Genomic DNA, 71,695 nt, shown 5'->3' on the forward strand with positions numbered 1-71,695 from the left:
TGTCGTATAAAGTATGCATAATGGCTCTTCTGCTTCCTTTTTTTTTTTGGTAATAATAATAATATAAAATTTAGAAAGGATAATGAATACATAACTTTTCTTGTCTGCTGAAAACAGCGACGATTCCAAACAACAGTTGTAATGCACAACTGAAAGATTACCGTATCTTCGTAATATGCAATAAAAAAGATAATTTTAAAAATTTATTTTGTACTTAAGTTTATTTTAAAAATAATATATAGATTAAATCTAAATATTTAAATATATTAATAAAAATAACATTTTTTATGGTATTAAAGTATTATGAGTATTTATTTGTGCCATTTAGGTTTTTTTATGTGAGAAGTACATACTCTTTCAACTTGTTCTGCTAGAATTTTTTGAAAACAAAATTTTTGTTTAGGTCAATATTTGATTTTGTCAATTCTTTTCTTTGATCCTTTTTTTATTCCATTCTTCATTCATTCTCTTTAATTCGTTATGATAGTTCTTTCATAGTAGCGGTTTGGGAATATTCGTGACAGTTCATAACCTTAAAGGGATGTGTCAATTTCACTCCTTCGAGATTGTGTTTCTATGTGAAACAAAAAACCAATCTCGTTTGGTAGAAAGTAAGTTGAGATCTTGTCATTTTACGAATTGGAGGATTGTTAGTCACGGATATAGCTAGTGGATTGGCTTTAGCATGGAAGGAGGGCACAACGGTTGATATTCTTACTGAAAAAGAGTTTTTCATAGCTGTCAAGGTAACTGATCATGTTTTGAACTATTCTTGTGGGCTGATTGGGGTACATTTAAATAGCTTGGATGGGATTCGGTCTACCTAATACACATAATTTTTCTCTTTTGTACAAGGTTTTTTAGGAAAAGTTATAATTATGGGTGATTTTAATGCTATAGTGCGCCTCGAGAAAAAGGAAGTAGGGGGTTAAAATTAGCTTCATCTATTTCTGAATTTGTGAATTTTATTGATGGTGGTGGACTGAAGGACTTGAATATGATTGGGAGAAGGTTCACCTGAACTAATAAGCGACGAGGGCAGGACCAAATCAGGGAGCCGCTTGACCGTGCACTTGCAAACGGTGAGTGAATGGATTGTTTTCCATCAGCCTCGCTGTCTCGACTCGCAGAAAATGGTTCAGATCATGCGCCTATCCTCCTTGATACAAATCCGGTTATAGAAAAATCTAATCGGAGGTTTAAGTTTCAGGAGAGATGGTGTGGTTTAAAAGAAATTCGGATAATTATCACTGCAACTTGGACAAAATGGGTGGATGGCTCAGCAATGTTTGTTTTGGCTAAAAAGTTGAAGCATTGTAGGCACCGTATTGTTCAATGGCAGCAACAAAACAAATCTAATTCGAAGAAGGACATTAATGAACTCACATCTTAACTTGAAATTTTCATAGAGGAAGGTATTACAGGGGGAGAACAGGTTGAAGCCTTGGAAAATAAACTTGAGGATGCTTACTTTAGGGACGAAAGCTATTGGAGGGAGAAATCTCGTGTAAAGTGGTTAAAAAAGGGGACAGAAATACAAGTTTCTTTCACCAATCATTCTAATCCAGAATCCGGAAAAATAAAATTTAGAAACTGAAAAAGAATGATGGTACGTATGCTACCACCCGTGAGAAAATTGCACAAGTATCTAAAACATATTTCAAGGATATCTTCACATCAATTGACCAAGCTAATCTGGCACATGCATTCGAAGATTTTGAAACTAAAGTTTCAGCAACCATGAACAGAAAATTAACTAGACCAGTCAGTTTTGCTTAGGTAAAACGTGCGGTCTTTAGTGTTCACCCCTAGAGCGCCCCTGGTGATGATGAATTTACGGCTAAATTCTTTCAATTCTACTGAAGTTTAGTAGGGGAGGATGTTTTTAAGGCTGTCCGCGATTTTTTTGTCAGTGGTAGACTACTAAAGAGTTTCAACCATACACAAATCTGTCTCATTCCTAAGATTCCTGATGCAAATGATATGGCACAGGTTAGACCCATCAGCCTTTCCTCAGTTGTGTATAAGATTATTTCTAAAGTACTAATCCATCAGCTACAGAAATTTATGACTTCGCTGATCAACCCTAATCAAAGTATCTTCATTAAGGGTAGATTGATTTCAAACAATGTCATGGTCGCTCATGAATATATGCACTATCTAAAGACAAAGAAGAGGAGCCCATCGAGTGAAATGGCTGTTAAATTGGATATGAGCAAAGCCTATAATCGTGTTGAGCGGCATTTTCTTTGGTTCATTTTGGAGAAGTTGGGATTTGAATCTAGGTGGATTGGTTGGATACAAGAGGTGGTGATTACAGTTTCTTACTCTGTTGTTGTCGAAGGTCAACCTTTTGGTTTTTTTAAATCAAATAGAGGTATCCGTCAAGGAGATCCTCTATCTCTAAAACTTTTTCTTTTCTGTGCAGAAGGATTATCCTTTTTGCTAAATAAGGCAGAGCAAAACGATCTCATTGAAGGTATTCAGATCAACCGAAGATGTCCTATTGTTAATCATTTATTATTTGCAGATGACTCAATCTTTTTTTACAAAGCGTTAGAAAATAATTGTGAAAATATTCTCAATCTTCTTCATTCATATGAGGAGTTCAGTGGCTAAAAAGTTAATTTGCATAAATCAGCTCTATTCTTTAGTAATAATACTCCTTCCGCTACTCGATTACTACTGGCTCGGAAATTAGAAATTAATCATATTAGTGCACATGATGAATATTTGGGTCTTCCATCTACAGTTCAAAAATAAAAAAAGGGCCACCTTCAGAGAAATCAAGGACAAGGTGAGGAAGCGAGTTCAAGGGTGGAAAAGAAAACTTCTCTTTTCTGCAGGCAGGCATGTTCTAATCAAAGTTATTGGGGAAGCTATTCCAATTTATTTATTATCATGTTTCCATCTTCTTGACACTTTAATTAGGGAGATTCACAACATACTCTCCCAATTTTGATAGGGTAAAAAAAGTACAGAGCAAAAATTGGCATGAGTTTGTTAGGATACTATGACAAGACCAAAATTGGAAGGTGGACTAGGTTTTAAGGACCTAGAGACTCAGAATTTGGCGCTATTAGCAAAACAATGTTGAAAAGTTGTCTCTTAGCCACAATCACTCCTAGCTAGACTCCTCAAAGGTAAATATTTTCAATACAGTTCTCTAATGAATGCAGAGATCGGAACAGTACCTTCGTGGGGGTGGCGTAGCATATTGAAAGGGCGTAAGATTGTTGACAAGGGGTTGGTTTGGCGAGTTGGTGATGGATCTAGTATCCAAATTTTCAGTGATCCTTGGCTTGCTCCTCCACATCCTTATGTTGTTTCTTCATTTGAAACTTCCAATCTACAAAATCAACCACTATTGATGGTCAAAGACTTAATATTTTCTAATGGTCAGTAGAATCAAACTCTAATGAGAAGTATTTTTTCTGAAGGCACTAGTCAGCGTGTGCTAGCAACAACAATTGGAGGTGGAAAAGATAAAATTTATTGGGCTTTTAATAAAAATAGTTTGTATGAAGTAAGTACTGGGTACCGTGTGGCTTATGCGTTCTTGCATCCTCCAATTGAATTTTGCCCAGAGATTATGAGACAACAAAATTTGTGGCAAGAGCTGTGGAAGCTGAAAATCCCAGGAAAGATTAAGATTTTTCTCTGAAGGGGCTTCCATGAAAAGCTTCCAGTGCTGCAAAAGCTTCATCATCGCATCCCATCGATTCAACCTATTTGGCGAAGATGCCTACAATTTTCAGAAACAATCAATCATGGCATCTTCAATTGTGTAAAATCAAAGAAAATTTGGTCAAAATGGGCTTACCAGCTACTAGAAAGAGCATCAAAGACTCTGACTTCTATATTGAGTGGAACCTGAGAATGGTAGCCTTGCATACCCAACCCAATAGCTCCTCTCAGAGAATGATGATGGTGATTTTGAGTTGGTCCTTATGGAAGGCTAGGAACAGGTTCATCTTTGATAATGTATCAACTAGTGTGGAAGAGATAATGGTGTGTCGGCTTTGAAACTGCACAAAGAGCTTCAACAAATTCCCACATCCTAATTGATGAGCACTTTAATTTTTTATCTCTCTTATTAGATTATTATATAATGTTACCTCTATAGTAGAACGTTGGAAGTCCCCATTTCTTTTATTTGTCCCATATATGAACACCTGTATATTTTTTTCATTTCATGAATGAAATTATCTGACTTTGGAAAAAAAAAGGTGTTATGAGTATTCACACGGAAATCAATTCTTATTGTCAACTCTTTGACTAATAGACATATGATCTAAATTAAAAATCTCTTGCAACTCTTTTCACACCATAAAATTATTTTTCAAAAATTAATCTCATATAAATTTATGTGTGTAGAGGTAAAAAAATAAAATACTTGTGTTATTTATATTTTTTCTCTACTCTTGGCATACATATATATAATATGAAATTCGTTATTGATTTTGAATTTGAATCTCAATTTAAATTTAAATCGTATATTGTAAATTGAAATCTAAATCATTCAAATTTTATGAATCATATTATAACAATTTAAAATATAATCAGTTAGGATCTCATCCAAACTTAGAATTCAAATTTAAAAATAAAATAACTAAGGGTTAAGTGATTTTTTCGTCCCTAAAGTTTGAGATCAAAATCAAAATCGTCCCCGACCTTTAAAAAGATGATTTTTTTTAGCCTTACAAAAAATTAATTATAAAATAAAAAATTATAAAATAAAAAGGTAAACAAAAAATAAATTTTAAAATTAAAAAATAATCATTACTATCTTTTTTTTGAAAAAAAAAAAGAAAAGAGTTTCCAATTCCAAATATCATTGTCCTTTCCTTCCAACCACTTCATCTTCATTCCTTCATCTGCATCATCATCCACCACCATTCAACCTCATCTACTCACCAGTGAGGCAGTGACCCACTAAACCTCATTCACCCGCCACCATATGCACTAAGTCACCCACACCTCTACCTTCATCTTACTGTCATTCTCTCACCACCAGACGTAATCCAAACTCCTTCTTATAATCTATCAACACTATTAATAGCAATAATAAAAGAAAAGACAGAAAAGAATAACAATATTTTTTTTTCTTATCCACTACTATATTTCTTTTGCTAACAACAACACTAATAATAATTAATTTATTCATGTTCGTTCCTTTTAATTAATGGTTAAAAAAAAGAGAAATAACAAACAGAATACAAACAGGGAGTTTAGGGCTGATGAAGGGTGTAGTTGGGTGCGACAAAGAGACAGACTACCTTCGCGTGGTTGTTGACGTTGTCTTCTGCGACGAGGAGACGCCGTCAATTGCTTCATCAGAAGAAAAGGACGGCAAGGGGTCGGGAGATCAAGAGCTTTAAATATTAATAAAAGATTATAAATTTTATTAATCATATCACATTTTTTTATTAACAAATGTCATTAAATAAAATAATTTTTTATCATAAATCTTAATACAGTAATTTTTATTTAAGCATGAAATCAATAACTTTTTTGAACAATATGAACAACCACCAATTAAATCAAAACACACTACACCTTCAAATTACTCACCTAAATCTTAATATTAAAATAACCATCCGATATATCCATTATTCACATTGTTTAGTATTTTTATTATCTATCTATACTTTTCCCTAATATAAACATCAATTCTCTTAAATAGTCAATAGAGATGCCAACAACATCAACCAACGTCCTATTAGGCTGCATTCTAAGGCCCACAAAACATGAAAAAAATATCTCAATCCATTCACCTCTTTTTATTCTCATTCAGTTTTTATCTTTCATCATTTATCCACATTTTAATTCCTCTTTTTACATCTACGTGACAAATCCTAATTTCTCTCCCCACATATCCACCGACCACCTCCGATTTTTCCGTCACGACGCGCATCGTCTGTGATCACCGGGGCTCCCCCACTCGCAACGGAAACAAAAAAAATATTGAAAATAAAAGAAACATCTACAACCATTTTAAAAATTCTAAAATTTATTTTAAAAATTTAAAATCATTTTAAAAAATTGAAAATTATTTAAAAATTCACAAAACATTCGAAATATAACAAAAACAAACATCTAAATTAAAACTTAATAAAAAAGAGATATCGATAATTTTAAAAATTCAAAAACCTAACAAAACGAGATATTCAAAAAATATTGAAAAAGAACATTTAAAAATTAAGAAAAGAAACATCTAAAACGATTAAAAAAATCATTCAAACCCACCCAAAAAGAAAAAATATCCAAAACATAGGAAAAAGAAGAAACATCTAAAACTAGCCAAAACTAGTATAAAGAATCATTCGAAATTTAGAAAAAAATCCAAAATTAATTAAAAGAATCATCCAAAATAGAAGAGTTCGACGGTGGCGTATCGCGGGACGAAGTTGCAGAGGTCAAAATATGCACAAGACAGCAATAACCGCGCAGCGGGCAGGGGACGCAAGACAATAACAGCAGTGACGCAGGAGAATTGCGTGAGACAACAGCACTATCGCCAACATTCCAAGCTCAGTGTCTAGTAGCGCAGCTTCTTCTGCAGTGGCAACGCAAACGACCGGGAGGAAAGGGCGTGCACCTCGCACAAGAGCTCCCACCAGCGGCAACAGCGCACTATCGTGGCGGAGAAACCGTCGATTGAACGGCAGAGTGATGACGCGATAAGAGGGAAAGATGATGTGTTGTGAGTGTGTGTTTATACTAATGTCTAATCCTAATTATTTAAATTCAAACCAAATTTTAATTAATTTAAAATCTGATTTTTAAAATATTATTTAGAATGATATTTATGTCGGGCGAAATTTGTGTTGTTTACGTTGCATATCTTTGTCCCTGCGTAAGATACTAACTTGTTTAGAACATAGAAAAATAAATTTTCTTTTAGTAAAAACAATAAAAAATTATGTTTATTATCCATATTAAATATATTAATTTTGGTATCTTAGTTACCAAAATTTTTTAATTTAGAAATTTACACTAATAATATATGATTTTAACTTTAGATCTAATACACAAATTAATAAAATCTCGTTATTTAGTGATTCTATGGCCTTTCATATTTGAAATGGCAAAAATATCTGCACCTGCAGAGATTACCTATGACAAAAGAGTTAATGGAGATTCGCAAAATTCTCATTAGAACAGAAATTAGTAGGTGTATTCATGGCTCAGATTCAATCCGCATATCTGCGGTATTTATCTAAATCCGATCCAAAAATTGCGGATATAAATCCGATCTGCAAGGCTATCGGATCGGATCCGATCCGTACACTAATCGAATCGGATTGCGAATTTTGTGTAGGTATCCGTATATCTGAGTATCCGCAAAAAATAAAGAAATAAATAAGTAAATATTATTTTATGTTTTAGTTCAACTAATAATTATCATATATGTTGTATTATTTTAATTTATTATTTAAGAAAAGTATGTTTAATATTATTTTGGGAGTAAACATATTTAAAAGAATAGAAAAAATGAATATTAATATTTTTTAATAAAATTAAACTTTTAAAAATATTTGTGTTTTGTGGATATATCCGATATCCAATCCGATTTGATCCACAAACGCAAACTTGCGGATCGAATCAGATCGGATCCAAACTTAAAAACTGCAGATATAGGATCCGATCCGATTCGTTTCGCGTTCATTCCCTAGAAATGAGCCCCTGTGAATAAATGGAGACATGGGTGGAAATTGAGATACATGTCGTGGAAAAATTTTGCCTAAATGCCATATATATATTATTGTTTTATTTTAATTTATATATTAAAAATTTTGTATGTATATTAATTATGTTAAAATTATATTTAAATTATGTTTAATTTAATATATTTAGTTGAATTATATTAAATTTTATTATAATTGTTATTTTTTAATTTAATATTCATAAATATATGCAAATATTCACTACTCCTGCAAGGAAAACAAACGAAGACTCTTGACGAAAATAAAATAGGAATAGAAAACATTTTATTAAATGGGTTGAGAGGACACTAGATAAATCTTCGCTCCGTGTAATTTTATTGTCATCTCTGTTCATTTTTTTTTGTCAGATAAATTAGACAACTTCTAATTCTAAACATTACTCATATAATATATATCCACATAACACACTTACATACTACATAAATTCATTTAAGAGTTTATTTATTCTCTCATAAAACTTGAACCCAAATACAACTTCTTATGAGACAGCAAATACTGCCACTAACTCCAAGTCTCGGCTGCTCCCTACTCATATTGTAATGCTGATCAAGGAGACTACTCCATCTCCACATTTCTATCTCGAGTTCTGTTTGATTTAAAAAAAGATTTGCAATCCATTTGTTGAAAAACACAAGAAATTATTCGGGCTTTAAAATGAAAAAATATAAAAAAGATTTTTTTATAATAAAATTAAAAAATTTATTTTCCCAAATAAATTCTCCAAATTTTAAATTTTGAAATACAATTTTTTTTTAAGAATTTTAGCAAGTTTATCGCACCCACTAACGAACTTCACTAAGCATCTTCATAAATATTAAATTGGATAAAAAAATTTGAAAAATTAATAGTGAAAATCATTATCTATGTATTTTTGGAAAAGATGATAATAGTTGCAATGTTGAAGAAGCTTATCTGTATATTTTTATGTACTTCTATATACTGTTGGAGACGATAATAATAGTTTAAAATTTTGAGTTTTGTTCTCTGCCAATTTTTTTATAGAGGATTTGGATAAAATTCGTCGGGTACCACGAACTCTAAAATTATAGTCCATTCTGAAAAATTAAAGTCCGTTTAATTTTGTTTGGAAAATAATAATTTTTTTTTAATTTATAATAGAAAAAAAAATAAAGTTAAGAAAACAACATAAGAGTCCATTTAGCTATTCATTCCAAAGTCAAACCATTTCAAATATACAAGATTCTTCATGTGTTATCAATCACTTCTATGATAATGTAACCTAAATTTCATACTAACAACTAATAATAATTAGATTTCCACTTTTAAGGGTGTGTTTGGTAACCTCGTTTGAAGGAAAAAAGCACGTTAGAACTTCTTGAAAGCTTTTTGTTTGGCTAATTTTCTTCTCTACAAACGCAGAAGTGCTTTTGTTTCTAAACCCACGTTTACAAGAAGCAATAATTTCTAGCTTCTCCGTTGCACTAACATGCTTTTAGCTAATACCTTCAATATTTATTTTTCTTTTACCAACTTTACCCTTTATACATATTATTGCATTATTTATAGAATTTTTATTATTCCTCTCTATATGAATTCTTTTTTATTATTTTTTATTAATTTTTTATTTGACATTATATATTTTTATAGTTATAATTTTTGTGTATTATATTTATTATTATCTTTTTATAATAGAATTTATTGATCCCATTAGATAATAATAATAATAGTTAAAAATTATACTGTATTAAAAAAGAGTACTAAGAGTATTAAAAATATACTATATAAAAAATATATAAGAAAAAATATAAAAAAAATTAAACATGTATAAAAAAATAATATTATAATTTAATGTCATGTCCTTTTAAGTAATTATCTATCTAAAAGTGATTTTAATTAATATTATCCAAACAAAATTTATTTTATCAAAATCAATTTTGGTAAAGAGTTGCCAAACATAAATCATGTTGACACAAACTTACTTCTATCCAAAATCAATTCTATAAAATCACTTTTATTCAAACTCCAGTTTGACCAACCACAATCCAAACACACACTAAGTTGTATAAGAGAAATATTGGACAAACTAGTGTTTTTGTAACAGTCTCGATAGTCTCAAAAGAAACTTTTTTGAAAAAATGACAACGATTACTTTGAACCAACATAAGAAGAACCAAAAACAAATAATAGAAGAAAAAAAATGCAAGAAAATAGCACAAGTCAGCATCGAAAACAGCCAGAGGAGGAGGAGAAAAGAAAGAATGACGGAAGGAAAAGAACACACAGAACATGGGAGAAGAAGCTAAGGAAATCAGACTTGGTTGAAAAGAACTTATTTACCTAGTACTATTGTTTATATTATTAAAACAATATGTAACCCACCAATTCTATAGTTAAGTACATTAATGTTGTAACGAAATTGGTCTACACATTCTAGGAATAAATACAGCTTTAGATAGTAGCATTTTACATCAAAGTGAAACAAAACATGGGCATAACTATATTAATCATGATCCACCAACGAAGAATTCATGAGCTTCACGATATCGTTCTAAAACAACATTATAGAGAGGGTGTATAGGTTCTAAAAGATTGGAGTAAGGGCCCAACACTGCCTTAGGTAGAGGTGGAGAATCTGGGTGCTTTGACCAGCTATACTGGCACAATGAAAGTCCACTCAAACAGTAACATGTGTGATAGTGGTCTCTGCGTTTACCTGGTTTGTCTCGAAGTCCACCATCTTGCTCCTTCGTTAAGGAAAGAATAGAATATTCAAGGGTCAAAAGCATGTAATAGAATGGAATATTATGATTCTGATATCCTAAATTAGGCAAAAGAAACCAGTGACATTTTTTCTACGGATTTGAGCTAGTTGATTTTATGCAACTGATTCAACTGACATTTTGATTTTTGAGTGTCAAAGTTTGTAGCTAAAGAAATTTAAGTATCTATCCCTCACTCATTTGTATGTCTACCACAGATTAGGCATGCCAAGAAGTACATGAAATACCATGTTTAAAAGGGAAAAGGTACCTTACTGTTATATAACTTGAATCTTAGGGTGTCATGTATCATACAGCATAACCTTAAGGGTGATCAGATTTACCCAATGATTTCAAAGTCTTGAATGCAGATAGGAGATATGATATAAAGCTAAATATCTAACTTTTCAAGGTATCACCGAGGCATATTCACTCTTAGGAGAATGATACAAAATACCAAGTGAAAACAGAAACAGCAAATAAGACGCGGACCTGTGCGCATAGAAGAATATATTGCTGCAAGGCAATGCTGTGAAACAGTGGATCCTTTGCTCTCCAGTCATTAATGAAGTTATAACCTATATTCTTAAAATCAGCTGAACAGGATTCACTCATGCCTGCGAGAATATCGGAAGAAACAGGTACTAAGAAGAAAATGAAATTTCATTATAGTAAGACTAAAACCATATACTTTAAAGTGAGCCAACCTTCATGCCAGAGATGGGATGCTGCATCACTGGAGGTTCCATGCAGACAGACTTTCTCCTCAGGTATGCCAGAAATATTTGAGACTTCGGCCATTTGTTTGTTAATAATAGAATATAATCTTTGTAATAGTGCAACAGCACCTCCCTGATTACTTTCAAATTTTAGTCCAACTATGTCACAGAAGACTGATGAAGTAAACAGAAAATTGTAATCACCTGCCAAAAGGAATAGCATCCGTCCACCAATTTGTTTGTTCTCCCCTGGAATCCACACTCTTTACCTTGCCGGAATACTGTCCATTCCTAGTACAAAGCCATGGAATATTATACCATTTAAAGTATGGGCAAGTTCAGAAGTAACTCTTACATGCTAATAATTGAAAGTCAGAAAGAAAGCAACAAATCTCTTACAACTAATCGAGGCAGATCCAAGCGATTAACCTCCCCAATCAAAATCATTGCAGCCAATCCACAAAAGGTGTACCTGATAAAGAAATAATCAATGTCTATAATGGCACATTACATTATTTGGAAAGTATATCACAAACAGAGTATGCCGAAACATACCCACCATGAGCCTCAGAACCTGGCTCACCAGCAATGCCACCCTCATAAGTTTGACAGCTGCAGAGAAACATCATAGACCATAGAAAATATATCAAGGAAATACACAGAATGAAATTATACAACTTTGTAGTTGACCATTGAACCAAACAAGAAGAAAACAATGCTTACAAATAATCACATTGTGGCTATTGGTGCTTTCAATAATTATAAGTGGCCAACCGGCTAACCTAAAGGCCCCAACTTAAGGCCACATAGTAAACTAATTATGGATCATAGAACAGACTGCATTAATTACACTATGATTTCAACACTCACAAGTTGATCTCAAGGATAATCTATCAACAATCTAACCAATAAAAATGGAAAATACTAAATTTTATTCTACAAGCAAAAAACATACAGCCAGAATTAGCAACAGATTTCAAGTTACAGCTTCTTGAAACTAACCTTAGAATGTAGTCCCCAACATTCTGGGTCAGCTCTTCATCCAAAATGTTCAAAACACTTGCGACCTGAAACCAACAAGATTCTGTGTGTTATGAAATAGATGCCTAGCGATAAAAGTACCATAAAAAGTCTCCCTCCAACAATGAGGATAATAGAGTACAACAGTAATAAGATTAGTCTCCAAAAAAGTGCAATGTACGATTATATATACATATATCTATAGTTAAGCATATGTGGAACAGATAAAGAGATAACCAACTTACAGAAATGGCCGTGTAGCAAGCTCGGACATCAATTTCTCCTTCAACATGCATCCTGGATAAAGATTTGGGGATTAAACGACAATGGTGGACCAAATCATCTCTAAAAGCGTAGTATGTAGTGCATAAGTTCTTATATATAAAACTCAAGCAATGATCACCAAATATAAGTAGAACCACAACCATCTTTCCGTATCATTAATCTGAAAGATAAGCAAGGCAACATACCTGAATCCGCCATTTGGTTGTTTCATCCGCCGTAGAAACCCATACAGTTTATCTCTGAGATAATATATTCAAAGAATTGTACCAATGAATTCCAGAAGTATGAAAACTATCATTACAACGTAACATCATGTATTGATTGACATAAACTGACACCTATTAATGGATGCTAAAGATTTATCACCACCCAAAGTAATAAGGGTATTGACAGCAGCATATGTTGTGGCAAGATGAGGCATCTGAGAAAGATTCAAGCATATGAATCATTATGTTATTTTAAAGTTTAAACAGTAAAAGAATACAAGGGAGAGATATAACAATAACTACAACAACCAACACCAGGGCTTGTTCTACTAGTCAGTAGACTACATGGACCCAATGCCATAGTATCCTATTATAAACTATATCTAAATTCAAAGCATTAAATCTAAATCTACTTGATTGTTTTCATTTTTAGTTTCCCTTGTTCTCCCTCTAGCCAATAAGCTATATCCATATTCAACTTAACAGGTTGCAAGTTGCAACTCAAGAACTACAACTAAGAGAATTTTTCTTTTAACAACCTGGTCAGTTATTTATCTACTTATCTATTCATTTACATAGGAGTTGGCAGGAAGACACAATAAATTGCAGTTTAAGAGCAAGTGAAAGAGGAAAAGCTTAAAATTTGAACTCCATAAGACCATAGCTCAATGCTAAAGTAGAAAGGGGAAAAAACAGAAAACAGAAAAAAGAAAAGAGAGAACAGATTATTTTAGATTAGCCGCTTGCCTGGCCTGGTCCCCCAGCAAAACCACCATTCGGATCCTGTTGATACACAAAGAACAAGAAACTAAAGTAATGAGCAGGGCAGCCAAGAGACCAAGTCTAAATATAAAGAACACAAAAGACAGCCAGAACATATCTCCGCTGTAAAAAAGGGGCACGATAAGACTTAGCAACACACTAGGGCTCATCATCTCAAATTGACAGACATAAGCACAACATCTCTCTTTCTTGTCTCTCTGTTTAGGGTTGTTTTCTTTAGGCATGAACACTTCTAAATCGTCACCATCTCCATGTTGGACAAGTGCCAGACACATTAGAGACAATTTAGTATACAATCTTCTACTTCTACTTTTTAATTCTTAGAACGAATTTGGACTGGTAAACTACAATATTTGTCTATAAACCTACTATTACTAATACTAACGTAACATCTAGAACCTTTTTTTGTTATTAATTTTCGAAAGAAAATAAAAACGAATACTAGCTCCTATAAACATTGTTTATTTGTTTTACTTAAAAATGTACCTTAATATTGCATTATGACTGCGCTGTGTACTATCCAAATAATTTCAATGCACTACCAATGAAGAGCCAGGAAATTGCATATCCAAATGCTTCATAATCTCATTAGTTGCACAATTTTTTTATTTATTCGGCCAAAACAACTGATTGAATGAAAAATTCAAAACCTTGCAACGGTTGAGAAACTCGACAGTGTTGTCTTGGAGTTCATCGTCGATGGATTCTCCCAACAAAGCAATCGAGTGGATGATCCAATAACAAAGCCATGGCCGACTACACAAAACAAGTTTTCAAACTTAACAAAAAATTATATATATATATATATATATATATAGAGAGAGAGAGAGAGAGAGAGACTTGGCATCAAGAACGGAAAAGTTGGGACCGAGATGGCGAAGGCCTTTGGTGAGAAACTCGATGTGCTTATCGCGCTGCAGCTCCAACCTATCATATCATATAACCAGTTAAACAGAATTAGGAGAATGATTACAGAAAACAGAGAATAATTAAGAGGATTAAGTGAGTGAGTGAGTTAGTTACATGAGTGATTGGGCGTTGGGAGGGATCGTCGCGAAAAGCTGGTAAATCTGGAACACTTGCGACTCAACCATCCACTGGTCACGCTGGCTCACTGTTGGACTCGATGACGTCATTTCATCCATCTTCACACGCACGGGAACAGTTCGTCACAGGCTCGCAGCTCCAATGTTCTCAGATACTCCTGTTTTCACGTTATTTATTCAGAAAGATTGAGACATAGAGTGTAGTACGGTTAAATCAAAGGGAGGATAAATCTGGAACATTGCACTTTAGGACTAGGTTGCATAGTTATCAGAACCGGTAATTGACCTGGTCATACAACCGGGTCACCGGGATACTAATTCAATCGGTGGGTCATTGATTCAACCCGGTTGTCGGTCATAATTAAATAAAAATATAGAACTATAAAAATAAAATTAAAAATTAAAATGCATATCTTCACAAACATATTAATAAAAATCAAGTATCAATTTTAGACATAATTAATGATGCAAAAAGAGATAATAAATTAGTCACTAATACAAAATACTTTCTCAATTTAAATGAACAAGAGAAAACAAAAGATAACACAATCAGTTAATCAAATCCAATGAGTGATCACAAAGTTGACATCTATATCTTCATAGGACAAATTTGGAGATTGACCAACATTTTCCTCATTTTGATTTGCATCTATATCTTCCATAGCATTGTTTCTGATGGTGTTTGTGAATTGTGATGAAGACATTTTTAAACTTCTAACAAAAAAACCAAAAGATTTACCACAACAAAAGATTTAACTAAGTGATTATTTAATTAAGACAGCAATAGATTTAGAGTTCAGTGCAACAATTCAACTGAGCGATGTTTTTCAGCAACAAAAAAAATTAACACAGTGATATATTCAGCAACAAATTCAAGTCACATCAACAAATTCAGCTCATTGATAATTTTCAGCAACAAAAACTTTACCTCCAAATATGATTTACAACAACAAAAAATTTAGCTAAATCATTATTTCAATAACACGGCAACAAATTCAACAACCAATGATTTAGCTAAGTGATTATTTAAACAAAACAGCAACAAATTCAAACTTTCAAAATTTAGTGATGATAATCAGCAACAAATTAAACTCGGTGATGTCCAGCAACAAATTAAATTGCTAAGTGATATATTCAGCAACAAATTCCACTTACAACAACAAATTCATCTATAATAATTTCCAGCAACAAAATCTTTACCTCCAAATATGATTTACAGCAACAAAAAAAATTTAACTAAGTCTTGGAACAGAGAACATAACAATTTGCGTATTAAGCGAACCGGATCCTCTACAGTATGAAGTTGTTTCTGATCAGAAGCTTCATATTTATTGAGTTATCTTTAACTAAATCATTATTTCAGCAACAAATTCAAGGTATAGTGATTATTTATAGCAATGAAATTGAAAAAGAAATAACAGGGCCGAAGGAAGCTCACTCAGCACCTGCTCAGGGACAAAATGACAGCGAAGGAAGGAAGCTGACCAACTGAACTGACGGCCGAAGCAAGAAGATGACAACGACCACCACCTAAGGGACCAGATGCTGGTTCCGTCTGGTTCTTTCGCCGGGGAACCGAGCGCAGGATGGTGGCAACTGAGCTTGAGACTGTGAGGACTGAGAACACAGAGCGCGACGAATGGCTGAGTCTAAAACGGTGAGTGCCAGGCCGAGAGAGAAGTGAGACACCGGAGACGAGAGTGGCGTGAGACGGTGAGAGAGGCGAGAGAGCTTGAGGGAGAGAGTGGCAAGAAAGAAACCAGAGAAGAGAGATGTTGGGGCTTCAGGGGTGGGTAGGGTCGTGGCTCATTCAGATTAGGGAATTCTGGGTTGGGGCGAGGAAACGACGCCGTTTCTGTTTTGAAAAAAAAAAACATAAAGGATACAAACCGGTAGGGTCACCAGCAATATTTTAAAAACCGGTCCTCACCAGCAATATTTTAAAAACCGGACCAAACTGACCGATTCAACCAAATTAACTAAGAACTGATCATTTAATCGATTCGGTTGATATTTAAAATCATATTACAAAAAACCAGTTAAAAAACCGATAAACCGACTAAATTGAAAGCTACACCGAAGATCAGAGCAAATGACAAAAAATTTCTATGATAGAAGGTAATATATCTCTTATCTAATTCATTATCATCGTGCATTTATAGGGTAAAGTATTAAATTGGTCCTTATGTTTAAAATGTCCTATTTGAATCCAACAAAATTTTATTTAGCATTAATTTAGTCCCACAATGAAGTCAAACTTAAATAATTAACGAAATATCTTACATAACAACAATACAAGAACAAAATCGATAATCTGGAGAACAAGTACAAGCTCCAGAGATACAAAGTCAACCGTTGATGCATTAATACATTTATTTATTATTTTTCTTATAATATAAATAAAATATTTTCTATAGAACTAAAGAGAATGATAAATAAATATATTGATGCATCGACGGTTGATTTTGTGCCTCTGGAGTTTGTACTTATTCTCCAGATTATCGATTTTGTTCTTGTACTGTTGTTATGTAGGACATTCTGTTAATTATTTAACTTTAACCTAACTGTGGGACTAAATTGATGCTAAATAAAACTTTTTTTGATTCAAATAGAATACTTTAAACCTTAAGGATCAAAACAGAATTACGTCCAAACATGGGAGACCAATTTAGTACTTTATCCTTTTTATTATCTCACTAGTTTTTATTTTATTTTATATTATTGTTATTTAAAAATTCTAATTTATTTTTAGACTAAAGAAATCACTCCAACTCAAGGAACATTAGAAGAAATGTCCAACACACAAGAAATAGAAGTATCATATCTCTATAACTTTTTGTTTTTGATGACATTGTTCAAAAGTCCAATTCAGATATTCTTATTGTTGGATTCACTATAATATGGTGAGATATGGGAGAATAGAGGATATGATGTAATTCCGGTATTAAAAGAATAATGGTTAAAGTACGACATGCCATTATGAGCAGAATAAATAGGAATGAGAAGAGCTCCACCATAAGATTGATGAGGATGAACTATTGGATAATGATGCATAGGATATTATGGCAATCCTAGTTTTTTTTATTGTCGTTGCACGTGTAACTTCTGATAATTCTATTTTTAGTATGTTGGATATTTCTTCTAATGTTTTTTGAGTTGAAGTGATCTCTTTTGTCTAAAAATAAATCAAATTTTTTAAATAACTATAATATAAAATTTAAAAAAAAACTACTGAAAATATTTTCTATCATAGACAATTTTTTGTCATTTGCTCTAATCTTTGGTGTAGCTTTCAATTAGATATTAACTTCTTGCTTTCACTCCTCTTGAGTTTTTTCTTATAAAAAAAAGAAACAATATAAGCATTACGTGTAACACTGTAATATTTAAATTTTTATACTCGAGTCATAAGTCAATGATAATAAAATAGTACGACTCTTAGATGAATTTTTATTTATAATAATATAATAATATAATAAATATAAATTAATTAATAAAATATTAAAATTTAAAAATAATTATTATTTTTATAAAAACAAAATAAAAGTATTTATAATAAAAAATTAAAATTTATGTAATTATTTAATTATACCAGGTTAACCGATTCGACCATTAACCCAGCAATTGAACTAATAAGTAATAATTCAGTGATCCAATAATTTGATTGGTTTAATCACCAGTTTAATTCTTACAACTATACTTAGAGTATAAGTTCAAAAATAAAATTAGATAACTATTAATTTTATAAATCATTTTGAGACTTAAGTATAATTTCCAAAACTATTTTGAGATTTAACTCATCGCTTACCTCTATATGTTCCGCTGCTCTTAATTTTCCTTCAAAGAAAACAATATTAATGCAAAATATTATATAAGAAATTAATTAACTTCTTTTTTTTTCCTTTAAAAATTTTGAAAGTTGGTTCGGTATAGGAATTCACGTTTATATATAAAAGTTAGGTAGAGAATCGCATTATAACTTATCCTGATAATAAATAAGTTCAAAATTTCTCACCTGTCTGCATACTCATCCATTTTTATGATAATTCACCATTACTGAAATTCAGATTCTGAGATTCGAAAATAGTCAATTAGTTTGAAATTTTAATAGATGGAAGTTAAAATTGTCTATTTTAATTATAATTATTAATTAGTAGTTGAAAACTTTTAGGCTTAATTATGCTATTTGTTCTTTCATCAAATTTTTAAATTCACAGCTTAAATATTTGTAGTGAAATCATTATACTAGATAGTAACTTTTCATTACGTTCTTAACAACTACTTTTATTAAAAAATACAAAGTATTTTTATAATATTTATTTTCACATTTCATGTAAGAAAAATTTTATTTTTTAAAAAATAACTAATAAAATTCTAATTAAAAATTCAACAAAATTATAGACTATAATATAATTTTATCAAATTTTTATTACTTTTTAAATTAAAAACTTTTTATTTAAATATTTTTTCACAGTATCACTTGACTCGGCATAGAATAAGAACTAATCTATTATAGATTTGAACTTTATTTAATAATTTATCGTTGATCAATGAATTATTACATATACAAAATAAGATTTAACATAATATTTATTTGAACGAACTAGTAAATTAACTGTCAGATTAACCTAAATTAATTTAAATATTCTAACACAATTAAAGATAAAAATAGTATTTCTAAGAATTTAAATACTAAAAAATATCAATCCCGTTACGTTACCAACAGCAGTTTTACTAATTTCTACCAACTTTTATTTATAATCGTGTTTAATGAAAATGTCTTTGTGAATGTGTCTAATAAAAATGTCTTTTTTATAATTATGTTTAATAAAAATATCTTTATAAATATATTGTTTAGATATGTCTCTTTATACATGTATTTAAAATATAATAATTAATTATTATTGACAATAAATTAATAGATAATATATTAATATCCTATTTTTTTTAAAAATATTTCATCTTTTAAATACATCATGCAAAAACACTACTCTTAGTAGTTAGTATTCACTATTTTGGATCATTAAAAAAAAAATTGGATCTTCTAAAATTTGAATTTTATTTTAGAGAATAAAGTGTGATCTTCTACCATTAAATAATTTCTCTTTCATATTTATTCTTGATTCCATTCATAAAATCAATAATAAAAAATTATATTTTATTTTCTAAAATAAAATTTAAATTTTAGAAAATTTAAATTTCTAATAAAATATCAGGCTCTGCCAGACTGCCAGTTCTACCAGACGTGGCGAGCGGCGGCTCAGTACAACTTCCATATTAAAGTTTTTGAACAAATACAAAAAAGAGAAATTGATGGAAATCACATGTGATTTTCGTCTAAGGTGGTGGGCTACTCCATCATCTGAGACCCCACACACCAACAAATGCATGAAAGGTATGTGCGCCCTTTATTTTGTTGTATTTTGATGATATGCAGCCGACAAAGAAGATAATGATTTAGACAAAGAGATTAATGAAAGAAAAAACACTCATGCCTCCTATCCTACATTATGCATAAAAATAGTAGTCATGTAGTAGCAATTACACGTAGGGAATTGTTTTTTCCCGTTCAAAAAAGATAATATTTATTATTGGAAGGGCATATGATGAGTAAAATGATAGTCAATATCCTCAGGCGAATTAGTATGATCATGGAACTTGAAAATGACCTCTTAAATAACAAATAAATGCGAAAACGCGTCCCCCCAAATATGTACATATTTCATATTTGGTCACTAATTTGATTTTGATTTGAACGAATGAAGTTTAAGATCTGAAGAAAATGAAAAGGATCAGAGGGAGAAGAAGATGGCAAATTCAGTAGATTTAGGATTATAAAAATAGTTAGGAACTACATTGAGTTATTAATATTTGTTTGTCATCTTAACTAATTTTAAGATGGAGTTAGATGAAGTATTAGAAAAAGTTAAAATATTTTTATAATAAAATAAAATTAAAATTAAATTTTTAGAGAGATTAAATTAAATTTTATATATAATTTATATACAAAAATTAAAATTTAGGGAGGCATTATCCTTCTTTTTTTACTATGAAGTTTCGTTCCTGATTAATTGTAGGGGTGTATGTTATTGAACTGAATTGAAAATTACTGTAAAATCAAACCAAAAATTACAATAATCGACTTGAAGATTGAGAAACCGTTTTTTTTTTTTTTTTCGACAAAATTGATCGGAAAACATGAAGCAGACTACTAATCTTTTAAAGAATGAAGGACGAAGAACTCAATCACATAAAGCAGATCAATGCGGCATTTCAAAATCAAATGAAACTTAGATTAATTAATAATCCATAGAAAATATAAACAAAACTCCTAACCCCTTTACAAAGAAGTTAGTGACTCATGGAGAATTGAAAACAAAGATAAAAAGAAACTATGCGGCGAAACTAAGATGTTCCTCTTAAGGTTACTTGAAATTCAAATTCACCGAACCAAATCTTATCTTTATTAGAAGAAGGTAACTAGTTATCAATAATTCAAATCCCAAAACTGACACTAAATCAAATCAAATTCAAATCAAATCTTAATAGAATCTTCTTAAACTGGAATTGTGATTCTGAGAGTGGGCCTTGCTGAGATACTTGTTGGCATGGCACTTGGGCTTAGTGGCGTGTAACGTGGACTTGGAATTGAGTTTGGGTGTTACACGCCACTTTGTTTATTAGGCCAGGGCGTTACATGTAACACTCTACCACACAGAGCTTTAAGCTTAAGTTCGTAAATCATAGGTGGTGAGGTATTACGATTTGCAAAAGTAAAATTTACGTAAATAGGCATATATAAAAAGAAATTTAACTAGAAACCTTGAAGAAAAAGTTAAACAAAGTATAAAACAATCAAAAACCGCATCGCACACGAATCGAAAATAATAGAAACAGGATAACAAAAAACATAAGAGACAATTTATATACATAGATAAAGAGTTTCAACAAGATTTTATAACAAATTCTAGTCTCGACCTGCGAAGCAAAGGCGGCTAGAGAATGTATATATACAGCCCAAAAGTTTACCCAAAGACAAAATATAAAGTCCTGTTTCTCTAAGTCAACTTCTAGGATGGAAAAGATACAAATATTTACAAAGTGGAGAATATATATACATATATAAGCTAGATATATAATAAAATTTCCCAAAACTTATAGATCTTCGCTTGCATAAGAATCTCCAGCATGCTCAGCGAGGTGCCTCGCGTCCCGCATTGAAAAAAACAACAGAATATTTATGGAATGAGAACCAGGGGTTCTCAGTATGGTAAAGGTGGCCATATAGATAGTAAATAATGTCCCAAAAAACCAAAGACATTCTAAAACTTCAACAATTCAAATCAAATCCTAAAATTTTCACTAAACCCGATTTATGGTAACTATGTTTAATGATTCTAACCTAACTTTTCATTTCCTGTTCTCTGCCAACCTCCTAATCACTAAATGAAACAACCCTCAGCGCCTCCTTCACCCGTCAGAGGGATCTCTCAGAAGCAAACACAAGCAAGACAGACAAGGAAAAATACATTTATGGAACAAATACAACAATTAGAACAGGTAGCAGTTAATTACAGATAAGAAATTAGGCAAACCAAAACAAATGCAAACTCAAACAAAACATACAAGTGCATATGATGCATGTCTGTCCTATGGCTGATGACTCTCATCTGTCGGTTATCAAGCCAAACCCGACATGTCCGATAGCGAACCCTGAACAGTCTCTGCGTGCGCGCATCCCCAAGAGTCTATGCATGTATATAAAATCAATCATTTATCATCTCATTGAGAAAATCCGTGGAGTTAAAATTCTCGGTCATCAATATCAAATAGTTTCAAATGCATATATATGTCAAATGGATATTTCATATCATCAATACCAATCATCAATATCATCATCACTAATCATCAATATCATCATCATCATTATTCTCATCTCATACAGCATTATCTATTCATTTTTTATTAAGTTACTCACTTCACAACTCTTCCTCAATATCTAACTAAATCTCTCAATGGGTTTACTCTTCTTCTGCAACTTAACACTATCTATCAGACCTAAAATAGGGGTTACAGAAGTTTGAAAATCTAGGAAAATAGTTGAAAACTCAAAAATTTAGCAAAACAGGGGTCATGCATACGCAAGTCACTAGCTTCGTACGCGAGCCACTAGCTGCATAAGTGAGAATTCACAAAAAGACAGTGTCGCGTACGCATGCACTGTTCACATACGCGAGTATTTTGGGCAGAAGAAAGGTTCCGCGTATGCATGCTTGTGTTTCGTATATGCATGAGTGTAAAAGTGACAATGTCGCGTATGCAACCATGTTTTGCGTACGCAAGTGTGTGGATAGAGCCTAAAACTCGCGTCGCGTGACACTGTCGCGTACGAAAGTATAACAGTTTGGTAAAAAAGCTGCTAAGTTCAGAAAAATTAGTTTTTCATACCAAACTTCGAATGCGCATAATTCCCAATCTAAACATGGGATGGATGACTCCCATTATTGAATATCTTAAATTTGATACTCTCCCTAAAGAAGAAAGGGAAGAAAGGAGACTTGTAAGGGAAACACAGAAATATACTCAGGTTCACAATGTCCTCTATAAAAGAGGAGTATCTGCACTCTTACTGAAGTACGTTCTAACCTCCAAGACTGAAGAGGTCCTAGAAAAAATCCATAATGACATATATGAAAATCATCTAGAAGCAAGGTCACTAGCTAAAAAGGTGTTACAAGCTGATTTTTATTGGCCGACCTTACAAAGGAAAGTGGACAACTTCATCAAGAAGTGCCCACCTTGTCAAATGCATGCCAACTTCCATGTAGCACCAGCGGAGGAGCTCATCAGTGTTACTTCACCACAGCCTTTTGCAAAATGAGGCTTGGACTTGCTCAGACTATTTCTTCAAGCACCCAGGCAGGTGAAATACCTCATAGTAGGGATTGACTACTTTACTAAGTGGATTAAAGCAGAACCTTTGGCATCTATCACAGCTCAATGAAGTCAAAAATTCCTCTACAGAAATATTGTCACCTGATTTAGAATTCTATTTTCCATTACTATTAACAATTATACCCAGTTCACCGACTCGACCTTCAGAAGCTTGATGAAAAGCCTTAAGATTAAACATCAATTTACATCTGTAGAGCACCCTCAAGCCAATGGACAAGCAGAAGCTGTAAATAAAGTCATATTGGCCGAGCTCAAGCGATGACTACAAGACACAAAAGGAGCATGGGATGAGGAGCTTCACTAAGTTCTATGGGCATATCAAACAACTCCCCATTCTACAACTAGAGAATCTCTATTCTGACTTGCTTACAACATAGAATCCATAATCCCTGCAAAAGTCAATAAAGAAAGTCCAACGCTAAGATTCTACAATAAAGTGAAAAACATCTAAGCTCAAAAGAAAGAACTCGACCTCCTTCCAGAAATTCAAGAGCAAGCTCGGATAAGGGAAGAAGCATTAAAGCAAAGGATGTCCACAAGGTACAACAAGAAAGTCATCCAGAAGAAATTTCATCATGAATGACCTCGCACTGATCAGGAATGACATTGGGGTACAAAAATTGGGCAAAGAAAAGTTTGTTGTGAATTGAAAAGGAGCTTGCAAGATTATTGAAGTCTTAGAAAAATATTACTACAAAGTGTCCAACCTACAAGGAATGAGTTTCATAGGTCATGGGACGCATTCAACATGAAGAGATACTATAGCTAGAAAGCGAATCTTGCTCCCTGATGTACTCTTTTTTCCGACTTCATGATTTTTTTTTCTGAGAAGGATTTTTCTGAAGGGGGTTTAACGATGCATCATAGCAAGGGCTAGGAGTTAAGACAAGAAAACTCTTAGTGGTAAATAGCATCTGTAAATCATTTTCATTAATGATAATTCATCATTTTCTATGATTGATTGTTCTACTACACGCACCAATTTAAGCTCGATAAAGCACAAAAAAAGATCGTAGTCTGACCTCATCAAAACTACTCTTACACAAAACCAGTGACTAAAACGAATCGCAAGAGTAACTTGATAAAAACAAATATAATCCACCTCCTAAGGTCGGAATGAGTATCATTGAGTCTCTAGATTACGAGAACAAATCATTACCTAACCTTATAAAAATTTATTAAAAAGGGGGTGATTTAAAAAAGTGTCCGACCTCCTCAAGTCGACATAGCAAGAACAAGTAATCCAACCTCATAGAATAACTCGACCAAAATGAGCTGAAAAGAGAGTCAGAAATAACTTGTAAAAATTTTTTAGCAACGAAAACTACCAATCTCACGTAGTTGGAACAACTAAAAATAATTCAGAACAACCGAGTTATAAAAAAAATATTTGTAAAAAAGAGAACATGTTTGTTATAAAGAAAGTAAACAAATCTACTATTATGCAAATCAAAACTATAAACACTTATAACACGACAAAATAAGTGTGAATAAGTTTTTAAAAGCCCAAACATGGGTAAAACATCATCCAGACTATGGCTATTACAAAAGACAAAGTGTTCAAAGACCCACAAACCGGACCACCAAAACAAAGATAAAAGTCCGAAAATAAAACTAAGTAGGAGGAGGGTCCTGCTCCTTGATAATCATGTTAGCTGTCTCATCAACTCAAATTACAGAGTTAGGAGGATTCTCAGTAGTTTAGATAGGAGCGTCCAAAAGGATCTCATCAACTTGGGCAGCAGAGGTCTTCGGGTTCCCGATAGGAACGGTGTCAACCTCAGGAGAAACAATCTTTCCATCAATCATAAATTTGTCGAGATCAATGGGAGAGAGGTCAACCTCGGGTGCAAGAACCCGTAACTGGGCCTTCAGATTCTCAGCCATCTCGTCCATCCACAAGGCCACCGATTCCTCCAAACACCCATACTCCTCCCTCAACTTAGCCAGTTCCTCCTTCAGGTCCAGCTTCTCCCCAAACACACAAGTATAACTCTTCTCAGCCTTCTTCTACAATCCCTCTGCCATAGCGCAATTAACCTCGTATTGATTTACCTTATCGTGAAGTTTGGAAAGATCAGTATTGAGAACCCCCCCCTTTCAACTTCTAACTCCAACTTGGCCTTCCGAAAATAAGCAACCTCAGGACAAAGATCAGTCAACTCTTTCTAGATATTGCCAAGTGGAGTTGCTTCCAATTGCTTCACAAGGGCTGAACACACCCTTGTCATCCGAATACCTCCTCGAGCCAATAACTCCAAATGCTTTCTGAGAAAAACATCATCTATACTTATAGAACTATAAGTAAGGATATATTCTTCACAAAAGCCACTGCGTTGAAACCCTAGTCATATGGACTACCGAACTCAGAAGAAGGAGCTTTGCATTTTCGAGAACCCGAGTCGGTATAGAGGGCACATGGGAACTGTCTAAGGTAGAGGCTCTGTATTCAAAGGGGGGAGAAGAAAGGATAACTTTGACGAACTAAGAAGAGGACGACTCTGACTTAGAAGGAGAAAAAAGATCACCCAACTTACTGGCCTCTTTTAATTGGATGGCCTGAGCAACTGCGTTCTTCTTCGCTTGCCGAAAAAGCATCCATACCGTTGGTCATCCTTGCTACAAAAAGAAAAACAAAAACAAGAATAGAGACTAAGGTTAAATAAGTCGGACAGATATAAGAGAGGCATCTACAAAATGAAAAAGCTAACGACCTAGTTCAGTACGGACATAACTCGACTTGCCTATCAAAAACTTCTTCGTGTCGAGGTGAAGAGCTCGACCCACCCCAACACTCCTAAGAAATGGCCATCATATCCAGATCTGCAAGGTTGAATTTAATGGCGTTAGAGACCTCTTTTCAGTACAAAATAAAGATAGGTTCATCCCTCTCATTAAAGAAAAATGGTCGGGCACCCTCAATAGATCAAACCTTAAAGTAATAGTTCTTAAAGTCATGAAACGACTCATGAAAAATTGAAAAATCCTTCCGACATTGAATAGCTCGGAAGGAAAGCCAATATTTTTTTCGAGTTGAAATGTTTGATAAGTTGAAAAAGATAAAAGAAAATTCTGGAAGAAAAAGGAATATTAGGCTCTCAACTAATTAGTTAATAAACCTTCATAAACCCCCATGAATTTAGATGAAGTTGAGAAGGAGCTACTTTACGTATCCACAAAATTTCAATCTCAAAATCAGTAAATGGAAGTGTTACCCCCAGCCTAGTAAACAAACAGTACATGAAAAGAAAGTGGTTTTCTGAGTTACTAAGTCAGGGGAAGCAAATCCTATCCTTTGGGTCAGGAGCTACTAACTCATACTTCCTCTCATCCTCTTGGGTTCTACAAATCCTATGTTGTAAATGGAATTTTCCTACATATTCATTGTCAACTATGGGGACAGCAGAAATGGCAGTAATATCTACCCAATCTAAACCAGGGAAAACTTTAGATGACATTCTGAGAATTACCGAACGAGACGTAATGGGTTATATCTACAAAAAACCAAAATGAAGCTCTGTCACTACAAAACTCACGAACTACAAGTCAGGTACAACGTTACAAGAAACAAACAGCTCAAAGATGTCGGATCATTTTCACGAACTTGAAAAAGGATCCAAATCTACCAGTACCTTATTATAGTAACAGCAGAGATAAAAAATATCACTTATATACTAGGATTCGAAATGGCACCATTATCAGAATAAAATGGCACCATTTGGGGGCACAAAGTGATGCGTGAGCATCTTGTACCCATTTTTCCTTATTTTCTAGTCAGTTTTAGTTAAAATTTATTAAGTTTAATTATATTTTAGTGCAAAAATCCTCTTTGAATGCTACTTTGAGTTGTTTTAGTATTTTTATGATTTCAGGTGAAATTCAGATCAATTTGGCAGAATTTTAAGCAAAAAAGAGAAGATTCGAAGCTACCCCCTTAGGCGCTAAACGCTAAAGGAGCCTTCTATCCACTTTGGGCGCTAAACGCCCAACTGGCATTTAGCACCAAGCAATCCGAATTAAAGCCCATCAAAGAAGCATCTTCAAGTGGATTTAGCTTTTATTAGTTATCTTTTATTTTATTTTTGTAATTTTTATTTACAAACAATATCTTTTAGTTTTATGATTTATTATTTTATTTGATTTTCAAATCAAATTAGGTTAGATATAAAAGGGAAAAGATTCACCCTTTAGGGGATCTTCTCACTTCCTCACATTACACTTTTTAGAACCCTTGTTTTTTCTGTAAGTCATGAGCCACTAAACATCCTTGGTTAAAGTTAAGAGCTCTGTTTATTTCTATGGATTAAGACTATTACTTTTCTATTTTAATTAATATATTGATTAAGTTTCAAGGATTACTTTCATTCTTCATTTTATGAATCTGGATGGAATGAGAGTATGACCTTTATTCTATATGCATTCTTGTGATCCTTGGAATAGGTCCCCCACCTGAACAACAGCTTGAAAGCAAATTCCTCCTAAATTACTAATTACTTGAACTAATCAAGATATGTGACATATAATCCTCTTAGTTTTTTATAATTAAGATTTTTGTGTCCATAAACTAGATTTGAGCTTAACTCTCTAATCGGAATCAAGTGACCAAGAGATTGGCAGTTGATGAAGGTTAGAGAAGACTAAATTACTAAGAGATTAGGGTTTAGTCAATTACAGTTTTCCATGAAATGAATCTTGCATGATTAAAATAGTTGGTAAGAAATCCTAATCCAAAAAAGTAAACATCTCCGATACCTTAACTGTTTTCTCTCAATGATTTCTACATCAACTCATTATTTGCCCTCTCATTCTCTGATTTACTGTTTAATGCCTTTGAAAACCATAAAACCAACTTTTTTCTGTCTGCCTGACTAAACCAATCAATCGACCATTATTGCTCAATCTATTAATTCTCGTAGGATTGACCCTCACTCATCTGAGGTATTACTTAGACGATCTGGTACACTTGTCGGTTCAGTTGTGGACATTCTCAAAATCCGCACCACAAAGTTAAGCCCGAAATTTAAAACCTATAACAAAATTCATAATAGATGAGTGACCTTCAAAGATGATAAATGATAAAAGCTACTACTACAGAACAACCAAAAAATCATTGCAAATAAATACATTTCCAAGAAAGCAAGAAAAAAACCTCTATAAGTAGTGGCAAAAGGTCGTATTTTCAAAAACCCTCTACAAATACCATTTCTCACAAAAAGTATTGAACCAATAGTTTCATCCATCAAGAAACTTCAACCAGCAAACAACAATAATGAAAGAAAAATCTACCTTGATGAAGAACAGAAGGCAACAAGGAATGCGTGCAACAGCAAAGTGAACGGACAATCCCAAATGTTTTAAGTAACATGAACAAAGATTTGAAGCAGAATCCTAAGATAGAAAAATCTTGGAAGAAGATCAACAAAAATAGAGTCACAGTGAAGAAGAAGATAAGTCTTGAGAGAAAAATAAGTAAATTATAAGGAATGGAAGCAAAAAAGAAGAAAGAGAAAAATGATTATGTTTATATAGTCACTAAGGACAAAATAGTAAATTTATCCCTTATTTAATGACATGTCCAGTTACCAAGGTAACTGAAAAGATGCACGAACGGTTACAAAAAGTTGTAACATTCAGATTCAAAAAATACATCAAGTATTCGACATAACTCCGAGGAAGGTGGTATACCCGACGTGATAGGATGAAAGCTACAAGAGATCAAGATCGACTTGGGAATGCTTGAGCCTGATCCAGTGAAGCTCGGTATTAGACAAGAACAATGTTCATATCCTGGCCCACTACTTAGTCAGGCCCAAAATGAACAAAGTCCAATCAACAGATATTATCCGGATCGACACCTACCCGACCTCATAGAGGTCGGACACGACCACGCTAGCCTAGCCCTACTTATCTTTATCAGTAAGTAACTCCTACAATCTTTCCTATTCATCTAGAAATGAGATTTCCATAACCTCCCTACAAAAAGGGACTAACCAACCCACCACCAAAGGTGGAGGTACTCAAAGAGTAATTATTGACTCTACCTCTACACTTATAAATATCCTGACATCCTCAGGTATTTTTCGAACTCCAATCTACTAAAAATTTACCAAAAATCTGCCTAAAGTCCTTGCTATCTTAAGCATGAGAGTCTCTTACAGGTACCACCCCCCATCTTGTTATGAAAATTTCGGACAACTTCATCCTTCCAGAAGAAGACGTCAAATCTTTCACCTAAAAGCATCTAAACCTCATATTTAAATTCAAATCACCCTGAGTCTAAGTAAGTCTCGGAACAGACGTATTAATTTTTTTTTAAATAAATATGACAAAGAGAAAAAAAATTCTAAAATTCATTAAAAATCATAAATATTTATTTTTGAGAAAAATTTAAATACGAATAAAAATTATTTTTTTATTAATATTTTTAATTATCAATTTAATTTTTTTAACTTTAATAATATATTTTTAATTTATATTTTTAAATATTATTAACTAAAAAATAATTAAAAATAATAAATTTTATTAACGCTCTATCAAAATTATTAATTTTTTTGTTATCTTCTCATGTATATACATAGGGTCTTTGAAAGTCAGACGTACTTAAACAGTAGACACTCGAGAGCGAGGGACCAGAAAAAAACACAAAACCAAGCTAGCTAAGTAAGAAGGTGCCAAAATTCGGTTCATCCCTTCCTTAGGTGAGTGAAGTCTTTAGTTTCATCACGTGTTCATGTCTGCTCTCTCTCTCTCTCTTTCTCTCTTCATCCCTGTTATGACTGCTGATTTTCTTTCTATCTAAAAAGATTCTTTCTCTTCTACTATATAAATACTTTCATTCTACTCCTTCTACTCTCATCTTCATCACACTCTCCGATCCTCTAATTTCATTTCATTACTTTCAATTTTCTCACATTTTCTTAGAGCAGAGAGCAAGATGGCGATGCTGGCGAAACGTGTTGCTTCCTCTGCGGCTCGCTCACTCCTCACTTCTTCCAATTCCACCTTCACCAGAAACATTCATGTAACCAACACTTATACTACCCACTCTATTTTCTTTTCTCTCTCTCAATTGTTCAATTTTAGCTTTAGCTTAGCTTTTCGTTCAATTGAAAGGTTGTTTTTTGTGTTGTGGTTGTTGATAATGTTCTTGCATGCTTGATCCGTGCCGATCACGGAGATGGAGGTAGTGTGTTTGGGGTTCAAACTAATCTCACAATTACACGTGTTTCGCGCCACCAATCACCACTCTTCTCACACATCACGCTTATTTTTTTTTTAATTATTATACTACTAATAATGTTGTTATCTTAGTTAATAATTAATTAGTATTCTTTTCAGACTTCTTTTTGTTGATGATTATTTCAGACGGATTATGCTTTTTTTTCCAAAAAAATATTTGGGTGTAAATATTAAATCTGATGATGTTTGTTATCAAGAGATCTGATGAGATTAAGATGCTAATTGTTAACATAATGCACTATATAGTGGGTGGAACATTGGAGTAATATGCATGGGTTCGTAAGTTTAAATCTGATTGTCGTTAATTAAAAAAATTTAAGAAAATATTAATCATTGTATAATTAGTTAATCACTATTTAACAAATAGTTAATCAACTATTAATCATTCTTTCTCATGAGAATGAATATATATTTATTACACAAAAATAATATGTATATTTTTTGTTGCATTATTTGAGACTCCCTCCTAAATTATGCTTCTGCTTTTGTCCAAAACATAGTTGAATTGAGTTTATTGGCAGACCATGATTATGTATAATCTCACCCCTTAATACTTTGTTTATTGGGAATAGGCTTCTGGTGGAAAAAAGAAGATTGTGGGAGTTTTCTACAAAGGAAACGAGTATGCTTCCATGAATCCCAATTTCGTTGGTTGTGTTGAAGGAGCATTGGGGATTCGCGAGTGGCTTGAATCACAGGGTCATGAGTACATTGTCACTGATGACAAAGAAGGACCAGATTCTGGTCAGCATCATTTTAAGTTTTGAATTTAGTTTCTATATACCTACAAATATACCAACTATATAGATATTTTACTATTACTATTACAAGAGTCATACAAAATGGTGAGATTTGATTGGTCACGGTACATAACTTTTTATTAACAGGAATGAGATTAATGTTTACATATTGATTTTTATGTATAAAAATGTTAGTAGAGTCAAAATTAATCTTATTCTGTTATCTATGCATGGCTAATTACTTTCTCCTTATACTGAATTTTCTGCTTTAACTTTATGATTCATTTGACTTATGGGCTTATGGCTACTTTTTGGTATGTCTACCAGTACTTGAGAAACACATTCCTGATCTCCATGTCCTCATATCTACACCATTTCACCCTGCATATGTCACTGCGGAAAGAATTAAGAAAGCTAAGAATTTAGAGCTGCTGTTGACTGCTGGAATTGGTTCCGATCACATTGATCTTAATGCTGCGGCCGCTGCCGGCTTAACTGTGGCCGAGGTCACAGGAAGTAATGTGGTGTCGGTTGCAGAGGATGAGCTCTTGCGGATCCTCATCCTATTGAGGAATTTCTTGCCTGGCTACCAGCAAGCTGTTACTGGTGACTGGAATGTTGCCGGCATTGCTTATAGAGCTTACGATCTTGAAGGAAAGACTATAGGAACTGTCGGTGCTGGACGAATTGGCAAGCTCTTACTACAAAGGTTGAAACCCTTTAACTGTAATCTTCTGTATCACGATCGGCTCAAGATGGATCCTGAGTTGGAGAACCAAATTGGAGCAAAGTTTGAGGAGGACCTTGATGCAATGCTTCCAAAGTGTGATGTAATTGTTATCAACATGCCTCTCACTGATAAGACAAGGTATAATTCCTTCTGCATTAGTAGTTTATACCAACTAGTTAAATCATTTATAATTTTTAAAACTTTCTTGCGCAAATCACAATGCCTTCTCTTAAGGAAATTGAACGGTGTGTATGTATATTCTGTCTTTTTTTTTTTTCTTTTTCTTTCTTGGGATGAGACAAGGGGTTAAATTTGAACATAGGAATTCTTTGGTCATTGCTTAGTAGTTATCAAAAATCATCTTTCTGAAAAGTTAAACCTCTTGGGTAGAGTCGGAAAGACATATGAATGATTTTATATATCAAGAAGAACTCAAGGCCTTTTGTAATTAAATCTCTTTTGTCATGTCATGAATTATTTCTTCCAAAAGTTTAAGTTGTTAGGGACACATGAGTTGTTTTGTACCTAATAGATGCAAGAACTAAGAAGGGGTTTAATAAATCTATTTTTGTGACATAGGGGATTGTTCGACAAAGATCGGATTGATAAGTGTAAGAAGGGTGTTCTTATTGTCAACAATGCTCGAGGGGCAATCATGGACACACAAGCAGTTGCTGATGCTTGCTCCAGTGGGCACATTGCAGGTAATTTGGAAACAAGCTGACAAATATTTGTGATTTTAAACGATCAACTATCATTCAAGTAACTCTAACACAAGAATTTTATCTAATCAGCAGAGAGTTATTCAAATTTCATAAAGGTTAAAGCTAATCTTATTTGTTAATTTCTCTGTCATGCAATTGTTTCGAATCTCTTATTTCTGTAGGCTACAGTGGTGATGTGTGGTTCCCACAACCAGCTCCAAAGGATCATCCATGGCGCTACATGCCAAACCATGCCATGACTCCTCACATTTCTGGTACCACCATAGATGCACAGGTAAGTTTTTTAAGTTTCAACATATTTCCTTACCTCCTATTAGAGATATAACCATTCATGTGCCACTTCTTATCAGTTTAAACTTTTGGGAGAAGTGGTATCATGACACCTTCTCCTGAGAAATTGTTTCTATTTTAATATAACTGTTATTATGGTGCTGATGAGTGATGATAGTTATTTTTGAAAATAACAATACTCTCTTTTCCAGTACCTAACTTCCTTAACTGCTTTTGTGTCTTTCATAATGGAGTACTAATGAAATAATAAAATGAAAATCGATTCAGTTGCGTTATGCTGCTGGCGTGAAAGACATGCTTGATAGGCACTTCAGGGGTGAAGACTTCCCAGAACAAAACTACATTGTGAAGGAAGGTCAACTAGCACCCCAATACCGGTGAAGCTAAAGCAGACATGTTAAGGCATTGGACTCTTCAATTGTGGTGACCCTTCAGAAAAGGAATCAGAAATGTATGAACTGCAATAATTGTTCTGCTTTTTATTTTGAGTGTTTTCAGCTTTAAACTTTGAACTCCTTTTGTTTTGTAAGAAATAAAACTGATGAACGCCTGAGGCTACTAGTATGCTCATTTTTCATTTTATGAATTTGGGTGTACTTTTCCCATGACGTGAGTAAAATGTAATAAATTTGGTATAACAAGATATGGAAAATTGACGAATAAAAGTGAACTATGGCATTTGGTTTCAAAACTCTCTCCCTTATCTTTAATCGGTCTTGAATCATAGGGCACACAGTAGTTATGTTGTATGCTTCATTGCAAATGCCGTAACGGTTTTTATATTTGCCTTTGACCAAGATGCTTAGTTGCATACCTCAAACCAGAGAAAATGGTGGGTTGGAAGGCAGGTCCTGGTATCCTGCAAGGTTCAAGGAAGACTTCTCAATCTCTTCAAAGATTTTTGTGAGGGAATTATGTATCATGACCTATAAGATCTATTTCCTAACTTTTAACTTGAAGTAGGATGGCAATGGCTCGTGTAGGGATGGATTTTGGCTCTGTCCAACCTCGCCTCATCTTTCTTTATTCTATATAGAATCTCCTTATTATGCTGGTAACAAAAAACCTACTTGCTAAGACCGGACAGAACTCATTTCAATTCTTATTTATAGTTTATTTATCATAAAAAATAATTTTATATCCGTTTTTGTATTATAAACGGTAAATAAAAATTCAAGACATCTTTTTCTTTTTTATTAGGAAAAACTATTGTTATTCTATTTAATTAATTAATTAAAGTATTTAAAATTAATATAATTATTTTTTTTACAATAATATTATTAAAATTTATAAATTAAGAAATAATGCTAAAAAATATTAATATTCTAAAAAAAATAATAATTTCATAAATAACAATAATACACAATATATAATTTAACCTTAAACTAATTTGTAAAATTACTTAATATAAAGAAAAACATAGTTAAAAGTAAAATTCCATAGTTGACAATAAATATTGGGAAATTGTCATATGTGTTCAATCAAATCATCTTTCAGTTGTCGATGTTGTTGCTTATTTTAAAGTTGGACATTTCTTTAGAGAAATTGATGGTATGGTGCAAAATCTTCCTCTCCCAACTGAGATTGTGATAAATCATTTTTAACATCGTCATACTTTAGACCTTGAGCAAAATTTTCTGCATAAGTATCTATTTCATCCTCAACAATTATATTATGCAATTTAATACAAATTCTCATTATGTTTGCAAGCTTCTTCTTTTTCCAAAAGCACGTTGTACCACGTATAATTGCAAAATGTGCTTGCAACACTCCGAAGGTTCGCTCCATGTCTTTTCTTTGCCCTTCTTGATATTGTGCAAATAACTTGTATTTCTCTCCTTGTGGCTTTGATATTGATTTGACAAATTTAACCCATTCAAAATAAATATCATCTGCTAAATAGTATCTCATAGTATAATTATTACCATTAATAATATAATTTACCTTGGACACACGATCATTTAGAATATCATCAAACACTGGTGAACGATCTAACACGTTGATATTGTTATTTGAACCAGAAATTCCAAAGAATACATGTCATATTCAAAGGTCTGAAGATACTACAACCTTAAGTACTATGGTTGCAACCCTATGATAAGTCGATAACCACTCATGTACATAGTTTTTCATGACTTTGGACACTTTTTCCATTACCAATACATGCAGTCGATGCTACCCAACATGTCAGGAAAGTCACGACCCCGCCATTTATAGCAAGTGTTGTACATCATTTAAATTTGATTTTTTATAAGTATTTATTCTCGAACACCGAAATGACACATTCAACAAATTTTTCTAAGCATTCAATTATGGTGCTATTGTCTATGTGCACATAATCATCAACAATATTAGCTGCTATGCCATATGCTAACATCTATATCGCAGTAGTGCATTTTTGTAGTGGTGATAAGCCTTTTCTCCTAGTTGCATCAACCCTTTGTTAAAAATACGGATAGACATTTGAGAGAGTGTCTACTATCCGAAAGAACACGTGTCTTCTCATTTAAAACCTCATAAAAAAATGTCAACATTATATACCGGATCATTTGCAAAGTAATCTTTGAAAAGGTAATCATGTCCTACTTTTTTATTTCTGTTGATCTATCTACGAGGAGTTGGAAAAGAACTTCTATCGATATCTTCTTTTTCTGGATCATTGAACAAACACTCATCGATCCAATTATCCATGAATGTGTTATCTCGCCTTCTTATTTTACCATGCAAAGCCTCATTAAACATGTTATCAAAGTTTCTAGCTATTAATTGAAATATAATATTTAGTATTCTTTTGAAGTGAGAAACTAGTTTTGAAATGGAGTTTGGGATTGTAAATGTTTGATCATTGATATTTATAAGTGTATCCGCAACAAGTAATTACTTTTCAACAGTCATTTTGTAACGTCTATCTCACAATGACTAGTTTTTTTTTTCTAATTTTGAAACGGCTAATTTTGCAACGATTACTTTCATAAACAATAACACATAACACACAATAACGTGTATCTCACAACAGCTAATTTTAAAAGTTACATCACAAATGAATAAAACATATCACATCACATACGGTAATACACAATAAAAATAAATCAGACTACTTAACTCTATGAATACAAGGAACTATTAAGTAAAACACTTATTGATTATTTTTTCACATGCAATCTTATGAGGAGCTTGTCATTCTTCACTCATTGTAGATGTGTAAGCATTAAGTATTTGTATATTCATTTCTCTTTCCCTTTTTTTAGCCATCCTTTCCATTTTCCTTTCCTTTGCATTTATCTCAATTTCTTTAATATGCCTCTGACTTTGTAATTTTTGTTCCCTTATCGTCGCTTGATTGACATAATCTTTTCTCTATATTTCCTCTCCTCTTCTCTTTCCTTTTCCTTTTCCATTAGTTCATTTTCTCTAGCATTCTTAATATCTTCCATGAGAGATAGTTTCTTAACAATTAATGATTTCTTTTCACTAAGACCTTCAGACATTTGTGCTTTTTCCTTACCCTTTCTCTTACTCTTCTTTAATCTTTGTGGACGAACGGGAGATTCCACATCAGTTTCCTTAGCCAACGATGTTTTTGGATTTGATGATGATGAGTATGCTCCAGTTACACTAACCTTGGTTCTCTTTGAGCCTCCACTTTGTGTTGGGAGTTGGCTTCTCCATTTTTATTCCAAAGGAAATATATTTCAATACCTCTCAAGAGTGAATTTACCATAACTTGTGGAATAAAGTTTATAGGTCAACCGCTATATATAATCAGTATTCGAACCACTCCTTATGTTTCGACTAGCTTGATCCTAACAACTAGGGAATTGTGCAACTTCATTGTTGATCTTATACCATCGTTTCTTACATGCAACTGTCCCCCTTTTTCATGTCAGCACTAAATTCTACACAATAATTGTGAATTCGATTCCAAAATGTGTCACTCTTTTAGTTGGGACCAACTATAGGGTCAGTTGAAACATTCAACCATGCACTAATCATCCTTTTTCCATTGCCAGTATTAAATGATATCTTGCCTACAATTTTTAATGTCATTATTATTGAGGTTGCTAGCATCTAATCCACGAGAGTTGGCAAAACCTGAATATTGTGAATTTGAACTAGATTGTATCGGAGTCTAAAAGAGCCACCAACATTAAATGAGTCATGTCTTGATGCATTAAATTAAGTTAAAAATGGTAAAAATGTTGGAATAACATTTTTGATAAAAAGATTAAATATGGATGAAAATGGATAATGTAGTGTTGGAGAACCTCTTTTTGAGTTCCACTCTAATACATGATTCTCCTTTCTCTCCGACAGCACGATAACATGGCCTAAAAAATTTGTGCCTTTGGAGATGCTCTAATAACCCACCCTTACTCCTATCTGCTCCGGTAATCTTTAAAATTCATCGTACAAAATTAAATTTTAAAATTCTCTAAACCATAAACACCATCAAAATATAAATTAAATTTAAAAAACAAGAGTCATACGATGTCAAAAGGAATATATATATATAGGCGGATAGAGGGCGCACACTCAAAACTCATCCCCACCTCAACTCCCCCTCAAGAATCCACCACGATGAAAACCCACTCCACACAGAATCATGTAATTACCTGCCCGGTTCGAGTAGGGACGAGGTAGGCACATGTAGGTATGTGTTATGTTGCTATTCCTACTTTTAAGTTTATCAAAGAAATCCTTGAAGCAATGGTTGAGTTACATCTGTGTCAAGTAAACTAATAGTTAGATCTATCCCTCGACTTTTTGAATTGAGATTTCATGTTGAGAGAATCCATTCCCTTATACCAAATGCCACAAAATTCAAAAATTCCAATGTCTCTTAATCAACAAAATGAATAGATATGCACCAACATGTTAGACAGTTAACGAAGGAAACAATTGGTTCACTTGCAAGTTTTGGAAAATTGAAAAAAAGAAAAGGTGTTTGAGATTCAGTTTATTACTTTACAAGATGTTTAACTATTTATGCTTATATTTTGAATTAAGTTATAAACCTTTGTTTCAATAATCTAAAGGGAATAAGAACAAAAATCACTGACCCTTTTTTATGAGTTGCCAAAACACTGAAACAGCATATCTGAAACATAATTTTTCATTCACCGTGTTCATATTTCAAAAACATCACTGGCTACACTCGGTTTAAGTCTCACTATTTTGTCTGAGGAACTGAAGGTCCTTCATTTGCAATTCCACAGCTTCTTTTGACAAGGGCTTTGCTTCAAGAACATAATCATCGCCACCTCCTTCTGCTACTCTCAATGCCTTGGCTCTTACCATCTGCTGGATCTCTGGTTGCTGAACCGATGGAAAAACAGCACTAAGCATTGTGATAAGCAACGTCTCGTCTTCCTCCTCTATAGGATCCTTTCCGAAGCAACAAACATAGGTTGCATCGAGTGCCTTCTCAACTCTAATCTCCATTGGAATAGCTGGAGGTGCAGCCTTCAGCTTTGCACGTCTCTGAAAGTTTAAAGATTGGTGTTTCTTTAGTTGTTAGAGTAATGTTACATAGATGGAGTTTTAGAACCATTGAAAATAAGCACCATGCATGGATGTAGAGCATTAAAACACAAGCAAACATCTAACATAAATCTTGGAGCTGAATTTCGTTTTCTCATGCTTTTTCGGGAGAGTGCCGCACACAAAGGATGTAATGTACGCAACCTAACTTGATAATTACATCAGTGGTTGTTTCCACGGCTAGAACTTGTGACGTTGAGGTTACACCGAGACAACTCAACCGTTGCTTCAAGGCTCCCTTTTCTCTTAAAACACAACATGAATGATCATATATCTGAGAAGATCCCATTTTATGTCTAATTTGTCATTACAGGGTTGGTTACCTATGGATCTAGGAGAGTAGCAGGCATAGAGCACAGTTTGGTAACAACCAAGTCTCATCTCACTAGTGGAGTTAGTTACATGGATCATATAGTACTGTAAAGCACAATTCTTAAAGTTGTGTATAAATTATCATCTTCCATATCTGGTGGAAAATCTTCGGATCATCCTTAAAAGTCTCAAATTAGCAACTTTATCATGTCAGTACGGTTGGTACAGGGCAGCTTGTATTATGGATAAATACTGCGGCAACCAAAAACAAATGAATACGTATTTGCCTTGAAGAGAAGGCAAATAAATGTTTAATATGCAAGGCCTCAGTATGACAATTTTGCAGATAATATAAAATGAAATTGATACATAATACACACTGAATGACTGTTACAGTTACAAGAAAGGTGCATGTTTTTTCAGTATTTGCTAGTATGCAATTTGTTAAGACAAGCTTTTGAGGCACATGGTCGACACATAAGTCGCAATAAGACAGAGCATATAGAGTGTAAGTTTAGCAAGCCATGAGGAATTCAAACAGAGAAATGAAAATTGGAGAAAATACTATACCATCAGTTAAGAGATTTAAATATTTTGGTTGTATTATTCAAGACAATGGAGAAACAGAGGGAGATACAATCCTAGGATACAAGAGGGTAGATCAAAGTGGCGGAGTGCTTCAAAATACATTTAAAGCTAAACAATAAATGCTATTACACTACCATTAGATCAACTATGATGAATAGAGTGTTGGTCGGTAAAGAGTGAACACGAACATGAGTTTAGAGTGACTTAGATGAATATGCTTTGATGGAGTGACACCTAATATTAAAGAGATGGTGGAACCTCCTCTTAAGTGATTTGAACATGTTAAGCGAAGACAAGGAGAGAACTCAGTGAAGAGGGGAGATCAGACGGGAGATAGCGATGATTAAGGGCAAAGGAGACTAAAAAAGACCGTGAAAAGGTGATCAAAAGAGACAATGTATGAAAGGGCTAGTTCAAATATGATTCATGATAGGGTGCAATAATATCGCTTGATTCTTGTAGCTAACCCCACTTAGCGGAACAAGACTTGTTCTTGTTGATTGCAAGCGTTTTGTCTTTGCCTTGACAAAGATTAAGCGGTGTTTAGCCAAGTCTTTTTCCATTGAGGTATATACTATTGAGATGAAAATTTGAAAATTTTCTTATCACTAAAATTATTTAGGAAAGACCGAAGAGAACAATGCAGAACATATATCATAATGTCCTCCCACAGACAAGAACAATGACAAGCCTGCAGAAACCTTTGAAGCGCCATTTTCAACCATTCTTCTGAGCCAAATTGTTTACCATTTAGACTGATTCGGTCAGTTAATATAAACTGATACAACTCCCCTTCAAATGCAAAGTAGTATTAAGCAAGAGTCCCATTTATAATCAAACATTTGTAGCGGCTGATTTTGTGATTTACAGGAAGCATTTTTATCAAATATGAACATAGTAAAACTTGTAAGATACAAAGATAGAAGAAGGAACCAACCTCTCTTGCTTCATTCATCAAGGCAATAAAATTCTGCTCCTCAAATTCAATGTCATTTGAGATCCGCAGCCTCGCCACTCCTTCCAAAATCTCCTCAGTTTTCAGAAGACCAGCACCAACCGCAGCTAGCCAACAGCACAACAGAACATAAAGAGGATCCCCTGCCTAAATACAAAAAGATAACTAAACAACCCATTACCAATATTCATCAACATAAAATGTAAGACAGAGTTTTGAGCATGAAAACCACTTCCACTAAATTACAGCTCTTAAACCCAAGACTGAAATTTGAACGAAAGGGTTAAACACTTCATCACCAACCTTTTATCCATTATAAGGTTACAAAGTTTGAGTTTTGTCGAATTATACAACCCAAGGTTCAATTTTGATTATGTGGGGTGGTTGGAAAAAAACAACTAAATGGATTCAAAATTGATTACCCGTCCTCTTCGAGTCTGGAACTCATAGAAAGCTCTGGAATCATTGATGGAGCACTTCTTGCCAACCCTTCTTCTGAACTCAGCAAAATCAATGATGTCACTTCCAACGCCACCTTCATCGCTGAGAATCCTAGCTATGAGTCCAACCACAGGCAAAGAACCAATGACCTTGTTGGCGAAACCGGAAATGGAGTTCTGGTTCTCCATGTAAGCTCTAATGGAAAGTTTCCTAACTCTAGAGGTTGAGGAGGTTTGCCTTGTGGAGTGAACATGATGATGAAGAAAAAGCAGAGAAGAAGAAGAGAGTTTAGAAGAAGAGAGGTTATAGAGATGAAATGTGAGATTGGTGTGAAGAGATGAAGATGATGAAGAGAGTGGTAAAGTGGACTTAAAAACAAGCATGATGGTCATTCGTTGAACTTCGTTTCTTGGCCTCTCGTTTTTATATGTTATCAGGGAACTTTGATTCTATGCCACGAGGGGATTTTGCATTAGGAAAGAACAATGCTAAATGAAATAGAGATAATAGAGTAAAATGAAACTCATTTTTTTATTTTGAATTACATGAATAAATGTTAGACATGAAGCTGGACTGTCCGATACATTTCGGATACGATACTAATTAATATTTGTTTGATATATGTGTTTGTTGTGTATCTTAATATAAATAAAAAAAAATTTCTGGAAAATTAAGTTTAACATTGTTTTGAAGAAATTCACTGAAGTTGATGATTCGTTTCATTTAAATTAGAATTTTGAATGGCGGTTGAAACTACAATTGTAACTCTGTTATGAACTCATAGTTTTCTTATATTAGAAGTAAAAAGAAGAGACATTCCATGTCATTATAAATAGTAACATAAGCTAGAGACATTCCATGATTGAGTGTCACGAACTTCAATTTTCACAGTGATTCTGGTTTTGCAGAGGGCTGTGTTATAGAACTGCAAATTCATATCTTAACCTTTAACATCTCCATTTGCATTCATTTTTGAACACATAGACTGCTCATAATTTCAAAATGCAGGAAAAAAAAGGTGAAGGAAACATTTAATTATCCAAACTTGAATCCAATTTTGATTTGCTGCATAAATAAGAGATGATTCAGAAAATTTAACCATATATTGACTAAAATTGCAGTTGGCCTTGGATGAAAATAGAACTTAAATCAGTTAAATGTAAGACTGATCTTTGCTTTTTGAAAATGTTAAGGCATTGCTAAAACATCAATAAAGAAATAAGAGAACAGGCATATATAAATAAATAAGCCATACATCCCATGTTAGAAATTTCTTTAGCTATAAAGGAGATGTTATCAGTTGAAATTTACCCTTTGTTAGTGTAAAATTGCATTGGCAGGTGGTGGAATCAGCTTCTTGTGTATCATTGGTGCCATGAATTAAAGTTTTCTATAATTCTATCCCTTTTTTCTATATTAAAATCTTATAATTTTTTAGACTTGAGAATTAGTGCAACCTATGAGAACAAATGAACAATGAAGTATGGTTTATCTTACACCAGGCAGAATTGTTACTACTAGATACTGCATATGGTTCCCTTTGAAGAGGTAAGATAAAATATTTAAAAAAGAAAAAAAATGAAATACTAGAGTAGTTGAATTCTTTCTTTGTCATTAAACCAAAAAACAGAGGAAACACTTTGAACTTGTCATAGTAATGGTCATTCTTCTTTCATTTACTTTAAAAAATGTGTAATCTTTACAAGTAACCTATTGTACAAAATGTGTGTACTAATCTATGTCAGTCTCCTGCAGCATGCGATTCATCGTCAATTCAAGTGAGAGGTGATTTGTTGGAAGACATCTTCACTGCATGAAATTGTTAGACCTCCCATAGGATGATCATATCCAAACTCTTCCTCAGCTTGGCTCAACAAGTCTTGGATTGAAGGTTGGTTCAAGTATGAAATGGGGATCACAAACCTCTTCCTCCACCGCCACTCTCTTTTCTCTTCAAACTATTTCCCGGATTCCTTTCCTTGTATTTATCTTCCTCATCCTCATCAAACACAGCCTTCTTCGATGAATTATCAGAATCATTAACAATAGAGTAATTCACAGTAAAAACAGTAAGATTCACATATTAATCAATAATTATTCAACCCATAACAAGTTCACAAATTAACAAACAACAATTATTCAATAATCGTTATAAAAAAATTACCTAGAAGCTAGAAGCCCTAGAACAGAGCAGAGCAGATCCTGAGCAAGAGGGGGACAAGGGAACGACCGAAGGGATGACAGGTGGAACAGAGATAGCGCCGGCGACGATGGAACAGAGCTGCTCGACGGAAAAAGGAGGCAAGCCCGGCGACGATGGAACCGAACTGCGCGATGGTGGAACAGAGCTGCACGATAACGACGGTGGCTTCGAAGCTCGTTTCGGCGACGGCGGCGGGCGATGGACGGAGGTGAGGGAGTGAGATGGATAACGGAGAGAGGAAGGATGAGTTCAAGGGTGATGGGAGCGATAGGTTCGCGTTTAGCCGTTTGCGTGCGACGCAGAGATAGATGAGAGAGATCGAGGAGTACAGAGAGAGAGGATAGGAAGAGGAGAGAAGAAGATGAAGAAGACTGACATCTTCATAGACATGAACGAGAAGGTTTATGATGAAGAACAATTTTGATTTTTTGTTTTTTTAATATATTTTTGTTTTGTTATTTTAATTATTTGAAATTATAAAATTATGATTAATTGAATTTTAAAATTTGATTAATTTAAAAGGATATTTTTATTTAATTAAATAAAGAAAGAATGTTTAAGTCTTTTTATAAAATTAAATAAATAAATATTTTTTATTTTTATTTAATTAAAAGGGTGTTTTAGTAAAAGTGGTGATATACTATATATTTAAAAAAGAAAAAATTAAATACTGACGTGGAAAATAAATTCTACATGGCTTATTGTTATTTGTCCATATTTTAAACGTATCGGTACGTATTAATTTATTATCGTACCGTAGCAATCACCTTATTAAATAGGGTCTTTTTCAAAAAGTCCCTGTAATAATATTTAGAACTTCTATTACACGTTTTTTTGTTCGACTATAAGTTGTAGGATAAAAAATATGACTAATTATTTTTTCTTATAAAATTATAATTCTTATTCATCTACTCAACTCAATAAGTTATATTGAGTAATAATTTTTATTTGATAATTTAACACTCCAAAAAAAATTATAGTTATATTTAGTGAATATTTTTGTTTAGTAAGTATGTGTAGTAAAATTAAAACTTATTACTCTAAAATATACGACGACAATAATAATAATAACAATAATAAATATTTATTGAAAAAAGAAACACATTTAAATTTTAGATTAAATAAACAAATAAATCAAACAACTCTTGTATTAAGTTTTAATTTATAAATTAAAGTCAACACAAAGACTAAAGAAAAATAAACTACTCATATATGATAGATTCTAATCTCTTTGAAAGAATTATAGTTCATTTAAATATTAGTTTAAATAAATGATTTTTATATATTATAAATTGAAATGCTTAAAGACGTGATGATTTAATTCTCCATCACAACTCACTTCTCTTTCTTAAATTTGAATGAAATTAACTTGTCTCCAACTTCTTTCATATGTTTTTTAGTGCCAAAAATCTTGAAATTATATTTCTCATAAATTACAAATGATGGAATTTTTATTTTAGACTCACTCTCATGCATTTGAAATATGCCATCCAGTATCAATAATAATAAGAATAAAAATATTTTAGTTAGACTAAAAATCTCATTATAACTATTTAAATTTTAAATTTTTTGACATAAACTTTAAAAGGGTATTGATTCAATAAAAAGACCTCATCAAAAATAATAAGTGAATTATTTTATAATAAATAATTCTGAGTTTTTAAATCTTAAAAATACTTAATAATAATATTTTAGGATGTATTTAGTTTGTATTTTTATTTTTTAAATTTATAGTTTCCAGATTTTTATAAAAAAATAGGAAGTGAAAACAGAAAATAATTTTTTTATTTTTTTATAAATCTAAAAAAAATATATTAAAAAAATAGAAACTAAATGCACCTCGATTTTTGATAGTTCATTGATACCTCATCAAAAACTGGTTAACAAAATAAATTTAATTGTAAAAAGAATAAATTCAATAAAAAGTTATATGACAGCAACACAAAGTTATACGATAGCAACACAAAATTTTTTAATGATTTTAATTTAATCCTTAAATTTTATGATTTGATTTGGCTCATTACATAAATTTAATGATCCTTTCTTACGTAAATTTGTATGTAATATAATATCTAATACTACTATAATACAATAACAATAATTAACAACATTATTTCATAATTAATATCATAATAAATTTATTATTTTATATAGGAGATAATAACTTTTAACTAAATTAATCTGTGTTTATTATATTTAATTAGAATAAGTAACAAATTTTTTATTTTATTATGTATTTTATAAATTGATAAATTAAAATAACTGATATAATGAATTATAATGAATTGATTAATATAAATTATAATAAATTGTGTGATATTTAAATATAAAATATTCAAATCAAATAAATTAATTGATATAATTAATTTATCATAATAAATTGTATTTAATAAATGAAAAAAATAAATTAAATAATAATTTTTTAAAAATATGTCACATCAACTCTATCATTAAATATAAAAATTCCAATTTTTATTAATAAAATAGATTTTAATTTAGTCCTTAAATTTATATGATTTGATTTTGACTCATTACAAGAATTTTATGATTTTTTAACGTAAATAAAGTGATTCGTCTGTGATATAATATCTAATACTACTATAATACAATAACAATATAATAACAATAATTAATAACATTATTTTATAATTAATATCATTATAAATTTGTTATATAGGAGACAATAACTTTTAACAAAATTAATCTGTATTTATTACATTTAATTAGAATAAGTAACAAATTTTCTATTTTACTATGTATCTTATAAATTAATGAATCAAAATAATTAATATAATAAATTATAATTAATTGATTGATATAAATTATAATAAATTATGTGATATTTAAATATCTAATTAAATTAATTAATTGATATAATTAATTCAGTGTAATAAATTGTATTTAATAAATTTAAAAAAAAATCAATAAATATTTTTAAAAATATGTCACATCAATTTCATTATTAAAAAATTTAATTTTTATATAATAAAATAGAATAAATTTTATAAAACATTTATAGTAATAATTATTATATATATCTCTTATTTGATTTTTTATTAAAAGATTTTATGTATTTTTATGTATTATCCTGTATAAAGTAGAGGAGTATACATTAATCAATTATAAAAATAATCATATTTTGTTATTATTATAAAATTTTTTGGTAAGATCAACATGATGTTATCAAAAAAATTTGTGGCTATTTTGCTAATGGTATCAAGGAATTTTATGATGATTATTTAGATCTTATTAGAATAATTTGTGATTATTCTTTTAATTTTATTAAAAAAATTTGTGAATATGGTCTTATCAAAATAATGTGACTATCAAAATCAAATTTATAACTCATCTGTTCCTCTTTCTGTAGATGTGGCATTTATATCATTCTCACAATAAAAATAAAAGAAAAACAATTTAAAGTCCCACTAGTATACTCATCATTCTTATTGCTGAATAATTAAAATTTTCATAAATACTAAAATCATTTAACATTGAATGTTTGCATTTTAGGAAACAATAACCTGAAGAAAAGATCTAAAATAAGCAAGTTCATTGACACATCGATTGAGTCAGAGGGAAAGGTGACGCCGATTGAGGCAGAATCACTGGAGGTTGAGACAGTGAGTGGAGGCAGAATTACCAGTGGTTGAGATACTCGTTGAGACAGAGGCCGGTTGAGGTAGAGTCAGTGGAGGTTGAGATATTGGTAGAGGCAAAATCATTGGAGGTTGAGACACCGGTTGAGGTAGAATCACCAGAGGCGGAGGTAACGCCGGTTGAGGCAGAAGGGGAGGAAGTTGAGACACCGGTAGAGACAAAATCAGTGCTTCCATGCCTATCACGGAACTGTGAGTCATGTGGGCCAGCTTGAGAACTTCATATATAGAGTCCTTGCTACTAAAGTTACTTGTCAATTCTCTGTCAGTAGGGTGATTACGGAGGGTAACTTTCACAAATGACATGATTGTGCTGAAATTGTTTAGATTTTTGAATCACTTATATAGGCAATGGATTGGTTCCGTTCGGGTTTGGGCTCTACCCAATCCTACGTCCAAAAAAAAGAAAGGGTGTTGTTTGGGCTCTGATATGTTGGAGTCTGTGGCTATCTCATCTCATCGTTGATTTGGTTTTGATGCTATTCTTAGGGTTTTTAACAGCAAGGTACATTGTCGTTCTTTTGGCTTCGTTTGTTTAGGAGAATAGGATAAAAAAGATATTAAAAATAAGATAAGATTAGACATTAAATATAAAATTTTGTGTTTTTATATTTTATTTAATAATAAATTAAAATTAATAATAAAAATTTAATTTATTTTTATTTAAAAATTTGAGATAAAAAATATAATTATAAAAAATTAATAAAAATAATAAAAAAAATAAAAAATAAGTTGAGTCGTGTTCTATAACCTGTCTTTTTTGTCAGGAAATACACAAAATACGCTGGATACATTGCCTCTGTGTAGGTCTCCTCTACCCCACCTTTGGGATTAGAAGAAATGAGAAGATTGCATGCTAGGTTACCGTTAGAGGCGACAAGGTGATGCAGCTTCTGGAGAGTGGTTTAAAAGTGAAGGAGTATGAGATCTTGAGAAGAAACTTTGGGGATACTGGTTAAAAAATCAGATTTGGAGCAATTTGGATAATCAGAATACAGCCGAAAAGGTTCTTAAGAGCAATTTGGATAAGCTCTCCAATTCAACGAAAGATTTGGTGACATATATGCCAAGCAAAGCAAGCAGGGAGGTCAGAGGTACAGAAATTTTGTATAAAGACCTTCAAAATCTTGACTAATTATTAAAAGCTCTGGTGCCTGATGTTCAAGCTGCTCTTGAGGCACAAGTTGGTGAGCAGTTCATTTATATTTTAATTCTAATCTTTGTTTTGACTGACTTGTATGTTATAAGTAAAGTAATTTTCACATTAACCCAGATGACTCGAATATTTTAAGTGTATCTCTGTTATGATTTCATATGATTGTTCATTTTGTTTTCTCTTTTTCCCTATATTCCTACTTGATATTTATATTTAACTAATGATGGATTATTTTGTTATTACCTTCTGGCTAAGAAAACTTTGAATCATTGTACAGTTCACTTTCCGAGTTTGGTGTTTCTTGGATTAGAATTGGGTTACTCCATGGAAAATCAAAATTCACTGGTGATCTGGGAGGCGCAGTTTTGTGATTTTGCAAATTTAGTAGAATAATCAGCTTTCATTCTTGAATTTCCAAAGAACATCTGCCTAATTTGCGTTCCAAACAGAAAGTCCGAGATTCAGTTACTAATTCACTTAGGTAGCGTTTGTTTTAAGGTACTGAGACAGAGACTGGGAGACCGAGATTCAGTATCATGTTTGTTGGTTTAGAGACTGATACTAAAATTTCTGTCTCTATCTCTAAAATTTTAGTACCTCCAAAAAGTAGAAACACAGGGGACTAAAATTTTTAGAGATGGAGACAGAAACTTTAATAACATTTTATATCTAAAATACCTTCATTTCAATTAATTAATTCTAATTTTATCCTTTTTACAAATTGAATTGGAATTTTATTCTTGTTTTAATTTCTGTCTCTCACTTTATACCAAACAAAATACTGAAATTTATTTCAATCTCTTTCTCTTAGTCTCTATCTTTTCGTCTCTGTCTCTCCACCAAAAGCTACCTTAGCATCAGGTTTAATTTCTGGAAGAAAGAAGAAAGAAACACATGGCTGCAAAGTTTCTTCGGATCAGGTTTGCTCATCTTGGTTGGCTCCAGTTGGATCTGCAAGGGGTTTTACTTATGGAGCGTACCCAATATGAATATATATGATTTGTGCAATCTTCTATGTTAAATCATATGTATGTTTTGATTGTATTACTTTACTCATTATAGTCATAGTTGTTTTTGTGTTTTAGATAGCTTCTTGCAATGGTTCCTGTCCTGGTTCATCAAATGAAATTTCTCCCCTCAAATGTTAAATCATATTCACTCTCAAGAGTCAAGAGTCAAGCCTTCACCTTTTACGCCGCTTCGGATTCATTTTGCATTGCTGCTCTTGCTTGGTATCTCAGCTCAATTCCTCTTTCTTCTCCTTATTCTGCATTTACTCAATTCTTCATATGAACCTTTTCATTTGGATTTAATTCTCCACTCTTGCTTTAGCTCAATTTGAATCTCTTTTCTTATTGCTTCGGTTTTTTTCAAACTTGCTTCTGCTTTTGTTTCTTCCACTTTTCAGTTTCCCCCCATTTTGGGTTTTTCAATTTTGATTCTGTTGTAGGGTTTTAGTGTTTTGAAATTTTCGCCGTTCAATTGGTTCTTTTTGTTTCTAGGGTTTCGTTTAATGTCATTTTTCTTTTTTGTACCGCAGGTTGGTTGGCAGGGGAGCTATGAGTAGCGTCTTCAGCGAGCAGATTGAATTGAAAGTATCCTTTTTTCTTCTTTCATTGTGCTTGATTGATGTTTCTTGATTGAATTCGCTTTTCAACCATATGAATTCTGAATTACTTTGCCAATTTGCGGTTTTGGGAGAATATCATGGACTGTATGACTCTTTCTGGATGAGTTCTTGTGTGGGGAAACCGCAAGTAGAAAGCTATGGAAAGTATTATTTAAAATGTAGATTTGTTTCAATGTTTCGTGTTATCTATATGTAACTAGAAGTTAATGAACGTTCCAATTTTAATTTTGCAATCACTGTAACGATGGATATTCCTTTATCATACTTCACTGCAGGGTCTTGATGGTTACAACTCAAAGCAAGTCCGAGATAAACAAATAGCTCGGATTATCCGAAAGGTTTGGTCACTCCGTTCTCTCTATTTTTTTGTCAGTATCTCTGGTTTATAGCTTTTACTTATGTGTGCTGAATTAGTCATTGATTTATTCTGAATTCTACCTGCCTTGGCTAAGTTTGTTTCCTCCGAAGTTCTTGTGTAGCATTCATGTAATTCTATACTAATTATTTGGAATTTATCTTATTACCTCTTTGGCAATATCATTTTCCCTTTCTCAATGCAGATAACAACAATTGCTGCAGCAATTTATCTCAGAATGGCGGGACGGCCACCTGTGCTTCCATCCAATCAACTTTCTTACACAGAGAACTTCCTATACATGCTTGATTCTCTGTATGTCTAACTGTTCTTTCTGTCAGGTGATTTGGAACTGCTTTATTTTCGTTTTTTTTTTTCCTTTGTGATCTCATTATTTAAATAGGATTGTCATTTATTAGTCAAATGAATATCCTTATCTAGCCTGTGCAGCACCTGAGGTTGTCATGTTGGTGCCTTTTCTCACGATTCCATCTACTATTGTTTGTGCTGCCTCATATTGTAATTGTTGCACTTAAAACTACTGTTAAGTTTCTACAAATTTGAGCCACGAATATCTGTTGACTAGGAATTTTAACTTACTTGATCATATATGCTTTAGCTGTTGTTAAAAGCAATTTTTTTGGAATATCTTCTCTTGTGAACTCTTATATGGAGTTTAAGTTTCAACTGTGAGATGATGCTGATTTTAAGTTTATTTATTTTAAAATGGTTATTTTAGGTATCCGGGGACTGATAGTTTCCATTTCTCATGAACACCCAAATATTTAACATGATATGATTTCACTTATTATAGACCATAGACTCCTTTTTAAATATTTATAACTCTTCCAGTTCCACCCCTTTAGACATTTACACTACTAAGGTTTCATGATTGTCTTCACAAACAGGTTATTGATGAAACACTTAGACTTGGGGGAATTGCAATTTGGCTGATGAGAGAAGCAAAAGAAGACATTCAATATCAAGGTATATATATACATATATATAAATAAACAATTTTTCTTGTTAATTATCATGCACAAAAGAGACCATAATATTATTATATGATAAGCATGTACTAATACTATGTTATTTACATGTTTTAGTAGATTTTGTTATTCCAAAAGAATGCTTTGTAGTTCCATTTCTTTCAGCAGTCCATTTAGATGAGAATGTGTATAATGGAGCTCTAAACTTCAATCCCTGGAGATGGATGGAACCTGAAAATGAGGTTAGTCCCATCAATGGTTCATATATACTTCAAAAAAACATTCATAATGACATCATAAGACTTCCTCATTCCTAAGTCCTAATTACTATATCTGCTTAAAATAATGAAGGAGAAGAGAAACAGGAGAACTAGTCCATTCTATGCACCCTTTGGAGGAGGTGCAAGATTCTGTCCTGGAGCCGAGCTTGCTCGCCTTCAGATTGCGCTTTTTCTTCGTTACTTTGTAACTACCTACAGGTAATGCCACCCTCCAGTGCATAGTTACATGAATTCTGCTATCAAATTGGTGTAAAATTTTACACTGTCATCTAACTATCTCTTTGTCATGTAACTAAAACTAATCAGATATTGCAAATGCATTTCATTACTTTTTCTTCATTATGTACTTGGTTCTCATATATTGCAATAATATAAATTTATTAGTTAAATAAAATTACAATCAAGAATAACCTTATACAAATTAGTAAATCCAATTCAGACAGCATAAATATTTTTCACACCTAAGAATTTTGGTGTCCTATTTAGATACTTATCTTATCATTCACTGTATACACAAACTTCTACCGTGGAAATAATTGTTACTAACCTGCTTAAGGAAAAAGTCAGTACCATGTTTATAACATGGAAATTCTCAGGTACCTAGAGAATTTGTGTTGAAATTGTTTAAACGTGACTAATCTATAATGTTGGGGTATATTTGTTGACGTGAAATTTGACTGATTCACTTTTTTTCATTGTCATGCTCTGTTTCTTAGGCTCCTAAATGAGGTGGAAAAGCGCCAGTTCCAGCTTCGAAGAAGCCTGTAGGTTTCTCCTCTTTTTGTTTTCCTGCCGTCAGATTCACGATTATGATTCTAGGTTTTCATTTTTATTTTTTATTTATTTTTTATATTTCATTGTTTTGATTCTCATGCATTTCTTCAGGAGAAGGTTACGAACCCGTTGTTCGAGAAGCGTCCTAAGCAGTTCGGGAACGGAGGAGCGTTGCCGCCAAAGAGGTATTTGACTCGTTTCGTGAAGTGGCCTAAGACCGTACAAACAGAGGAAGAAGAGGATCCTCAAGCAGAGGTTGAAGGTTCCACCAGCTTTGAACCAGTTCACCAAGACCCTTGACAAGAACCTAGGTGCATAAATTTAGAAATTTTTTTATGTTAATCGTAGCTTTTATTGGATACCTTGCTATTTAGAAAATTGTTGTTTCATGAATTGGACAAGGCCTTGTAATTATTCTGACTTCACTGCTTTGCATAATTATTGTGTCTTCTTATAAGTTTACATCTTAAAACATTAGATTTTGTGAGCATGATTACTTTTGCTTAATTCACTATTAATAGCCGAGTAGTGTGTTGTGACTTTATGTTTGATGTATTATCTTGCTGTCACTAATGATTCAATATTTAACAAGTACATTGGTTGTTTCGTTCTTGTTGCAATTTTAATTTAACATGTGAACTTTGCATAGCTCATGAGTTGCATTATTTATTTACTGTAGGTTATTACATGTTCATTACTGGTCGAAATTGTATTAGTGTGTTTGTTAATATGTGTGTTTATACTTCTTTTGTTTGCATTAGTTGTTATGGTCTTCATTAATTTTTGTTGATCTTTCGTGTAGCATCCAGCCATTTCAAGAATCATTAGAACACCCACATCAAGAAAAGCCTCAAGAAATTGGGAATTGATCCTGCACACACGCCACTCTCTAATAACACCACTGACCAAAATCAAATCAAACCAGAACAACCACCACTTCAAGAGCAAGAGCAAGAACAAGATCATCATGAGTCTTTTATTCTTGTTCAACCTGAAATTAAGGAGGCAGAGAAGCCTGAGGTAGAGGAACAATTCATGACCCCACTGTACCACTTACTTAATTAAATAAGAATTAAATAAGGACTATGACGATGATGGGGATAAAGATGACACTAGGACTATAGCTGATAAATTTAGTATAGTTGAATAATACATTGAGTTCATGTTTTGAATTATAGTTGATGTATCAATACATTTTGTTGATGTATGGTTGTTACTTTGTTTTGCTCAAAATTCGCAGTTTGGCAGCAAGAAATCCCATTAACACCCTGCCAACAACCACCCACATTTACATTGCTGCTCGGATTGTTACTTTCAACATTATTCTGCTTGAAGTGTCAGTATGACCTCCATTAGCAACTTGAGTAGCTGGTCCCATTTGGCCCCTGATGAAATTTCTTATAGTTAAATTAAGTCATCTACCATTGTAATGATCGAGCTTCATATGCAATGAGCGAAATGAACAAACAATATCATAGATGATGAACAACTTAATAAAGCAAACAAATAAAAATCACAGAAATAGCATCAAAACCAAATCAATGATGAGACAGTCAGAGACTCCAACATATCAGAACCCAAAGAAAACCCTTTCTTTTTATTTGGACGTGGAATTGGGCTGAGCCAAACCCAAACAGATACATTGCCCACCACCTACAGTAAGAACCTGATCCATTCCCCACTGCTGCAGAAACAAAACTCAATTCAAATTTCAAAATAGTAATACACCAAAGAGGAGACAACATTTGGCGATGAAAATTCAAATTTCAAATCTCCTCTGTCTGCCTATATATAAACTCGGTGATTCAAAAATCCTAACCAAAGCCATTTCAATACAACTGTTTTAATATAATTAGGATCAATTAAAATCAATTACCATTAGGAAAAGTCTAGGGCGCCAGCAATTTATCAAATTCTGGCCAGCATATCTATTCTATTATATAAAAATCGGATGTCTGCACTTAATGATGAAGCCGATGTGGCATGCTTCGGAGAGTGTTTTCTGATTTAATTATTTTAACTCATTTAATACAATTTATTGCACTGACTTAATTATATCAACTAATTGATTTGATTAAATATTTAAATATTAATATAATTAATATAATTTATTATAATTTATATTACTTAATTAATTATATTACATTAATTATAATTCGTTATATTAGTGAATTAGTCTTTTCATTTATAAAGTATAAAATAAAATAAATAAATTAATATTTATTCAAATTAAATTTATTTATATACTATATATGAATTAACGTTAATTTATAAAACATAGAACTTGTGAATTGTGATAAAAACGCAAATCATAAAAGAAAAAACGCATATAATTATAGAAAAATTAAATCTATCCTCTTTATTTATTTTTAACCATCATTTTAGATTTTAATTTTTTTTAAAACCAGTAATAGTGAAATTTTATTAATGCTAGATAAAATTATAGAAGAATCTACGAAGCAGTATAAATTGTTGCTCTTTCAATCAAATCATACCACATACAAAAATAAATTAAATTAAATAAATCAAATTTGTATTTCTATATAATTCAATTCAATTTAGGCAAATATGTAGTAAATTGAATTCATAAGATTCGAATTATATGCAACTTTTGAATAATTATAATGATATGAGTATTTTATATAAAAATTAATACAAAAGTAATTTAAATTCTGTATAATATTTTTTGTATTTATGAGCTAATTCATTAATATATGTAATTTAAAACTCTAATCTCAAATTGCATGCGACCCATATATAATTAATTTTATCATAAAATTGATTCTATTTTTAATACGTTTTTTCACGTAATTTTTTTTATTTTGTCTAAATTTTGTATGTGTTTTTTTATTTGTCTTGTGTTGCAATAAATTTTTTGTAGTCAATAAAAATCAAAGTCTCAAATTTTAAATTATAGAAAATATGATACTATGTTATAAAATTATTTTTTTTTAATAATTTAAGCACATAAAAAAGGCATATGAATGGGAATAAACTATCTTAAATTTGTTGTGTATGATGTCGGATTTAAAAAATAACAATAAAAGGATGAGAAGAGCACAGATTTATTGAAATAGAAGTGGTTCACGAAGAAAATGACACAAGTTTTAAGCAATTATGACATGAGACCGATATATATTATTCATATTCTAAATTCTTTAAGCTGAAACTCAAAATCCACAAATAAAAATTAGCATATGGATTTTTCCAAAATAAAATAATAACAATAATAAAAAGTGCTTTTAATTTATTATTAATTAGTCATTGAACGTTAAATTATCAAATAAAAAATATTATTAAATGAGAGTAATTGTTAGGGTGTTGGTGTTGTATGCTGCTGTGGCTCACTAAAGTAGGTTATATTATATTTATGATTCCGTAAATGAAAATTTTTTATTTCGTTAAAAAAACTTTTGATTTGAAATAAAATAATTTTTTTGTTCTTTCCAACAAATTATAACATATACACATTAAAATTTTAGCCCAACCTAAAATATAATAGCTCTATATAAGAACTTTATAATTACATATAATTATCATATTCATTGTTTGATTATTAGATATTTTTTGATGGTGTTATTGTTGCATATTGCACCACATCTTTATGTAAGTTTTATTTTTTTTTTTCATTTGAAATAAATTTTTTAAGTGTCGATTAGTCTCCTATTGATTAGTGTTTTCATTTTATTTTATTTAACTTCTTTGCAATTTTACTTTTTTTTATGGTTCACATGTTATAAACTTATTAGCTTAGTACTTGAAAATAAATAATATTTATATAATTATTAAATATTTGAAAAAAATAAGACTATTATGCACTCTTTAAAAGTACTGTTACTACACAATACAGTATGTTTTAAGTAAGTTTCATATATTTTATGTAAATTTTATTTTCTTTTATCAGATAGATTAAAATTTGTTAATTTGAATACTAATTTTTATTATTCACTTAATCTAATTATCCAAAAAAAAATTATTTTATTATTTATAAAATAAATTTAAAAATTATATGTCATAGAGAACATGCAGTATTACTTTTTAAAAGTATATTATTATTATTATTATTATTATTATTATTATTGTTATTATTATTATTATTATTATTATTATTGAAACATACCACAAAGTTGTATTTAATTTTTTAATACGTAATTCAATTTTTAATATTTAAATTTTAAATGACTAAAATTATTTCATGTTAAATATTTTGTCCTTAATTATTTTTTTTTTGTTATACGTAGATTAAAAAAAATGTGATTCATTAATCACTTCTAAATTCAAATTTAAAAATTGTTGTGCATGAGTGTATATTTTTAATTAATTATTTAATAATATATAATATAAAAATTAATTTACTTAAAATAGCTATATTTAAATTGGTTTAGCTTTTATATAATATATATACCCCTTTTAATTAGATTATTAATTTGTGTATTAAAAGTCACTATTAATATATTTTTACATATTTAAAAATTAAGTTTTTTTACTTTTTAAGTAAAAAATAATGATACCTCATAAATTAATTAATAAATGATCAGTATTATAAGTTAATGGATATTTAAAATTTAACTTTAAGATAAGTATTAAAATTTAAAAATTTGTATTTAAATATTTTGGATGAAGGGTATTTGATGAGTTGGTTCAATTTTTTTATCCAAATATTTTGGAAAACATGTCCTTAAAGGATTTTTTTAAAGCAAGAACCATACTGGTTCCCACACTAGACATCGTTGAAGAGGTCAACAACCATTTGATGGCTATCATTCTTGGAGGAAAAAAATTATATCTTAGTTCGGATTCTATTTGTATGGATGAAGGGAATATGGAGAGTCAACTAGATCTCTATAGTCCTGAATTACTGAATAGCATAAATTGCTCTGGTTTGCCTCCACATAAATTAATACTTAAGGTTGGTGTTCCGGTGATGTTACTGAGGAATATTGACCAATCCAGTGGTCTTTGTAATGGTACAAGACTACAAGTTAGGAAGCTTGGAAATCATGTCATAGAATGTGAAGTCTTAACGAGTAACAATGTTGGTCATATTGCTTTGATTCCAAGAATGAATATGGTACCAACAAATAAAACCATCCCAGTTAGATTCCAACGAAGATAGTTTCCCATAATAGTATCGTTTGGAATGACAATTAATAAGTCTCAGGGACAAACTTTATCTCATGTTGGATTGTACTTACCCAAACAAATTTTTACACATGGCCAACTATATGTGGCACTTTCAAGAGTTAAGAGTAAAAGAGGTTTAAAAGTTTTACTTATGAATCATGTAGGAATGTATGCAAATTCAACCATCAATGTTGTTTATAGAGAAGTCTTTGAAAAAATAGTATTTTAATATAAATATTTTAATTTTATTTTAAATTCTGTATCAGTGTATAATTATTTTGCCTTAAAAAATATAAAATAATTATTACTCACTTTTTTTTTAAGTTAAACTTTGATTTTGATAATAATTTTATAAATTTCTTAAAATAATAATTATTTTGTACTTTTATTTTAAATATCGAAGCATATAATCTTTTTTTACTTTTATAAAATTTTCTGTGCTGAGCACGGGTTCATACACTAGTAACCATCAAAGAAGAGTGAGCCATTGGATGAAATCTCACATTAATCTCACACCATTAAAAGCCTTATTGATGGCTATTTAATGGCTATAAATCCCAAATATTGCTGGCCCCCTAGCATTCCTCTTAGCATTATTTAGTATATCTGAATATTTATTATAAGAGATTACGTCTTTATTATTACGATTCTCTTAGCACCTATAAATATTCTTTTATATTGTATCATTGAAGACAACTTGAATAGACAACTTGAATTCACTCAATAATATACAATTCTTTCTTCTAGTTTAGCCCAAAACCGTGGGGATTGTCACAGTTACCTTCCAATCTCCAGCTATTCACCAGAAAGTCACAAGCACCTTTCATAGCGACGATTTCATATCTACGGTTCTTGAGATGGCAGATACCAGCAACATCTCCGTGGTAGGCATGGAGGTTCTGATTTCACCACCTCAATCAGTGACTCAACATCTGCTTCAACCGGGGTCACCTCGACCTCTGCCTCAACCTGTAACAGTTACCTTGCATCATCCCGCTACTGGCAGGGAATTAACAACCACCTTTAATAGCGACGTCATGATCTCTGAAGTTCTGAAGGTGGCTGAGGTGTACAACAGCTCCGTCGTAGGCATGGAGGTGCGGAATGTGTCTCAACCTCCGGCCAGTCTGCCTCTACCTGTGTCTCAACCTCCGGTCAGTCTGTCTCAACTTCCAACGCCTCTGCCTCAACCGGCGTCACCTCCAACGCCTCTGCCTCAACCAGCGTCAAACTCCGCCTCTGCTTCAACCGGTGTCTCAACCTCCGGCCAGTCTGCCTCTGCCGGTGTCTCAACCTCCACCGCTTATGTCTCAACCGGCGTCCAGCGCCTCTGCCTCAACTAGCGTCAACTCCGCCTCTACTTTAATTTGAGTGTTTCTTTCATCCTCACGACTATTCTCCATTTGGATTGGAGATTCTATGATTTTTTTACTTAAAAAAAGAGTATGAATTGTCATGAAGCTTCAAACTTAATGCATACTCTAATTAGAATTTAGAAGCATTCATTTTATTCTATTTTATTGGGTGAGTACTTTAATTTGCACTCGAAATTCATAAGAAAATAATATAAAATAAAATTATCAAGTTTAATAAAATCAAAGATCAAAGAGCCACTGATAAGAATAAGATCATTTGATGAGGTAAAAAGGAGAAAAAAAAAAGAAGAAAAACATAATAATAATAATAATAATAATAATAATAATAATAATAATAATAATAATAATAATAATAGATTATTAATTATATGAGGTGAGCTTATTATTATTTTATTAGTGTGGATGCAAGTATAGAAGAACCACTCAATTTAACATCCCATGTGTTAAGTGGCCCAAGAAACTTTTAGATTTCTAAATAGAGAATTAATTTTGATGCAGACAATGTAAAGTGATGCAGACAATGTAAAGAGTTAATCAACAATACATGTTGATTATGTAAACCTTGAAAACTAAACCTAATTAAAATTCCATTTTCCTCACATTCTACACACCTTCATTTTTTGTCTGCTTCTATATTCCCACTTTTGGTGTCTTAAGTTCCTCTTTATTTGCTCTTTCTCTAGCAACTTTATCAATTTGAAGTGCTATTCCTATGGGCCTAATGAATTCTTAATTGGAATTTGAAGATCCTTTTTTATTTTTTTTTATTTTCAGCTCGTTGTAGTATTTTACATTGCTAAAAGTTCCTATTTCAAAACAATCATATGATGACAAAATTATCAAAGATTGGCATTTTGTATTTCTGTTCAACAACACATGAATCGTTTCATGATTTTGGATATGTGATTATTGAATTTTTTTTGAAGAAAGAAATAGGAAAAAATGGATTAATATTGATTTGATCTGACTCATTATCCGAGATTCATTCTGAACCGGATGAATCATTTCTTTTTCTGATATAGGAAATCCGCGATTTCGTTGGATCAATTCTTAGAAAATTTCCCTAACATATGCATTAATTTTTTTAGTATTAAATAATTGTTCGATTACGGAGTTATCTTGTTTGTGTCCTGTAATGCTTTAAATTGGTTGCAGAAGTCTAGAATAATGGACAGAAGATATATGGCAGGAAGGCTGAAAATAATACAAGCATCATAATCTGATTAACTTCTTTTTTAATTATCTTGCGTTAATGGTCGTGCAAAATTCAATTTGGACTTGGTTCTCTTGCAGTGTTTTCGTTTTGGTCGAATAACATTGTGTAGCTGGTGACGTCTGTACCTGGAGTTTGGACGCACCGGATCTCTCGTCTCTTGTCTCTTGTTTTTTTTTTTTTTTTTTTTTGCTAGTTCATAACATAAGTATGCAGATATCAATTGAATTTCATCTGTTCATTTGCAGTGTTGTCTTCCAATCAATACTTTTGGCAACGGCATTCATGTATAATGGTGACTTCTAACTGACTTTAGTGTTCTCTGTGTCTAACGGCTTGTTCCTGTGCATTTCATTTCTTCGATGTTCTTCCATATTGCTTGGGCAGGAGTGTTCTTTGATCTGTTTTTCCTGTGAATTTCTATCTAGTCGTTTATAGAACTGTTCTCGGATTTGTGGATTTTGGATTGCTTAGCTGCTGATCAAAATGCTTCTTTCTGGATTCGATAATTTTAGGAATAGTTATAGTTTCACAGGGAAAAGAATTGGGCTATGAACATATGGACAGGGTGCTATTCTTGTTTGTCGGATTGGAATTGTGATTTTCTCTCGTCAGGTGTAGCAAATTATGTGGATGATGTGTTAGCTTCATTTAAGATCTTTCCTGGAAGTTTGGTTCAGCTTTTTTAATTTGATGATCTGGTTCAGTGATAGTTGTGTTGTTTGAACATGGCTTTTCTTTCACGCAGCTGTTCTGTTGATTGTTAATGCGACATTATCTGGATTATGAATGCTCGCTTTTTTGTTGGTGTTTGGAGGATGAATTCTACTTTTGCCCAGATCTGAAGAAACTAAGAACTCTCTGAATCCTTGCTTTTCCTGAAAATTCTATTCTGTACTATTCTTATTCCCGGAGATTTAGGTTTGCTTGTTTTTGCTTGGTTTGCAGTGTATTTGGGAGATTGGGGATTGTAGATCAGAAGAATATTCTGCAAGACAGGAGGACCATATATCTAATTCCATAAAAGCTGTTCATTCGTCGGGTTCCGAACAGATCGGGTGGACAGATGTAGGGGTGGGGACACCTTGACTTGGGTCGCACTTCTTGCGGGTTGTCGAGTAGCCGAGCACTGGAGCACTTGGTCGTGGAGAGATGATAAGGGGGGGTGCCACCTGCAAAGACACTCCGACGCTCAAGTCAGCAATGTGCAGGCGAGCAGAATAATTGGGTGAGAGGGTGTGACGTACCTTGGGGGAAGAGCCAGCTCTCCCCTTATATACATGTCAGATCTGGGCCCCTCATAAGGTCAGGCCCATTTCGTCAAGGACGCTGTCCCATGGTTACGTGTGAGCCGTACGGGACGCGTGTCCGGGTCGGTGGAAGGGCGCTTGACCGGGTCGGATGGAGCTTGGGTCGGGTCGACCCGGGGAATCATTGGGCCAGGCCGTAACAGTGCCCCCACGCGCCAATGGTAGCTGTGGAAGCTATCAATGGCGTGTCGTCTTGTCTCTTACCTGGGGTCGTCTGGTCGGCCGTTCGTGATAAGGACGTGTCTCCCGCGCGCGTGTCCTTTGGTTGCGCCAGCAACCGTTTCGTCGCATCGTTCCCCGTGCCGAGCATTAAATGCTCATAATGGGGTGAAAAACCCTTGCTGAAAGGACCATTTTGCCCCCAGTCGTTTCGCGCTTCCTGGGGTGGTTTTTAAACAGGGCGGTTTGAGCATTTTTCTCTTTTTTGTGCCTTCCTCTTCTCTGCCCTCTTCTTGCTCCCAAATCACAACACTTCTTTGCAGTGCTGCTGTGTGCTTTTCCTTTCGCACCTTCCTTCAACAACCACTCCGTCGTTCTTCCATTAATTCAGGTATCTTTCGAATCCCACTCTCTTTTGTGCATTATTTTTGTATGCTTGTTGCATGGCTCTGTTACTGTTGTGTGGCCTTCCAATGGCGGTTATACGTGTTAGAGGGGGGGAGCCATTCCAGGGTAGGCTTTTCCCTGTCCACCTCTAGTGTTTTGTCCTTAGTTGGGGAGTAGTGGTGTGGTTGAACTGAGCAACCGATCTACCGATCTCTTAGACTAACTGGATGATCCCCCCGTGTAGGTATGGCTCGCACGGTCTCCCGGGCTTCCGTTAACCCCGCGGCGTATGATCCGTATGCCTGGGTTGTTTCCGACGTGAAGGAATCACCCAACCAAATGGGCGAGGAGGAGCTCACCGAGTTCCGACAAGCCGGGTACTTGTGTGGCGGGACTGACGAGGAGGCCAATTACGACGTTTTCGTCCCGGCTCCTCACGAGCGATTGTACGAAATCAACTTCCATCCCCGCCAGGTCGCCGACTGGATTTGGTTCTACAAAGCCATGTTCACTCAAGTCGGAGTTCGTATTCCGTTTTCAGCCTTTCAAATGGCGCTTTTAAATCGGATTTCCGTGTCACCGTCGCAGTTGCATCCGAACAGTTGGGCCTCGATTCGCTGTTTCGAGATGGTCTGTGAATATCTCGAACTGCCGGTGTCCGTGGATGTCTTCCTCTTCTTCTTCACCCTCACAAACCCTTCCAAGGAGGGGAAACACAAAAAAGGGTTCATGTCCTTCCGAGCTGCCCAGGGTCGGAAGATTTTCGGTTTGTTCGAAGATTCCTACCACGGGTTTAAGGACAAATATTTTAAGGTCCGCCCTGCCAAAGGTCGTCATCCCTTTTGGTTGTTTTTGGAGGGGGTACGGCTCATCCCGACTTATTGGAGTTTCGGGGCAGGGTCCAATTCTTTTATTAAGGTAACTTATAGGAGTATGTCGAAGGTGGATAAGCAGATTGCCGAGGTGTTGATGGCAGTTTTTGGGAAGAACCCTGTAAATCCTCATCTCCTCATGGGTGACCGGGAGTCCGGTCGTAATTATATTTGTGAGAAGCTTTTTACTTTGCCCTTTGTCTTTTTTCCTTTTATTGATATTATGTGGCGAATAACCGACCTTCTTTGCTTTCCTGCAGTGGACATGTCTGCGTCGGTAACGGGTCTTCCCGACTTGTTCCAAACTTTTCTAGGCGGTGATGATGAGGAAGGTGACGAGCAAGCCACCCCCGAGGGGCCTAATGCTCCTCCGGAGGACCAGGACGCTCCCGAGCAGAGGGCTGCTACCGAAGGGATCGGCACATCGGCTCAAGGCGCCGCAACCGAAGGTGACAAGGCGGTCCATGCTTCCCCTATCTGTGAGGTGACCGGGACTGGGGGTTCGGTGCCCAACCCGGATGATGAGGAGGAGGTGGTAGAGGTCCCCAGCCTGAAGAGAAAGAGGAAGAAGGCCTCCACGGCGTCGTCTAGCCCTGAGGGTGTCCTTACCGTTATGGAAAGGAATTTTGACGCCGGAAATTTCATAGACACCCAGCTGATCCCCGGTACCGAGGAGTACTTCCATGAGTCATCCCTTGCCGGGCAGGCGAGGTGGATGTACCGCACTCTCCTGCGTGGCGCGGTCATAGCTCGGAAGGCCGAGTTCGAACTGTCCGGGATGGAGTCTCTCCGCCGGAGGTTGGATTCCGCTGGGAAGGCCAATAATGAGCTAAAAAGTGAAGTTGAGACCCTTCGGGAGCAGCTGACTCAATCTTCAGAAAAATTGGATGCCGCCGAGAAGAAAGCCACCGCTGCCGAGCAGAAAGCCGCTGCCGCCGAACAGAAGGCCACAACTGCTGAGACAAAACAAAAGGAATCGGACGCGACGGTTGAACGTTTGGTCGAGCGCGAGATGGCTTTGGAGAAACAGGTCGGCGCGGCGCAGAAGCGTGCGGCCGAAGTCGAGAAGGAGAAGCAGGCCGTGGAGGCCGAACTGGCAACATGGAAGGCTAAGTACAAAGACGTCGTCAAACAGGGCAAAGGCGCGATTTTGGGTACCGAGGAAGCCCTGAAAGCTCAAATTAAAATCGTTGCCCCTGAGTTCGACACGTCGGCAATCGGTGTTTTTAAGATTATTAAGGATGGCCAAGTTGTCGATGTCCCCAAGAAATGAACTCTTTGTTTCATCGTTTTTTGTTTAGCCGTTTTGTTTTGGCTTGTAAACAGTCTTGATTTTAGCCGTTTTGGCTTATGAACAATTTAATCTTAGCCGTTTTTTATTTTGGCTCGTGAACAATGACTTTTTGGTCGCTTGCTCGTGTTGTCGCGATAAAGTTTTTCTTACTCGTCTGATTGCGTTATCGTTTCTATTAACCGTTTTTGGTTTATAGTCGTTTATACCGGCGGCCCGTGGCCTCTCGTGTAGTTATTCGTTACAACGGTAGTTGATGATCTCCCGGGGTGATCAGTCCCGGGTTAGGTGTCGTCGTTAGTCATGACGAGATGGTTTATCTGAAAAACGGAGATAAAATAGGGTGGAGAATTTGTACAAGTATATCTTATTCGGTAACCACATAAAGGACTTGAAAGCTACTATGAAGTTCAAATGACAAATTAACTACTTAGCTAGATTAGCCGGCATGTCGTTCCGTCCTTTAGGGGTAGAACCTTCTAAGGTTGTCCGCGTTCCATGTCCTCGGGATTTCCTTGCCATCAAGCCTTTCTAACTTAAAGGCTCCTTTTCCCATCACTTTTTTGACTCTGTAGGGGCCTTCCCAGTTTGCCGCTAACTTGCCCTCTCCGGGAGTTGGCAGGCCGATATCGTTTCTCCTTAGGACGAGGTCGTTTGGCTCGAATTCTCTCTTGAGCACTTTGGTGTTGTAGCGCAGAGCCATTCTCTGTTTTAGCGCCGTTTCTGTCAAGTGGGCCATTTCTCGGGCTTCATCTATCAGGTCTTTTTCTACGGTTTCCTCCACCCCTTTCAGAAGTAACCGTGGGCTCGGTTCTCCGATCTCTACGGGTATTACCGCATCCACCCCGTACGTTAGTCGGAAAGGAGTTTCCCTGGTGGAGGATTGCTCGGTTGTTCGGTAAGACCAGAGAACCGATGCTAGCTCGTCGGCCCAAGCACCCTTTTTGTCGTCCAATCTCTTTTTTAGCCCTGAAAGGATAACCTTGTTGGCGGACTCTACTTGCCCGTTCGTCTGAGGGTGTTCTACCGAAGAGAACCTTTGCTTTATGCCCAGGCCGTTAAGGAATTCCATGAACTTCTTGTCAGTAAATTGCGTGCCGTTGTTGGAGATGACGACTTCCGGTATCCCGAATCGCGTTATCACCTGCCTCCACATGAACTTCCTGCAATTAGACGAGGATATGCTGGCTAGCGGTTCGGCTTCTATCCATTTGGTATAGTAGTCAATTGCGACAATGAGGTATTTGACTTGCCCTGGGCCGACTGGGAAAGGCCCCAAGAGGTCGACGCCCCATTGAGAGAATGGTCGAGAAGTCGTCAGCAAGCTTAACTCGGAGGCCGGCGCCCTGGCAAAGTTGGCGTTCTGTTGGCACTTTACGCATTTTTTGACGAATTCTTTGGAATCTGCCATCATCGACGGCCAATAGTATCCAGCTCGGATTAGTTTCCTCGCTAGGGCCTTGCCCCCTATGTGGTGCCCACAGCAGCCCTCATGGACTTCCCTTAGGACGTAGTCCGTCTGGTCGGGGTGTAAGCACTTCAGCAGGGGTTGGTTGAGCCCTTTCCTGAACAACTGCCCTTGGATGACGGCATATTTGGCCGCTTCCCTTCTCAACTTTGCCGCATCCTTTTCATCACTGGGGAGTTTGCCGTGTTCTAGGAAGTCGGTGATGGGGTCTAGCCATGAAGAACTTAGGCTTGTCACGTGCAGTGTGATTGCTGGTTCTCTCGTCATGCCTTGGATGAGAGACCGGTTCCCTTCTCCCGGCTTTGTGCTAGCTAACTTCGATAGGAGGTCTGCCCGTGTGTTCCTTTCTCTAGGGACGTGATGGACTGTGACCTCTTCGAACTTTTGACTCAAGCTTCTAACCTTTTCCAAGTACTTTTGTAGCAAGGGGTCTTTGGCTTGGTAGCTGCCGTTTACTTGGGAGGTGACGACCTGGGAATCACTGCATATTTCTAGTCTTCTTGCCCCGACTTCTGCTGCTAGAGTTAAGCCTCCTATAAGGGCTTCATATTCTGCCTGATTGTTCGAGATGGGAAACTCGAATCTGACCGACTGTTCGTACACAATCCCAACCGGGCTTTCCAGGATGATCCCGGCACCTCCGAAGGTCTGGTTGGAGGCTCCGTCAACATGGAGCTTCCACCGTGTACTCACCTCTTCGCTTGGATCTCCCGTTAATTCTACTAGAAAATCCGCCATCGCCTGTGCCTTAATGGCTTGCCGGGGCTCGTACCGTATGTCATACTGGGAGAGCTCGATGGACCAAGTCATCATTCTTCCCGCCAGGTCGGGTTTTTGGAGTACTTGCCGGATTCCTTGGTCCGTTCTGACGACAACTTGGTGGCTTTGGAAGTATTGTTTCAACCTTCGTGAGGAAGTTAGAAGTGCTAAGGCTAGCTTTTCCAACTTGCTATATCTTAACTCTGCCCCCTGCAAGGCCCTGCTTATGAAATAGACTGGTTGTTGAGCTTTTCCGTCCTCCCGTACTAGAACTGCGGCCAGGGCTTCACTTGTTATGGCGAGGTACAGGTATAGCGGTTCTCCCTCCTTTGGCTTCCCGAGAACGGGTGGTACCGCCAGGATTTCCTTGAAGTGCCGAAAGGCTTCTTCACACGCGGGCGTCCACTCAAACGCCATCCCTTTCTTCATGAGGTTAAAGAATGGTAAGGCCTTAGTTGCCGAAGCCCCGAGAAACCGGGATAATGAGGTCAACCGCCCTGCCAACCTCTGGACGTCCTTGATGCAACCCGGGCTTTTCATCTGGAGTATTGCCTGGCACTTCTCAGGGTTGGCTTCTACGCCTCTCTGAGTTATCATAAATCCCAAGAACTTGCCAGCTTCCATGGCGAAGGCGCATTTGAGGGGGTTCAGTCTCATACCGTGTTGACGGAGGGATGCGAATACACTCGCTAGGTCGTCCAAGAGGTCGTCAGGTCGTGTTGTTTTTGCCAGGATGTCGTCCACGTAGACTTCAACCGTTCTCCCTATGAGGTCGCGGAATATCCTGTTCATCAGCCTTTGGTATGTCGCTCCTGCATTTTTCAAGCCAAATGGCATTACCTTATAGCAGAAAGTTCCTCCCGACGTTATGAACGCCGTCTTGTCTTCGTCAGGACGGTGCATCGGTATCTGATTGTAGCCGGAGTACGCGTCCATGAAACTTAGATACCGATATCCCGCCGCGGCATCGACGAGTGCATCTATGTTAGGGAGGGGAAAGCAATCTTTGGGGCATGCTTTGTTAAGGTCAGAATAGTCCACGCACATTCTCCATTTGCCGTTGTGTTTTCTCACCAATACTACATTCGAGAGCCATGTCGTGTAGTCCACTTCCCGTATGAAGCCTGCTTCTAGGAGGCTGGCCGTCTGCCTGGCCACCTCCTCTGCTCTTTCTGCCGACATCTTTCTCCTCCGTTGGGCCACCGGGCGTGCTTCCATTTTGACGGCTAGATGGTGTGAGATGATTTTTGGGTCTATGCCCGGCATGTCGGCTGGAGTCCAGGTGAACAAGTCCTTGTTGGCCCTTATCATTTCGATCAATGGCTCCTTCAATTCATGTGGGAGGTTCTTGTTAACGAACGTGAACTTTCCCGCGTCGTCACCGATTCTGAACTTCTCCAGATCTCCTTCTGGTTCTGGCCTCGGCTTGTCGTCCACCCTGGCATCAAGGTCGGCTAGGAACACACCGGATGCTTCCTTGGACTTCTTTCTAAGGGAGAGGCTGGCGTTGTCACAAGCGACCGCCGTCTCGAGGTCCCCTCTTATGGTCCCTATGGATCCGTCATCGGAGACGAACTTGATGACTAGTAGCTTTGTGTTGATTATGGCTTCGAAATCATTGATTGTTTTTCTTCCCAGGATGATGTTGTAGGCGGTGGAATCTCGGAGGATTACGAACTCGGCCATTGCCGATCTTCGGCCTTGGGCTTGCCCCACCGAGATTGGCAGGGAAATTACTCCGTCCGGTTTGATGAAATGGTCGCCCAACCCGATAACCCCGTGCTAGTGAGTCGTCAGGTCGGCATCCTTTAGCCCTAGTGCGTCGAACACGTTGCGGAACATGATATTTGAATCGGCTCCTGTGTCGACAAGGATCCGTTTGACGAGGCCGGTTCCCACTCTGGCCGTGATGACCATGGGGGGTTTTCCGGGGCGTCGTTGAACCATTGGTCTTCCGCGCCGAAAGAGATGGAGGGAGGCTTCCTAGAGTTGTGCACCGAAGGGGATGAGACCGTCAGAACCTTAGCGTCTTTCCGGTGTGCCGACCGGGATTTTGGCGCAGCGTTTTTGGCCGTTACCACGTTTATTACAGTGAGGCCGTGGTCTCTGTCATCAGGTTCTTGTCGCCGTTTGGCCGAACGGGTTTTGCCTTCTTCATCCTGATCGCGATAACGTCTTCTCGGCTCCCGGATTAGGTGGGAGAACGCGGCTAGCTTTCCTTCTCTTATCGCTTGTTCTAGTGCATCCTTCAGGTCAAAACAGTCCTGTGTTTGATGGCCATAACCCTTATGATAATCGCAATAGAGGTTCTTATTTCCTCCCGTACGGTCCTTAAGTGGTCGGGGTTTCGGCAGGATTCCCTTTTCGGCTATTTGTTGATAGACCTCCACGATGGGGAGAGTGAGTGGAGTGTAGTTGGTAAATTTCCCAACCCGAGGGAACGGTCTTGGTGCCTTGTTTGATGCTTCCTCCCTGGCTTTTTCTTTTGCTCTTTCTCCGTCGCCTGGTTGCCGAGCTTGGCTGTAACCGGACTGCCGTTTATTGGCAGCCACGACTCAGCTGACTTCCTCATCGTTTATATACTCCTTGGCTACCGTCTGGATCTCATGCATCGTCCAAACCGGTTTTGTGGTAAGGTGTTTTCGGAAGTTCTCGTTTAGGAGGCCGTTTGTTAGGCAAAGACTGGCCACCGAGTCGGTTAAGCCGTCGATTTCCAAGCATTCGTCGTTGAACCGATCTAAGTACCTCCTGGTCGGCTCTCCTGGTTTCTGGGTTACCCCTAGCAAGTTAATAGGGTGCTTGGCCTTCGCTATTCGCGTTGTAAATTGGGCCAGGAATGTGCGGCTGATGTCTGAGAAACTGTATATGGAACCTTGCGGGAGGCCGTTAAACCATCTGATCGCTGGCCCTGCTAGGGTTACCGGGAATGCGCAGCATCTTACTTCGTCCCCAACTCCCTCCAGATTCATCCTGGCCTCAAAGGCCGTGAGGTGTTCTAGAGGGTCTTGAGTTCCGTCATACCTCATGTCCGTTGGTTTGTCGAAGTGTTTCGGCAACCGGACCTCGAGGATAGATTGATGGAACGGGGTGACGCCCATTATCACGGGTTGTCGTGTCCTCTCGGGTCTACCTCTCCCGTCTTCGCGACCTCTCGTCGCTCTGCGGGTTGGTCCGCCGCGGGAGTAGATGATCGTATCATTTCTTCTTCTCATTATGGGTGACTCCTCCCGCGTGCTCTCAGCTTCCGTCCGGGATGCTGAAGCGCGCCTCGGGCGGCTTTGGAAAGAGTCTTCCTCCTCGCTTCCGGGAGACGGGGTGTAGCTCGGATCGGTAAACCGTCCATCCCGCTCCCGGTCGGCCAGCTGTCGCTCTAGGTTCTGAACTCTGTGGCGTAGTTCTTGCATTATTATGGCGCTATCGCCGCCCGTTCCCCCGAACGGTCGTGTCCTCGTGTGTCGTTGGGGGGACCTCCGCCGCCCCCCTTGCGAGGCGACGGAGGCTGCCCCCTCCGCTCCGGCTGCTCGAGCTTGGTCGCCGGGACCCAGTACGACTTCCATTTAGACAGAAGTCCCCACAGACGGCGCCAATGTTCGTTCGTCGGGTTCCAAACAGATCGGGTGGACAGATGTAGGGGTGGGGACACCTTGACTTGGGTCGCACTTCTTGCGGGTTGTCGAGTAGCCGAGCACTGGAGCACTTGGTCGTGGAGAGATGATAAGGGGGGGTGCCACCTGCAAAGACACTCCGACGCTCAAGTCAGCAATGTGCAGGCGAGCAGAATAATTGGGTGAGAGGGTGTGACGTACCTTGGGGGAAGAGCCAGCTCTCCCCTTATATACATGTCAGATCTGGGCCCCTCATGAGGTCAGGCCCATTTCGTCAAGGACGCTGTCCCATGGCTACGTGTGAGCCGTACGGGACGCGTGTCCGGGTCGGTGGAAGGGCGCTTGACCGGGTCGGATGGAGCTTGGGTCGGGTCGACCCGGGGAATCATTGGGCCAGGCCGTAACAAAAGCAATCTGATTCTCTATACATTTTATTTCCTTGATCATTTAACTACGTATTTATAAAGCATGCATTGTGAATTAAAATGTAGTTCATATTCTATGCAGCATTGTAGCCGGGTTGTTGAGCACGATGCATACAGTGGATGGAATCTAGTTTCCTAAAACAGTTTTTCCAAACTCTTCTTTCCTTTTTATTCATTCCAACCTACTGTGCTAGCAGCATTTGAAATAAATGTCTTTGGTTTCCCGTGCAGTGTTTGTCCGATCATGGGTGTTGAGTGCATCCTGGTGATATGCTTTTGCACTTGCCTGGTTCATTTGTTTAATTTTTGTGTTTTTTTTTTAATTTTAAATTTGCTACTTTGTATTGGTTCCTTCGTTATTCTCTCCTGCTTGGAAATCGGTTTTTGTTTCTCTATTCATTAGGAACCAATTGAAGGGTATGGGATTGCACCCAGAGACTGTGTTCAAGATTCCGAGATTGATATGTCCTTGTTGTATGATTCTCTCTTCTTTCTGCCCCCTAAATATTATAAAAATAACTTTATATAGTCATTTCACGTTGTTTATGACCTCCAATGCTTTTCATTGGTTGCAGCGATTTAAAATTTTGGATTAGAAGATATGATTTGGAAAAGAAGCTCTGCAACAATAATACAGGCTCAAGATCTTGGATTAAACTTGTCTTGTCTATTGAATTTTTCTGCCATATTTATTTTCTAGCATTAGTGGTTCCAAGTTCAATTTGAACCTGTTTTTTTGCAGTGTTATGTTCCTCGAGTTGGTTGAGTAACATTGTCCGTGTAATCGTTAGATGTGGAGTTGGTGACTACCTGTAGTTTGAATGCCCTAGATCTTTTCTTTTATCTCTCCTATTTTCTTTCCATGTATTTAGTATGAACATGACAATTCCAGTTCCTTTCCAGTGTTGTCTTCCAATCGATACTTTTGACTACCATACTCATTCATATGGTGACTTCTAACTCGGTATAGCAGTTTGTGTTTTGTTCTTCAAGATTTTGACTGTTAGCTTTAAGAATGATGATAGGTCCAACCTGTTGTTCCCTCATCCTAGTTGTGGACACTCCAGATAGGAGAGTATGCGTTCAATGAGCTCTTATTGGTTCGTCGTATACCATATATGCTGACTGTATGATATGTACTCAATTTTGCTTTTTATCACACTTTTTTTGGCCGAGCACGTAAAGATTGTATTCAATCACATGAATCGTATGGTTGTTTATGCTTCCAGCTATCTCTGAGCAGGATCACATGGTGCATCAGTTGTGGGGGTTATTAGTTCTCAGTCTCACTAATAAGGATAAGAGGATTTGATTTTAGTTCAACTTTTCTGGTGGTGTTTTCTCTCTGGATGAGGTATTGGAATTGAATCGTGAACATGCTTTTGTGCAGTTAAACCACCGAGTGTATTGGAGATTAACTTTTGGGGATTCAGGAGCAAGATTTTGTCTACACAGTTTTACCAACTTAAATTTGCCATTTGTTCTCACCTTGTGTTTTGGTTTGATCTGGTCTTCCGTCAGTTTGACAAGCTGTTTCTTTTGTTTATTTTCAGCTTTCTGCATGTGTTTGCCATAATTTGGCACACTACCCTAATTGAAGAATTTTCTTGAACGCTGTGAGGGGGCTGAATTATGT

The 71,695-nt window shown here is 34.9% G+C and overlaps 5 protein-coding genes across 17 annotated transcripts; 2 read left to right on the top strand and 3 right to left on the bottom strand.

Moving 5' to 3' along the window:
- Positions 1-10,032: 10,032 nt before the first annotated feature.
- LOC130982806 (protein farnesyltransferase subunit beta-like) lies at positions 10,033-16,317 on the bottom strand. The gene is made up of 15 exons (XM_057906906.1): positions 15,955-16,317; positions 14,487-14,667; positions 14,304-14,390; positions 14,114-14,219; positions 13,428-13,463; positions 12,813-12,895; positions 12,660-12,713; positions 12,435-12,486; positions 12,172-12,236; positions 11,725-11,781; positions 11,569-11,641; positions 11,374-11,460; positions 11,158-11,302; positions 10,943-11,067; positions 10,033-10,435 (listed from the first exon to the last, which is right to left on the bottom strand). The coding sequence occupies exons 2-15, from the start codon at positions 14,606-14,608 to the stop codon at positions 10,196-10,198; spliced, it is 1,332 nt and encodes a 443-aa protein (XP_057762889.1). The 5' UTR covers positions 14,609-14,667; positions 15,955-16,317; the 3' UTR covers positions 10,033-10,195.
- Positions 16,318-30,055: 13,738 nt separating this feature from the next.
- On the top strand, positions 30,056-33,880 carry LOC130981727 (formate dehydrogenase, mitochondrial). Of its 3 annotated transcripts, none has more exons than XM_057905383.1 (7): positions 30,056-30,162; positions 30,386-30,485; positions 31,276-31,447; positions 31,771-32,311; positions 32,753-32,877; positions 33,060-33,172; positions 33,457-33,880. In XM_057905383.1, the coding sequence occupies exons 2-7, from the start codon at positions 30,399-30,401 to the stop codon at positions 33,568-33,570; spliced, it is 1,152 nt and encodes a 383-aa protein (XP_057761366.1). In that variant the 5' UTR covers positions 30,056-30,162; positions 30,386-30,398; the 3' UTR covers positions 33,571-33,880. The 3 variants fall into 3 exon arrangements, with proteins under 3 accessions (XP_057761366.1, XP_057761365.1, XP_057761364.1); XM_057905382.1 differs by having other exon boundaries at positions 30,066-30,162; positions 30,391-30,485; XM_057905381.1 differs by lacking the exon at positions 30,056-30,162 and having other exon boundaries at positions 30,234-30,485.
- Positions 33,881-38,114: 4,234 nt separating this feature from the next.
- Positions 38,115-41,454, bottom strand: LOC130979613 (photosystem I assembly factor PSA3, chloroplastic). The gene is made up of 3 exons (XM_057903089.1): positions 41,008-41,454; positions 40,568-40,732; positions 38,115-38,670 (listed from the first exon to the last, which is right to left on the bottom strand). The coding sequence occupies exons 1-3, from the start codon at positions 41,416-41,418 to the stop codon at positions 38,350-38,352; spliced, it is 897 nt and encodes a 298-aa protein (XP_057759072.1). The 5' UTR covers positions 41,419-41,454; the 3' UTR covers positions 38,115-38,349.
- Positions 41,455-42,691: 1,237 nt separating this feature from the next.
- LOC130981376 (uncharacterized) lies at positions 42,692-47,191 on the bottom strand. Its single transcript, XM_057904966.1, has 3 exons — positions 46,836-47,191; positions 43,191-43,607; positions 42,692-43,040 (listed from the first exon to the last, which is right to left on the bottom strand). The coding sequence occupies exons 1-3, from the start codon at positions 47,189-47,191 to the stop codon at positions 42,980-42,982; spliced, it is 834 nt and encodes a 277-aa protein (XP_057760949.1). The 3' UTR covers positions 42,692-42,979.
- Positions 47,192-47,240: 49 nt separating this feature from the next.
- On the top strand, positions 47,241-53,303 carry LOC130980069 (abietadienol/abietadienal oxidase-like). 11 transcript variants are annotated; one of them, XM_057903683.1, is made up of 12 exons: positions 47,653-48,072; positions 48,319-48,961; positions 49,127-49,273; positions 49,582-49,810; positions 49,946-50,009; positions 50,232-50,367; positions 50,935-51,013; positions 51,133-51,257; positions 51,367-51,494; positions 52,013-52,060; positions 52,182-52,381; positions 52,873-53,303. In XM_057903683.1, the coding sequence occupies exons 6-11, from the start codon at positions 50,344-50,346 to the stop codon at positions 52,261-52,263; spliced, it is 486 nt and encodes a 161-aa protein (XP_057759666.1). In that variant the 5' UTR covers positions 47,653-48,072; positions 48,319-48,961; positions 49,127-49,273; positions 49,582-49,810; positions 49,946-50,009; positions 50,232-50,343; the 3' UTR covers positions 52,264-52,381; positions 52,873-53,303. The 11 variants fall into 11 exon arrangements, with proteins under 11 accessions (XP_057759673.1, XP_057759674.1, XP_057759671.1 ...); XM_057903681.1 differs by having other exon boundaries at positions 48,319-48,539; positions 48,853-49,273; XM_057903687.1 differs by having other exon boundaries at positions 48,319-49,273; positions 51,136-51,257.
- The last annotated feature ends 18,392 nt before the right edge of the window (positions 53,304-71,695 follow it).

This window comes from Arachis stenosperma, chromosome 5 (genome assembly GCF_014773155.1).
Source record: "Arachis stenosperma cultivar V10309 chromosome 5, arast.V10309.gnm1.PFL2, whole genome shotgun sequence".
NCBI lineage: Eukaryota > Viridiplantae > Streptophyta > Magnoliopsida > Fabales > Fabaceae > Arachis > Arachis stenosperma.

Coding starts and splice junctions, on each gene's coding strand:
- LOC130982806 (XM_057906906.1), bottom strand. CDS start 14,608: ATGGATGAAATGACGTCATCGAGTCCAACAGTGAGCCAGCGTGACCAG. Junction 14,391..14,486: donor CCCAACGCCCAATCACTCAT/GTAACTAACTCA, acceptor ATGATATGATAG/GTTGGAGCTGCAGCGCGATA. Junction 12,714..12,812: donor TCTTTAGCATCCATTAATAG/GTGTCAGTTTAT, acceptor ATATTATCTCAG/AGATAAACTGTATGGGTTTC.
- LOC130981727 (XM_057905383.1), top strand. CDS start 30,399: ATGGCGATGCTGGCGAAACGTGTTGCTTCCTCTGCGGCTCGCTCACTC. Junction 31,448..31,770: donor CAAAGAAGGACCAGATTCTG/GTCAGCATCATT, acceptor TATGTCTACCAG/TACTTGAGAAACACATTCCT. Junction 33,173..33,456: donor GTACCACCATAGATGCACAG/GTAAGTTTTTTA, acceptor AAATCGATTCAG/TTGCGTTATGCTGCTGGCGT.
- LOC130979613 (XM_057903089.1), bottom strand. CDS start 41,418: ATGACCATCATGCTTGTTTTTAAGTCCACTTTACCACTCTCTTCATCA. Junction 40,733..41,007: donor TCCAGACTCGAAGAGGACGG/GTAATCAATTTT, acceptor TTTTGTATTTAG/GCAGGGGATCCTCTTTATGT. Junction 38,671..40,567: donor TGATGAATGAAGCAAGAGAG/GTTGGTTCCTTC, acceptor TTAAACTTTCAG/AGACGTGCAAAGCTGAAGGC.
- LOC130981376 (XM_057904966.1), bottom strand. CDS start 47,191: ATGTCATTTGTGAAAGTTACCCTCCGTAATCACCCTACTGACAGAGAA. Junction 43,608..46,835: donor ACTCACTGTCTCAACCTCCA/GTGATTCTGCCT, acceptor ATGTCTATGAAG/ATGTCAGTCTTCTTCATCTT. Junction 43,041..43,190: donor CTAGGGCTTCTAGCTTCTAG/GTAATTTTTTTA, acceptor TCATCGAAGAAG/GCTGTGTTTGATGAGGATGA.
- LOC130980069 (XM_057903682.1), top strand. CDS start 50,344: ATGTCTAACTGTTCTTTCTGTCAG. Junction 50,368..50,934: donor CTAACTGTTCTTTCTGTCAG/GTGATTTGGAAC, acceptor CTTCACAAACAG/GTTATTGATGAAACACTTAG. Junction 51,258..51,366: donor GGATGGAACCTGAAAATGAG/GTTAGTCCCATC, acceptor AAAATAATGAAG/GAGAAGAGAAACAGGAGAAC.